Genomic DNA, 56,662 nt, shown 5'->3' with positions numbered 1-56,662 from the left:
AGGAGAACGTTGGGGCGCCGCGCATGCGCTGAGGGGAGGCAGCGGCGGCAGCGCTGCCCCGGGGCTCCCGGAGGTGTGGGGGGGGCGGGAGGCGAGGGGTGAAGAGCGGCGGCGGCGGCGGAGAGGTCAGCGGCGGGACGGGACGGGACGGGACCGGGCCTGGCGGGAGGGGCGGGACTGCCAGAGCGGTGGCCGAGCGGCGTGACGTCATGACGCCGACGCCGTGGTCGCGGCGCCACCTGCCGGGCGGGAGGCGGCGGCGGCGGCCCCGGCTGCGGCGTCATCTGAGGGAGGGTGTGACGTCATCGGTGTGACGTCACCGGGGGAAGGGCCCTGCTGTGGCACCGGGAGGCTCGGGCACCCCCTGGTCGCCTCAGGACTCCCCGGGCGTGTCGGGGCCGTGTCCCTCAGGGTCCCCTCAGGCCTGAGCCCCGAGCGGGAGCCTCGGGGCAGCGAGGGCCGGGTCCGGGTGGGCAGAGCTCCGGCCGTGCCAGAACCGGCACCGGCACCAAGAACCCGCGGTAAAGGAAGAGAGGGCGGTGTGTGAAGGGCTGGCTGTGAGGGCAGGCCTCGGGGCTGCGGTGTGTGCTGGGAGCTCCTGACAGACCCTGGTTGGTGTGCCCAGCACACAGCAAACCCCTCCAGCAGCCACCGAGCAGCTCCCACTCACCTTTGGCTTCTCAGCATCTAAATTCATTGCTCTTTGCAGTCACATTTTGAAACCCATCGAGCTGCGTTTTAGTAATGTTAACTGTTTGCTATTGATTTTCTGTGGGTTTAACTCATCGTTTTGTCCCTTGCTACTTCTTTAGTGGTTTACAAAAGAATTACACTGCTGTTACCAGTCAGAGGGCTCATTCAAAAGGTGTTAGCTGAGCACAGGAGATCTTGGCTTTCATAAACCTGTTTGTTGTTAGTGATTCCATTATCCATCTGGGTTCATCAGTTCCCATAGAAGCCATTCCTTTAATAGCCTGGTGCTGATCTCAGTCTGAAAGAGGAGTACTTCCCTCCTTACCTGTCCTTTCTGAGAAGTCACAGCATCCTCTGCTTGCAGGTGACCTGATTCTGATGACAGAAATACTTCCAGTAGCTGCTGTGCAGTATTTCAGTAACAATATTTAGTGTTCTCAGACTGAACAGCTCTAGAGCTTACCTTACAGTGACCTGCTGCCCTTGGCAGGTTTTTCTTTTTGCTTTTTATGTACATCTAAAACATATTTTTGAAACTCCTGAGCTCTGACCAGGAAACTCATCTCCTGTAATTTCACCTCCTTCTCACTTTAATGCAACTCATCATTTCTATCCAATGGTAATTCCCTTACCATCATGTTATAGTTTTGTTTTCACTGCTACTGATTGCTGCTCTCTCTCTAAAAGCCAAATTAGGTTTTATAAGTGTTGTTCTCTTTATTGATTTTTGGGACCCCTGGTGAAACGTTTTTATTCAGTCCTGCATTTTCCTGAATTGTATTTCACTGTTCAAATACTGATCAGTAGTTGTTTGCAGTCACATCACATCAGGATTTTTGAAACACCACTGCCTGTGTTTCTGGTTTCTGTGCTCTGTGTTTGCATCCAAGCCCTGAGCAGCCCTTACCTTTTATTTCTGTGTTCTTTGCCCTTCCAGAGGAGACACCAAGTGAACATTTCCTGTTTCAGTGAGGTGCTTCACAAAGTGAGCTCTGTTTCTGCAGCCTTTGAAAAGCAGGAGAGCATTTTGTCATGTAAGTAGTGACTGGAAATTCCTGTCTGGAAGGTGCTGGGTTTGTCCTGCCTGTGGAATGCTTTGCCTTCTGTGGGAGGTGTTTAGGGGAATGTGAGCAGGGTCCTGTGAGGGGTGTCAGGTAACCCAGAGTCACCTAGGCACTGGTGCTGCTCATTGCTCATTAGAACCTGGTGAGGATTTTCCTGGTTAGCATTTCCTTGGTTATCTCAGCTTGAGTTAATTTGTTGTTTCCTATTTTCCACCTCTGGTTTTGTTGGCCTGTTCTGGCACAGAAAAGCTGGCAGGGCCCTGGAGGAGACTTGGAGTTCCTGTTCTGCCCTGGTGTTTGCTCTGTGCACAGAGACAGAGCTGCTGCCCTGGGTAAGGGGTCTGTGCAGAGCAGGGGCTGGGGTGAAGGTGTTGGTCAGGAACCTGGAGAGAATGAGCTCTGGTGAAGAGAATCTTTAAAAATAGGAAAGAGAATGGGGGAATGGTCTTTGTCACAAGTCACACTGTTGGCATGCAGGTTCTTCTCCCTCAGGAACTGGTAGGAAGGCTTCTTGTTACTGGATTTGGTCTGGAAGAATCCCCAGGGACTGCCTGCTGGAGTGGGTTCCAGAACAAACACTGCAGACATTCTTTCCCTGTGCAGTGTTTGGACTGGCTGAAGGTTCTGCTACCAGCCCTCAGATTTCCAGGCTGCAGCTTTCAGAAAAGGAGAAGGGGAGGGGGCAATAAAACCTCCAGTGCCAGCACAAGGACCTGCATCCCATCATCCTGCCTGTTGTCAGCACCCTGTAATTAGCAGCCAAGCTTCAGACAGGCCGTGGCAATTAACTCAGATGAGGCTGAGGTGCTGTCAGTCACGTTGATCCCATTTGTTGACTTTCCCTTAAGCTCTGGCCAGCCATACAGGACTGGCAGCACCACTCCTACCCTCATCTTGCTGCTGCTGGAGCAAGTGAGGGAATTGCTTCTGCTGAGAAAGGTGCCACCCAGGCTCATCCTGCCTGGCACACAGGCACAGCCTCACCCCATGGCTCCTGCCTGCAGCCTCAGCACCCCAGACCCAGCACCCCAGACCCAGCACCCCAGACCCAGCCTCAGCACCCCAGACCCAGCACCCCAGGCCCAGCACCCCAGCCCCCCAGACTCAGCCAGGAACAGAGCTGCCCCTCTGGGCTGTCCCCATGGGGGTGGGGGCAGAGGCTCAGTGTGCAGGAGGTTTGTGAGTCTGTATGAAAAAAGCTGCAGATTGCTTTTTGCATCAGTTCCTCATGTTAAACAACCCCACTTCCCACTGTTCCCTGGGAATCCCAGGGAGTTGTTCCCAAGGCAGCTTTCTTGCCTCCAGAGGGGAGAACTGGGGGGCTCTGTGTGGAGGCACCACCACGGGGGTGAGAGGAAAGAAGGCATCTGCTGGGTACAAGCTCTTGAGTCCAGCCTAGAACTGATCCTCACTTTCTGGTCATAATGGTGACATCTTCCTGGAGACTGGGATGGCAGGAGGATTGTTCCTGGAACAGGCAGGCAGGCCCAGTGTTGGATCCTTGAGAGATGGTGGTGTCAAGTGGTGGGGCTGCTGGTAGAAACATCCTTTCAGTTGTTAAAAGACAAACTGCTCTGGAAGGTGGGAGGGCAGCAGATGTTTTACCTGCTGTGTCTCGTTTCTTTAAACAGGATCCTAGAGTTGAACTAAGTAATTATAAGGTAGTAAGGTTTTGTTTCTTTATATTAAACTGGTTGAAATGATAATTATTTGTAGATGCAGCCTGGTTTCTCCTGTAGGTTGTCACTCAGTAGTCTAATAGAGTAGCTTTAATTTGTCAACAAATGAGGAAATAATGAATGGAATTGTGCAGAGTGGCTTTGGAGCTTCTGTCTTTGTCTCAGCAGCAGACAGGCAGTGAGGTACAAAGGAAGCAAAGAACTGCTGGAAAGGGATAATTCTTGGGGGAGTTTTTCAGTTAAAGCAGGGAGCTCAATTTATAAAACAGAGATGCCAGGATCAGAAAGGTGAGAGGGTGTTGCATGGCTGGAGGGTCATGGTGGGAACAGGCAGGGGATTCTGTAGGAGTTAATGGTTGTGGTTCTGGTGTAAAGGAAGTTACCAGGAAACAAAATCAGTCCCAAATGGAGAAGGCAAGGATGGGCTGTTTGTAGGGTAATGGGATAATTCAGGCTGGTAGTGACCTGGGGAGGTCTCTGGCCCAACATCCTGCTCCAGGCAGGGTCAGCTGTGGATCAGACCAGGTTTCTCAGGGCTTTGTCCTGTCTGTCTGTCTGGTTCTGCTCTCTGGGCTCACCAGGCACACAGGAAACTCTGTAGCAGCCATCATGCTGTAGCTGTCTCTCTGCCCCTGCACCTTGGAACTTGAGCCAAAAAGAGCAGTCTGTACAAAAGACACTAAATCAAACCTTTTCTCTCCCTCTCCCAGTTCCATCTTTCATTGTTACTGGTCCTGGTTTGTACCATTTTGCTGATCCACCTTTACCTGAAGGGCACTGCTGGGCTGTAGGTTGGGAATCCAAGTGGACAGGTAAGTGCTGCTGGTTGTTTTATTTGTTGAGTCCTAAAGGCTTCCAGAGGGAACTGAATGCTGTACTGAAAGAAGTTATTTCAAAGCTGTTACATTTTGAGCTCTACAAACTGGTACCAGAGCTGGTGCTTAGACACACTAATAGCAGCAGCAGAAATCCTGGGGTGCTGAGCAGGGCAGAAGTCTGTAAATACAAGTCTAGAAAAGGAGGAGTAAGACAGATAAATTCTTAGTTTTGCATCCTCTTTATGTCTGACTCGGTCTACCTGGGGCACTTGCTTTAACTGCAGACATAAAAGTGCTGATCTGTTTCAGAGTTTAATACCAGGAAGTCACCATAAATAATATTACAGTGTGAGTGTGTCTGTGAGAGGTAGTTAGAGCCATGGAGGATGTGAGATTCTGCTTTTCTCCACATGCTGTCTTCTACTTAGAGGAAAATGGTCAATTTGCAGTGATAACTACACCAAGATTCTGGCCAGGAAAAGGAAATTTATGAACTGGCTACATAAAACTTCAGTTTCTCTCTAACAGGAAATGACTCCAGGATTCACAGCAAATCCTCTGCTGGCTTTGGAGCCCAAGTTTAAAATAAATAAATCCATTAACATCTGTAATTGCTTATAGGAAAGGCTGACCCATGAAAGTGTGTAACCAGCATTCCTCAGCCTCCTATGTCTGCAGCCAAGTCATTTGAGAAAACAATCCTGCATGTGTTTTTCCTGCTTTTGGAGTCTTTCTGTGCCCAGAGCTGTACTGGAGAAACTGAACCACAGCTGCTGTCATTCCAAGTGAAACAGTCCAGTGTAGGCTTGAAAGAAATAGGTTTTGGGAGCAATATAAAACCTCTGGTGAGATAGCCAGAACCATAGTGAGCTTAGGACTAGGAAGAAGAGAACAATCAAAATGTCTAAGAATAGAGATGGAGTTTTAATGTTGCCTGGGGGCTGATGACATTTCCATCTGGACATTGTACCCAGTGCTGTTCCAAGTAATCCCCAGCCAGCACTGCTGTTGTTACTGAGGCTGAAAAGATCAAGAAACTCATAGAGAACTTGTTTAGTCTGTGTACTTGGTGTCTCTGAGTGCATCTGCGAGCTGTGGTCAGCACTGTGATTTGTTGGGTGCTTTGAGGAAGAGCTCAGGATGAGGGAGCAGGAGAGCTGATCCTGAGGGGGAGCAGCCATGGAGGTCAGAGGAGAGACAGGTTCAACATGTTGGGTAGAGCTGTTCTCAGGCTTGTCCCTGAAGCCCTTCTGAAATACCAGAAACTGCTTTTATTTACTCCTCCAAATGAGCCTGGGCTTTCCTTTTAAAAGCTGTGGAGCTGCAAAGCAGAATTTTACTCTCTAGAATAGCTGCTTGATCTGAACTTTGGGTTTCTTCCCCTCCCCTGCTGCATTCCCCAGCCTTGTGTTACAGAAATGTAAGTACAAGTGCACAGGAAAGGAAAGTCTCAAATCCTGAGCTGCAGGACCAAAGCCCACCCAGTATCAGGTATCTGTTTTGAAGGCTTTCCTCTGCTTTCCAGCTGGGAAGTTGCAGTGATAGTGGTTTGGCTCAAGATGTGTTTTTTCTAATCTTACTATTCTATACAAATGATCTCCTCCTTCAGACCTTTACCCCAGCCCTGTCCCACACTTACCTGCATACACCATCCTCAGTAATCACCTTTTTAACATTCCTTTATGTCATTCTGAAGCCCTGTAGCATATCACAAGGGTCCTACACATGCTATGTATGAACTGAGGTTCTTGACTTGTGATCTAGAGGTCTCTGAAGAACCAACTTGTGACAGCAAGTGGGGTCCTGGGAGAAAGAATGCACTCTCCAAAATGGCTGTGAATTAGGGGTAGGAGGACAGCACAGAGTTGCCCACTCTGAGAACCTCATCAAAGTCTGGAGAATGGTGGGGAAGAACTGGTGAAAACTGCAGGTCATGTAGGATGCAAACCTGAACTGACCTGATATCTCCTCCTGTCCTCACAGTGTCACAGGCCCTGGCATTAGTGGAACCTGCAGCCAATGGATGAACAGGACAATGATTTCAAAGAGCTGTGGGCAAATCTTTTGGGCAGAGCCAAGAAAAGAGCTGGGGATGCTGAGGCAGCAAAGAGGGCTCAGGGCAGGCCAAAGAGCACTGCAGCAAGGAGCAAAGTGAGAAGAGGCAAAGCTGCTGCTAAGAGCCAAACCCATCACTTACCAACAAATTCCATTCAAGACTTGGGCCCAAAGGAACAAACACTGGTGCACAAAGAAGATGGTGACACTGTGGCCTGTGGTAGTGGTGAGACCACACAAGGGGATGGAAGGAGGAGCCCTTTCCCAGGCAGCCAGCTGAGTGCAGTGCTCAGTGAGTGCAGCCAGAGGACTCTGACAGGTGAGTGAGCCCACGTCATTCAAACAGAAAATGAGCTAGGACTGAACACACTCTGAAGTCCAGTGGAGCTCTTCAGAAGTCCACTTGGAGGGGACACAGAGCAGCACTGCTTGAACCAGGGTTGCCTCTTGTGTTTCCATCTTGGCTGCTCCAGGGGTTTTGCCTTGGGGTGTGTTCTCTGCTACAGGCAGGCAGATGTCCTTTAGTAAGGTACAAGTGATGTGTTGGGGAGTTATTGTTCACTGGTTTTTTGCACTATCAGAACTGAGAAAAACACCCTGAAGTCCTCTAGAAGCAACCTTAGAGTATACTGAGGTGTTTTCACTCAGTGCATCATTGTAAGGTGAAACATACTGCCACTGGATGTTGTCAAAGCCAAAACTCTGAATGAGTTAAGAGGGGTGTTGGATTTAGTCCCTAAACTGATAAATAAGGTCAGGCAGGAGGATTGGATTGGTTTGCACTGGTCCTGTCCTGATCAGACACAAGATACTGGCCTGGGGGGATCCACAGGATCCTCCAGCTGAGCAGCAGTGTCCTGAGGTGTTAGTTTGTCATGTCTGTGCCTCCTCCCTTTGGGAACTCTGGGTTCCTTCATGCCAAAGCCTGAAAAGCTGAGCCACAGGTAGGGTTTGGAGAGAAGAGCACAGACCAGCAGGAACCAGAGGATGCTCTGTGGTGGGAACACTGAGGGGGGCTGCCTTGCTTGTTGATCTTGCTGGTGACCTTCAGGCAAGGCCTTCTCTAAGGTTCCTTCCTCTGGAAGGGATGTGGAGACACCTCAACTCTGCTGTAGCACAGGATCCTGTTCCTGTAGTTACCAAGTACAAAGTCCTGTCATAGCTGAACAAACTGTTTCTTTCTCTCTCTCAGAATGGCTGTTGCAAAACTCAGCCTGGCTCAGGCTGCTGCTGGAGAAGATTGGGGCAGCTCAGCTGTGTGTTTAAAATGGAGTGGTAAAGCTGTGGTGTTTTCTCTCCCTCCAGTCAGCACCCTGAATGGCACTTCCCAGACCACCTTATCCTTCCAGCCAGGGCCCTGCTCCTCACCCCCCTCCAAGGCAGCAGCACCCAGGGGCTCAAAGGTGCGGGTGGCAGAGCTGGTGGTGGAGAGAATGCAGCAGTTCAAGAGAGTGGCCCCTGAGCAGCTGAAACACAGCACAGATGATGGTTTGCCAGAGCCTGAAGCCCACAGGGATTTCCCTGACAGAAGGCAGGAGCAGAGCCCACCAGAGGATGGTATGTTTCCCCTTGCAGGAGGAGTGCTGTGGGCTGGGCAGAAGGGCTGCACGAGGAGCAGCCTGGATTCCTGGGCTTTGTTCCCAGCTAGCTGAGTGGCTCAGTGTGCAGCACCAGATAAATCACTCCACATTGCTGGAGAAAAACTGCTTTCTCCATTGTTAAAGCACTATGCATACCTTTCTCCCAGCTCTCCTCTCAGGATGAATTAACCTCGTTTTCAGTTCCAGAGGGATAATTGCTGGGAAACAGGTTGAAATTCCAACCAGATCAGTGAACTTTGTCATCCTTCCCTTGGGACAGTGTGAGGTAGCTGTTAGGTGAATGTGACATCTTTGGTAGATCTCCAGGCACTTTGTAAGGTGACACTTTCTGTGCAGATGAATTGAATTCACAGCAACTTTACTCTGGTTTTGTTCTTTCCAAGTCAGGGCCTCGGTGGTTCTGTATGGACATGAAAATACTGTGTTTGAACAAGTGGTGTGTAAGGTCCCATGTTCTCCCCTGAGACTGTAGCCAGACTCCTTTGGCTCTGAGGAGTGATGTGCTGTGCAGGAACTGCCACCTCCTGCTCCCAGGGCAGTGCAGGGCAAGCATTGGCAGAGTGCAGTTTGTACATAACCTGTGAGAGGTCAGGTGTGAAGCTGCAAGAGAAAGTGCAATTGATTTTTACCCGTGCAGCCTAATACACTTGTAATAACAGGTGTAACAGCTCCACACATCTCGTGCAGGGTTCATAGTTTTCTCTCTTAGATCATCTCTCCCTTCTTTGCCAGATCCCCCCCATCTTCCCTCCCTGGAGCATGACAGTGCTCTGGCTCTGGCTCTTCAGCAGGAAACCAAAGTGGAAGCCCTGGCAAGCCTGGAGGATGCAGGGTTGTTTTTTTGTCAGATCTGCCAGAAGGATCTCTCAGCCATGAACACAACACGACGGGAGCAGCATGTGAACAGGTGACAGGACATGACATGTCCCCTCCTTATTCTCTCCCCCTGAGCCTCCTAGATGCTCCCTCAGCTCAGCCAGCACAGCACCTGGGAGCAGGGCAGTCTGCATAGTGGGATCAACTTTTATGGCTTGAATTAACAACTTTTATGGCTTGAATTAAGAAGCAGTTCTGCTCTCCCAGCAGAGCCTGACTGGCCCTTCTCATTTCCTCAGGGCTGCCTAGAGATGACTGTGCTTTCTTTTCTTTAATATGGATTAAATCTTAGCCCAGACAATTTATCAAGTCTTCAGAGGTGAGCTTTGCCATCCTGTCACAGGTGTCTGGATGAGATGGAAGAAGCACAGACCTCTTCCTCCAGCAAACCCCAGGTCCCTGAGTGTCCCATCTGTGGGAAGCAGTTCCAGACCCCCCAGAGCCGGGCCGGTCACTTGAAGCGCTGTGCTGTGGAGATGGAAGTTCCCCCTAAGCTGCTCCTTCAGGCAGTGCAGTTGCAGGTGTCCTCACTTGGTGATGCACCTCTCCAGTGTCCCAGGTAAGCTGAGAATAAGCTGGTTCCTTCCTTGGGCCTGAGGGACATTGGCAGAGACACTGAGGCTCTGGGGTGAGTGGCAGCAGTGAGGCAGACTCACAGGGTAAAGGAGGTCACATAGAGCCAGGACCTCCCCACTTACCACATGAGGAGAATGTGGCAGGAGAAATCATCTTGCTTTCCTTCAGAAGTGATCAGGTGGTGACATGAGAAGTCAGTAGGAAGGAGCAGAATGGGGAGTAGATGATCTGACTCTGGTTTGTCAGAATTATTTGTGCTCTATGCAGCAAGTGCTGTGTTTGAGCTTACTGAGCAAACCACAGAGTATGAGTGTGAAGTCTCTCTCAAGCATCTGTGGTGCCAGTGCCTCAGCTCTTGGGTTTATGGCTGTACTGGATGTTTGTGCTTTACACCCTGAGCCAAAGAGGAAGCAAACGTCGTGCTTTGAGATGTGCTCAGTGCAGGGCTGGGTCTGAGCAGAGCTTCAGAGTGCAGCAAGTGGTGCCTGCCTGACTTTGTAGAAAGGTTTGTATGTCCCTTTGTGCTGGGGGAGGACTGCTGGCTGTTCCTCGTGGAAGCAGGAGAGTGGGAAAGCATTTTCTGGTGATCTTGGTTTTGAAGTGCTTCAACATATTTTATCCCCTGTGATGCCAAGGAGTGTTGAAGGTAGAGATGGCAGGTGTGCTGCAGCCTTGGGCTTGCCTGTTCAATATCAGCCTTTCTCTAAACTGCTCTGAATTCCAGGGGTGATAAGAAATCCCTTGCTCTCTGCTAGGAGGAAGGTCCTAGACAGTTTTTTCTTGTCCTGGATACTGGAGTCAGTCTGAGCAAGCAGAGCAGCTGGGCTGGAGTGCTCAGTGTCTCTTGTCTCTGGTCTAGCCACATGAACTCTGCCTCCCTGCTGCATTCTTGTGTTTCAGCAAGCAGCCGAGCAGGTCAAAGAGAAAAGGCTCCTCCAAAGAGAACTCAAAGCACATGCAGAAAAGGGCCAAAATGGAGACTAAGGATGAGGATTTGCTGGTTGCTATGGCGATGTCACGCTCTCTGTTGGAGCAAGAAAAGCAGGAACCAGCAAAATCAGTTACAAATGTGAAACCAGTGGCTGCTTTGCCAATCAAATGGAAGCCAGGATCAGGTATGTGTTACAGTGAGTTAGTGTCAGAGGCTGTGTGCCTGGAGGAGTGATGCAGCACAGCCTGCTCTCCACTGAAACTTTCCTGTTGGGTCTGGGAGGGGTGACAGCCTTGTTTCTGGGTTGCTTAAGCTGTCAGAGCTTCAGCAGGATACAGTATCCACACACAGTCCAGGGAGGCTGCAGGATGTCCATGGGGTTTAGTGAAGTCCCTTAAGAATCTTATGCTTTTTCTCACCAATGGATTGTTTTGAATCTGTAAACTACTCTATTCTGTTTTGTTGTTTTTCTGTAAACTGTGGAAGTGGAAAGAAATAACATGAGAAGATTATTGTTATTTCTTCACAGTGGATTTTTTCTCTTAACTCATTTGCTGCAGCCTGGATTGCTGGAGCTTGTTCAGCCCCATCTCTTATCTCTTTGTTATCTTTCTGCCATGTACACATGTACACCACATGCTCCTGAGCACGTGCTTTGCTATTTCAGTGTGCAAAAGGTTTAGAAAGGAAGAGGAGTGCCAGGGGGGAGCATGGAGTGGTGCACAGAGGGGAGTTCTCACTCTTCATGGCACTGCACAGGTTTTGTCCTGCCAATAAATTGGATTTGGGGCTCAGTAAGACAGAGATGGTAAAACACAGGGTTTCCAAATGGAAGCTGCACCACGTTCATGGGAGCTGTGGTTTGATCTCCTTAGTGACCAGTACACAAGAAAATGATCCTTCGTGGGTTTCTTGCTGGTCTTCTCTCCCTTGTTTTTGGGAAGCAGTGCCATAGAGGTGCTGGGAGGCAGCTGCATGGATATCAGTGCCCTCCCTGCTGATCAGCTTTAGTAGAGGTGTGAGAGCTCCCAGCAGAACAGGGTGAGCAGCAGTCAGGCTCTTCTGGAGGTCATTTCCCCCACTGGGGTGAGGTGAAGCTCATGATTACCCACAGAAACCTCAAGAGTTCTGTTCAGCTTGTAGCTGCCTTTTGGTCATCACTAATTGCAGCACCTGAAGCAGCTGACAGGTTGAGCTCTTCTGCCCTGTGTGTTCAGCTCTTTATTTATTTTTCTTCTCTTTTTAAAGAGAAAAAGCAGCGTAAACGAGGCCCAGCTGCCCCTCCACCCCTGCTGCTTCAGGACCCAGAGAAGGCCCTCAAAAGGATCCAAGAGCGAGTAGCCATGCTGCTGGCAGAAGAGGTGGAATTCCCTCCCACCCCTCAGCTTCCCACGAGTAAAATTTTGGAGGATGAATCTGGGAAAGCATCCTGGCTCTTGCCATTGCCCAAAACCAAAGAGTGCTTTTTATGGAATATCAGTGCTCTGACAGGACCCTGTGACCCTGAATCATTCTACATTGCAGGATTAACCCCTCCAATTGTGCCTTGGAAGCCTGTGCAGGTGAGATGCTCTTTTGTCCTGGCTCTGATATTCGTGTGCTTGCCCTGTAACCCTTCTCTTTTCCTCACTTGGAATTTAAACAGCCCCCTGCCTGTGCACACTCACTGCTCGTGCCCTGTTGTCCCCTGCTCTTACACAGGTTTTATGATCCTGAACTTCCATTTCTCCCTTTTGAGAGGAGGCCAAAGCTCATCTTCCCTTGTTACTCCTTGAGCTTTCAGGAAACAAAACCAATGAGAACAGAGAATCCTGAGTAGGGGGACCCCATCCTTGCATTCAAGCCAAAAACTGCCAGAGAATTTAAAAAAAAAAAAAAAAACAAAAAAAGAGGAAAAAATCCTTTAAAATCATGGCAGGAGTGCATTTTCCCCATCTGATTCTATCCAGTCACAGAAATGGCTAAACCATTTTACTTAGAAATAAACCTATTTTATTGGGAAACAGAGACCAAACCTGGGAAGTGTCAGCTCCAAGGTGAAAGTTTGATTTAGTTATATGTAACTGCAGAAGCATTTCAGAACGCAGAACAGAAGCACCTGGAGAGCTGCAGCTGTTGCCAGGCACTCCAGGTACTGAAATATTGAGGTGTTGGGAGCTCCTGCTTGGCCTTGCCTGCACAGACATGCTCCTGGAGAAACCACCTGTTCTGCATCTGCTGCTGTAGCTCCCTTTCTCCTCTTTGGAGCTGTCTTATCTGCAGAGAGCCTTTCATAAAACTGCAGAAAGCTTTTGCCTCAGAAGCCCTTGGGTCTGGGGAATGCTCTGTAATCCTTTCCTGGATCTTTCAAAAGGATGAAGTAGGGGCTGCACTCTGAGCTCTGCAAATACCTCTGCAACCTGACCTCATTTATTGGTGTCTTTTTTCCTCTTCTTTTGATCAGATTCACAAGCCAGAGACTCTTCTGTCACCAGTGGGATCTGAGCAGCTCAAAGTATCCCAGCAAATTCAGCCTGACCTCAGTTCTCATGAGCCCACTAACATGGAGGTTGGAGGCCAAACCTCTGATGAGTTCAGGTCAGGCCATGAAGATGGAAAGTTTTTATCTCCCAGTCAGAAGGATGCTCAGACCCTGCAGGACCTGGTGGAGCTGGCCAAGGAAGGACTTACCCTCACTCAGTGGAACCTTGATGCTGAGCAGGTTCAGGCAGTGGAGCAGGCAGGTAAGTTGTGGCAGCTCCATGAGCTGTGTCCCTGGTGCCTTCAGCCCCACAGACTTATGCTGTGGTGCATTAGGAGAACCATGGCAGGACCCACAGGATGTGGAAGTTGATCCAAGAGGTGATAATTGTGGGGGGGATGTTTTTCTGCTCTAAGCTTCAGATACAAGTAAGCTGATGTTTCTGAAGTTATTCATAAACCCCAGCATTTGAGAGGATTCCTGGACAGCTGATACTGAATTCTGGTTTTAAATTCCCTTAAAGATATCAAAGTATTTTCTGTCAGGTGTGTTTAACAGCTGGGCCAAAGGTGCTCATCCCAGCTCTGTGGACAGTCTGTTATGGGCATTGACTTCTGAGGTCTTGAGACAATCAGGTGTACAGGAGAGATGGTTTCATGTTGGTACACCAAGCACACAGCCTGAAGTTTATCTGTACTTACACAGGGCTGAAAAAGTTTCAGTGTGGGCAGCTCTGTGCTGTCCCTTCCACCCAGCTGGGTGGTCATGGCACACACAGAGCTGCAGGGGGTTGGTTGATGCTGCTCATGGCTGGATAGTGCTCAGCTGCTCACAGTACAGTGAGGGAGAGGCTGAGCCTCCAGCTCTGCCAGGCTGCTTAAAGGAGCCAGGGGCCTGTCAGGAGGTTTAACATTGCTCTGACTCACAAAAAAGTTGTGTCTGATCTGTGATGGCTTTTTCTTCTTTGAGGAAAAGAGCTGCCTGCCAGTGAGACTCCACATAGTGGCTTTGGATCCAAAGAGAAGAACCTCCTGAGGAGCAGCAGTAAAACAGTAAGGACTGCTTTTTTCCCCCACACTTTCTTTGTATTTATTTAGGACTGTGAAAAAGGAGCTATTATCTTTGTGCAGGTCATGGAAGTATGGAATATTTCCCATTCCTTTCTGTAGAAACCAGGAGGTGCTTAAGGTTCCCAGTCAGTCAGGAGTGACAGGGGGCACAGGTGAGATCAGCACCTGTGTGATGTTTCACTGATGCTCACAAGCAGGCCTGGGGATTTTTCAGTGCTTGTCCTGCCTGATGGGAGAGAGGATTGCAAGTGACAGACAGCAGAAGGCCAGCCTGTGCATAGTTTGGAGCAATGGGACCAGGTCAGACAGTTACAGCTCCAGGAGTATTTGGGGGCAGGAGCTGGAGATGCCACCTGAGGCAGTGCTCTGCTTTAATGCCCAGGCTGGCAAGAGAAAATTGGCTGCAGCCCAGGTGAGACAGAGCTGCCTGGTGCTTCCTCCAAGCTGATGCACCCCTTGGTGCTTCTGAGCAGAGCTGTTCCTCCTCTGTCACCCTCCTCTCCATGCTGTGCCTTGCAGTGAAAGAGAAAATGATTGCAAGGACTGGCTGAGTCACACTAAATCCTCTCCTCTGGCATAAAAGCCCGAGAGATGATGTGGGATGCCATGGGGTCCCTGGGTGATGGGTGCTTTGTCACTGCCAATGTGAGCTTTAAAAAATCCACAGTTGTGGGAACACATCAGAGGAACTAGCTTGAAAACTGGAGTGCTCTCTGTGGTGAGTACATGAAGAACACTGGCTGGTAAGTCACAGGTGGTGGCTTTGTCAAGCCAGTGTGTTCTGTAGGTCAGACCCCAGATTCACCAGGGGAAGTGTAATCCCCCATTGGGGTGTAATCCATTTTCTTCAACTGGAGGGCATATAAAAAAAAACTAATTCTTTTCTTACTGGGGTCATCCACTGTATCTGGTGAAAATTATTATCTTTGGTTTGATAATAAATAATTGTAGCTTCTGGTACCAGGTAAATTGTGATGCCTTGAGAAAGCACTTTCATGTTGTGCTAGTAGGGTCAAGAGGCTTTGGAAAGGAGACAGTTCTGTGAGGGGGGATTCTGCTCAACTTGAGGATCTCAGCTGCATGTTACAGAAACTCTCTTCTCTGGGGGTATTAAAAATAAATCCTTAGCAGGAAAAATCACCTTGTTTTCTAAGATTTTGAGTCTGTTAAACCTAAGGCTTCTAGCAGTACAGGAACTCCTTGCAACTGTTTTTGAAACCAGTTGCTACCAGCAAAACCAGTACAATAATTTTTTCAGGTTTAGTTTGATTCCATGTTGGTTCTCCTGAGCAAATGATGTGTTGCTGTAGAGCTGGGCTGGCATTTGAAGAGATTTCTGCTTTGTGTGAGTAGAGGCAGAGTGTAGCCCTGTGGGGTGAGTACATCCCCTGAACTGGTGACACATCCCACACCCATGCTGAAGGGTTCTGGGTCACCTCTGAACTCCAGTCTAGGTGGCCTCCCCCATGGAACAGTGTTCTGGTGTCCTGCCACGGGAGCCCTTGCATACTCAGAGCTGTTTGCTTTGCACAGAGAACAGTGCAGGCAGGAGGTTTCTGTCCTGGTTTAATTTCTCCATTCTTGGTTCATAATTTTAGCAGCAGCAGCAGCAGGAAAGCTGTTCTGGGCCTGCTGCCTGGAACGTAGCATCAGGAGTCTGTGTTTGCTGGCATCCTGGGCTCCTGTCCTGCAGGTATCCTACCTGCCAAGAATAAGAAAGCAAGGAACAGAGATTAGTTTCCAGACTGAGCTTCCTGTCTTCCCCTTGGAGATCAGTCCATGCCACTGCCACGACAGGCAGAGCCTTCTCTGGCCCACCTATGAAGTCCTGGGAGGAGTGTTCCAAGTGCTGCTCCAGTGCTAATGAGTGCTGGCTGCCTGCAGACACATGCTGGAGCAAGCAGAGAGCTTGGGTTTGCACAGTCCACTGAGCTGATGTAGAAACCTGCTAATAAAATAAAGGGCTGTGTTGTGCCAGGTGGAACTGCATCTCATGCAGATGTTCACTGGAATAAAGCTTGCAGTTTCTTAACTCTGCAGTAGGTTTGAAAAGCACAAGGTCAGTGAATTAGTGTGTTTGCTCTGAAGAGCAGATTGGAGACCACCTAAGGAACCTGAAGGTGAGCAAGTCCATGGGACCTGATGGGATTCAGCCATGGCTCCTGAAAGAACTGGTGGGTGAAGTTGCAAAGCCACTGCCCATCCTATTTGAAAAGTCCTGGCAGTCTGGTGAAGTTCCTGCTGGCTGGAAAAGGGGAAACATAACCCCCATTATCTAAAATGGAAAAAAAGAAGACTCAAGGAACTCCAGGCCAGTCAGTCTCACCTCTGTGCCTGGCAAGATGATGGAGCAGATCCTCCTGAAGGCTCTGCTAAGGCAAGCAGATAGCAAAGCCTCTTATGAGGGGTTCACAGCCTCAGTGAACAGAGGCAGAGCAACAGATGTCATCTACCTGGAGCTGTGCAGGCATTCAACACTGCCCCACACTGGAACAATACAGATTTGATGGATGGAGCACTCACTGGATGAGGAACTGGCTGGCTGGAGGCACCCAAAGAGTGGTGGTCAGTGGCTCAGTGTCCAAATGGAGAGGTGTGAGGAGTGGTGTTCCCCAGAGGTTGGTACCTGGACCAGTGCTCTGTCATGGACAGTGGAATGGATGCACTCTGAGCAGATTTGCTGCTGACAACAACCTGTGTGGTGAAGTTAGCTCACTGGAGGGAAGGGATGGATCCAGAGGGACCTAGACAGGCTGGAGAAGGGGACTGGTGCAAACCACGTGAAATTCATCAAGGCCAAGTGCAAGGTTCTGCACCTGGATCAAGAAAATCCCATGCACCAGTACAGGTTGGAAGGAGAAGGGATTGCAGACAGCCCTGAGGAGAAGGACTTGGGGGTGGTGATGGACCAGAAGCTCAACATGAGCCCTCAGTGTGTGCTTACAGCCCAGAAACCAACAAGATCCTGGCTGCATCCCCAGAAGCACAGTCAGTCAGTAAAGGGAGGGGATTCTCCCCCTCTGCTCTGCTCAGACCCCACCTGGAGTCCTGTGTCCAGTTCTGGAGTCCCCAACACCAGAAGGACACAGAGCTCCTGGGAGGTGTCCAGAGGAGCCACTGGAATGCTCAGAGGGCTGAGCAGCTCCCTGGGAAGGCAGGCTGAGGGATTGGGGTTGTTCAGCACTGGGCACTTCCAGAGGCACAACAGTTACCTAGAGGGATCTGAGCCTCCAGAAGTTTGCCTGAGATGGGATCCTACTGGGAGCAGCTGGAGGGCAGGAAGTGTTCCTCACTGCTGTCCTTGGCAGCATGCCCCAGGACTGACCTGACCAGCACCAGGAGGCAGCTACAGGAAGCTCAGTCTGCCAGCCCTCCCCAAAATCTCAGCAATGGGTTCTAGAATGATAATAGAGATTTTGGTTCTCTTTTGTAGTTGAGTGGAGTTTCCAAAAGGAGTTTCAGTAACATGCACCTGAATTCCTTTGAAGTAGAAACCTACAGTAGTTTTATTCTAGGTGGGCTCCTCTTGCAGAGCTGCTCTCCTGTCATTGCCAGACAGTGAATGAGAGAAGAAAGGCTCCTTACCCCATCCCTGAGTCATCCTCTCTCCTCTAATTACACTGAATTGAGTTCAAGTCCATCAAAGTGGAAATTACAGTTTCCTAAAAATGTGGTGGGAGGCAGCAGATCAAGAGGCCAGCTGTAGGCAGTGTCTGGACCACATCAGGAAATGGTGTGGTGAAGATCTGAGGGTGATAATGTGCTGTAACACAAGGCAGAACAGAGAATACAGCACGAGGAGCCTTTCTTCACAACTGCCAGACTCTGAAAAAGTGAGGGAAAACAAAACCAGAAATGCCTGTTAGACATTTGTTTTATGGAAGGCTTGAAGTTGCTAAAGCTGATGAACACCCTCAGAAGGCAAAGGCCATGTCTGCAGAGCAGTGCTCACCCTACAGCTATGCTGACAGACTGGGTTGTTCCCTCCTTATTTGGCAGGGAATTGTCTGACAGTTGTAACTGAACTTCCCTCTGTGTTCCCTCTGTGTTCCAGTCCTCTCTCAGGTTGCTGGCTGAAGATTTCAGTGCCATGGTCAACAACCCCCACTTAAGTGATGTCCAGTTCCAGGTGGACTCTGGGGAAGTCCTTTATTCCCACATGTTTGTGTTGTATGCACGGTGCCCACAGGCTGCTCAGGCTGTAAGTACTGCTGACAGGAACTCCTCCTCTGCTGCCTTCACCCACCCCTACTTCAGCACAGAATCACAGCACCATGAAGGGTGGAAAAGACCTCCAAGGTCATCAGCCCAACACCACCCTGCCCACTAACCCACACCCTGAAGTGTCACTCCCATTTTTTCAACACCTCCAGGGAAGGTGGCTCCACCACTGCCCTGGGCAGCCTGTTCCAATGCCTGACCACTCTTCCAGTGAAGAAATTGTTTCTAATGTCCAATCTAATGCTAGGGAATTGGCACAGAGCACTGCTGGGCCTGGTGGCAATGACCTCTGGATCTGCAGTGGGTTTTCTCAGCTGAGGAAATGAGAATCCTGACCAAGTGGTGGAAAATGTGGTGCTTTCATCTGGGGTAACTGTGGGGAAGCAAGGATCCTTCCTCACATGCTGGCCATGAGCAATGGAGGAGCTTCCTAAGTGCTTTTTGCCCCTGAATTTCAGTACCTGGGCACGTGCAGGCCACCTTGTCCCTCTTGGTGTGTCCTGCCTGTCACCCAGGTTTGATGTTTTGAGCACAGAGATTCTGGGAAGTACTTGAAAATAACCTATGCAGAGATTTTGTCACTCAGAGTTGCCTTGGAGGTAGCTGCAGTGAACTCAGCTCTTTGCAAGGTTATTGAGGTAGTTCTTATGTTCTCAGGAACACTTTGGGTTGAACAGTTCCCATCTTGCTCCTCTGCAGCCTCCTGTCAGGACAGGGAAGGGAAGTGAGCCCAAGATTTGGACTCTTTCACAGAGCTGCTACCAGTCCATACAGCCAGCTCCCTGACAAAGGGAGCTTTCTTTCAAACTGTTGGAAACAGTGGGATTAGTTTTATCCTCATGTATGCTGGCAGTAGTTTCCACCCAAGGTGACTCAGACATTCCTAAGGGGTCCATGAAAAGCTGGGAAGGGGAAGAAAGTTTTTAAATGCCAGACAGCAGCCTTAATGGGAAATTTTACAAGGGATCTTCACAACCAGTAGCAAACGTGCTTGTGTCCACAAATCTGAGAACTTTAAAACAATTTAGCCACATTCTCTTTATTATTTCCCTGCAGCTCAGTCTGGCTTTCAGCATTCCCATCCACTGTTTGCATGGGCAGGAATCATTTGTGTGGGTAGAGCTGTGGGATTGGCCCTATGCTGTGTTTTTGATTCCTGCAGAGGGTTGTTTTCCAGTAAGTCCCCACCTGCAGAGCAGCATGTTGTGGTTTTTCTCTGGTAGGTGAGGGAGTGCTCTTCTTGGTTGAAGATTTCAGGTAACGAGGAGACCATAATGAATCAGAGATTCCTTTGGAGCTGATGTTTGCTGCTCTGTGGCTTCCCCCACCTTTGGAGGGAGTTTCAGATAGCACAGTTTGGCTGCAGAGGAAGTGAGACCCTACTGGTCTGGAGAGGCATTTTCTCCAAACCATGAGCTCAGGTTGGGCCCACACGGGCAGTGGTCCCGTTCAGAGGAGCAGCAGTGAGCCTGGTGTCTGCCTGGAGAGCTGGGGGTTTGGCCATGGATCAGGGGCAGGTGAACTTGAGACAGATCAGAGGAAACTTGCTGGGACAGAGGTGTGGATAACTCTGGAAACTGCTCTGGGAAGTCCTTTGATTTCAAAACTAACAGGAGAACTCCAAGACCATCTTTTATAGGTGTGATGAAAGCAATGAGGAGTCAAACTTTATCCAGGCTGACAGCTGTCAGGTGAGGAAGGAAATGGCTGTTCCACATGAAGCTCTGCATCAGGGGTCTTTGGATTCCCTCTGGAGCATCAGGTCCTGCTCCCAGCATAAGACTTTGGCAAATGAAAGGAATAAGCTACCAGGAACAAGAACATTGGTGTTGCTGTGTCTTTACCAGCCAATGGACTTGGTTTGCTTCCTTCCCACCCCAGGTTCACAGCCAAGGGATCTTGGTGCAGGAGGATGGGAACCCCCAGACACGGCGTCTGCTGCTGAGTGAGGTGGGGGGAGAGGCTGTGTGTGCCTTCCTGCAGTACCTGTACTCTGCTGACACTGACATCCCTGCTGGGCTGCTGCCCCAGGTGGGGGCTCTGGCTGCCAGGTTGGTATCCTGAGCATGGCTTGGATCCCCTCATGCCACACAGACCCCACCCTGATACCTTGGGTGGCAGTTTTAGTGGCTTAAAAATTCCATAGTCTTCTGCTTGCACCTTAAATGAAACTTGAACATAAGAACATCCTGCTCTTACATTTCCCATGAGTTCCTCCTCATCTGGATCTTGTACATCTTAGAAAACCAGCAAATTCCCTTCATGCAAATTCTTTACAAGGTGCATAAGAGTGCTCAGGGAGCCAAAGAAGAAGAAACACTGGGGAAAGAAAGTCCTAACATTGCTGTCTTGTCATTGCAGGTTTGGTGTGAGGGAACTGATGGCAAAGTGTGAAAACAAGGCTGGAGAGAGTCAGGTGTCTTCTGGAGCAGATTCAGAAGATGATATTATCTCTGTGACAGATGATAAAGATTGTGAGGACAGAACTGAGAACTTCCAAGACCTCCTGAAGTCAGTGTGGGTGGGTGAGGAGGAGGAAGAGGTGGCTATGCTGAGCCCTGAATGCCAGAATGAAGATGACAGTGGGGTGGGTGAACAGGAGCTGGAGGAAATCTATGAGTTTGCTGCAACCCAGAGGAAGATGATTCAAGGTGAAATAGAGGTGAGCAAGGGAACAGACTGCAGCAGCTGCAGCAATGCTGAGGCAGCCCCAGGTACCAACCTGCAGCCTGAGGAGGAAGAGGTAAAGAGGTCTGGATCTGCTTCAGTAAGCAACAGCTTCAAAGATTTGAGGGGCGACAGCGATGGGGAGAGATCAAAATGTGACTTGTCTGCACATGAGGAAATGCAGAATATAAATAGGTGCAGGAACATGAATGCTCTGCAGAGTGCAGAGCACCAAAAATGGGACACAGCTGATGAAGGAGAGACCATTCAGAGATGTGAGAGTGGGAAGGATTCCAAGTCATCTCAGCTCCCTGGAGATGGGGCAGATCACTGTGATAAACAGTTTCCTGTCATCCAGGGTGACAGTAACAGCCATGGAAGTTACCACCACTTGTTTTCTGCAGCTCAGGGAGAGCCCTGTGAGCTTTCCCCATTGAAAGAAAGTACCAGAGAACCTGGAGAGGCTCCTGGTGAAAAACATGTTAATGTTAATGATTCCTTTCTGTGCAGCAAGGCACAGAAACACCTGTCTCCTCCACATAGCAATGGTTTTTACTGGAGTCCTCCTCCCAAACCTCATGTGCCCCTTTTTCCTGATGTTGGCTCATCACCTGCATCTCCAGAATCAGAGAGAAAGAGTACCAGAGAAGTGTCAACACCAAAGCAAAAGAGAAGGGAAAGGTCATTGCCATCTGATGAAATGCTCTTTCAGAAAGCTGGGGAGCTGGACACTGCATCAAGAAATGGCAAGGCAGTTCCTCCAGTGGCCCCTCCTGATGCTGATTTAAACAAGCATCTGTATGTCCCAGCATTGTCATCACCAGTCACCAGAACTCAGGATGCTGCAGCTCAGGAGAACCAGGAGGGTGATTTTATTGTTTTATCTTCTGATGATGAAATGGAGTTACAAGAGAAGGAGTCACCAGAGTCAGGCTCTGTTCTGAAGGCACCAGAAATCTGTGGGCAGCTGAAATGTGCAAACATAGAACAAGGTCCTGAGGTACCAAAACCTGAACCCAATTCCTCAGTCACTGAAACAGAGCAGAGATCTGTGCAGGTCTCATGTGGCATGACAGATGCAGTGCACATCAGTCCTGATGTTGAGATGTCCACTGAATTGCCTCTGAGCAGACAAACAGATGCTTGTGTGGGGAGCAAATGGAGTCCAAACCTGAGCCCTGACAAAAGGCTTGGTCATGAAATGTCTTCAGGTACAGACAGCTCCTGGCTCGTGCCAGGCACTCCAGTTCTGAGCAAGGGCAGAAGTTTCTCCACACAGACTGAGGTCACAAGTATTGATTCTTTAAAGAGTATAGGATCTAAACTCAGCTCACAGAGCTTAGCAGCAGGTAATAGTAACCATGAAATGGCTGGAAATTTAGTGAAAGTTTGTGAAAACACATTGTCAGACAAAGCTGTGCCTATGGAGACCTCAGTCAATGAAGGGAGCCCTCCCAGCAGCCCAGCACCTGGAGCTTTGTCCAAGAGCTCCCCCCCAGTTCCTCCAGTGGATGAACCTCTCTCCCCTGACCACACCAACATAAAAAGCAGATGTGGCAAGGTCTCACTTTTATCCCAACCTGTGCCCTCATGCCATGAACAACCACTGGAGGATAAAACAAATATCAGTGTGGTTGAGATAGGGGACAGTGAGAAGGAAATCAGTCTGCCTTCTGTGAGTAGCAGTGTCCTGCTTTGTGATGACCCCCCAGGCCCTGCTGATGACTGCTGGCACATTGAGTGTCTGTCACCAGTCAGAGGTGACAACCAGGGCTCCTTCTGTGTCAGCCATGCAGAGACCAGCACCACCAGCACACCCAAACTGGACCTGAGCCCAGTCCAGCTGCAGGAAATTCGGGGCAGCACCCCTCTCCAGGGGAGCCCTCTGAGCAGGAGAAGAGCTGTGAGTCCTGTTGAGGCCTGTCCATCAGGGAGCAGTAAACCAAGTTACCTGAACTCCAAACTCTGGGATGACTGGAATGGAGAAGAGGTGGAAGATGAATTCCCAGAGATGCTTCCTCTGTCCCAGAGGCCATCAGCTGCAGCAGGTGCCTCTCAGCCACATCTTGTGAAGACTCCTGGTGAGCACTCATACTGATCCCAGTGTCACTGAACTGGGTTAAACTGTCCTGCTGGTCACTTGGGTCTTTTGGCTTTCTGATCTGAAGTAGCTGTCAGGGCCAGGCACAAAGAGGGTACAGTCACCTTCTGCTGGGGGAGATTCCTGGAGCAGAGCCACTTGTGTTTCATCCACACTGGTTCTTTGATTGTCGTGGTCCTTGCAGAAGCTCCAGGGACTTGGAGGAGCAGACCCTCCCCAGGGCAGCACAAACCCTTCCCAGGGCAGCATAAAACCTGTCCTTCAGCTTGCATGCCAGGGAGGATTTGTTCCCTGTAGCAGTGGGGGCTCTGTTCAAGCTTTTGCTTTTCATGCATTGGTGAAGCCAGTTGGTGTCAGGTTGTGGTGACAACACCAGGACATCAGGTGAGCACCACACCCCCTGGCACAGGCACAGAGGGTGTCCTTGCACTGGGAGTGTCCCTTGTCCCTGCCCATTCACAGGTGAAGCTTTCCTGCAAAGCTCTGCTGATGCACTCTTGTCTTCTGCTGCCTCCTGTTTGCTAGTTCTGCAACAGACCTCTGCATGCCCAGCACATATCCTGGGGTGGTTCCTTCCATCTAAGACCAGTTATTGATCTCATAGTATCATATTGTGCCATTATTAATTATGCCACACTAAGTGATTAGTTTAATGGGTGTTTAGAACATGATGTATGAGATCGAGTGTGCTTCACAGGATCAGTAAACTGGTGTTTTTAAATCAATAGCTGACCCCAGACCTCAGCAGCTTGTCTTGCTCAGTTTCTTCTACATCAAGACCCTATTATGAAGTTTCCTTCCTGGGAGAACAACCACTTTACAGAATTCAGTAAACATGAGGGTTTTTTACTGCCTTGCAAACATTACCTGTTCTAATAAACCCCTTAATGGGCTTCATATGCAAGACATAACATATGTCTTAATTTAAGCTGTTTTCTGATTTAAATCAATAAGCCTCCTAGTTTAGGAGAAAAATGTGTTGAGCATTCTGTTCAGTAAGTAAATAAGTGAAAGAGCTTGTGGAAAAATACTGCTGCTTAAACAATGATTATATACTGTGAGGGAGGAAGATTAAAAGTCCTTTTAAAGTCCTTTCTCTACTAATTCTGACCCTGGTCATTTCATTCTGCTGCAGAAGCCTCCTGTCAGGAGGATGGGAAGCCTCCCCACACTCCCATGACACCAATGCCAGCTTATTCCATCATGGAGACCCCACAGCTGAAGAAGGAGCTGCGCAGGTCAGTGGCACCTCCACCTCTCTAGGAGCAGCAGCTTGTCAGCAGGCAGTGTGACAACAAGCTCCTGGGCTGAAGGGAAACCTGGGGGAGAGCCCAGTCAGTGGCTTTGGAGGTCATGTCACACTGTTCCAGCTGACCACTTGTGGCCCCAGCCCCTTGTGGAGCTGTTGGCAGTGGAAGGTGCAGCATTATCTTCACCTGAGCTCCCACCTTGCTCTTGCAGGTTTGGTGTTCGTGCTCTCCCCAAACGCCAGATGGTGCTGAAGCTGAAGGAGATATTCCAGTACACTCACCAGGACGTGGACTCTGACTTTGAGGATGAAATCCCATCTTCCCAGCCTGCCTCCCAGAAGGCTCTGCCCAAACACTCCAGGCAGTCCAAGGCAGGGCAGGCTGGAGGTGGGAAGCGTGGCACTGCCTCCAGGGCTGGGGGCAGGAGGAAACAGACTGCTGCTGCTGGGCAGGCTGATGGTCACCTCCTTGGGTCCCATGGAGCAGGCTGTGCAGCACCCAAGAAGAGAACTAAAACAACAACCTCTCACCCAGAAGGAGCCAAAAAGCAGAAAAAGTCATCTGTGTCTCCAGAGAGATGTTCTCTGGCAGCTGATGGTGAGGAACCAGAGCTCTCAGCTTCTCAGGAGTCTGCAGTTTCTTCAGAGGATGGAAGCGACGTCTCCTTTGGTTCACAGAGGTGAGGGGACAAAATAATAAAACAGTCAATGGAGCAGGACAGAGCAGAGCTAGGAATATGGAAACAGAGGTGAGTGTCCATGTGGCCTGCAGTGGCCCTGTCACCTCCTTGGGTGTGTCATTTGAAGGTTAACACCCTCCTACAAGAAAGAAACAGGTTTTGGGGTTTTAATCCAATTCACAGTGAGCTATTCCCAGAACAGGAAAGTGCCTGTGGCTGCATGTGGGCAAGGCCTGCATCTGCCCTGCCTGATCTCTGCAAGTTAAGAGTTCTGACAAGGAGAGAGGCAGCACTGCCTGCAGGGGCTGCCCTGCCCAGTGGCTCCAGGCTGGGTGAGCTGGGGCACTTGGTAGAACCTGTGCCATGTTCTGCTTTGCTCATTTGATACTGGGCAGGCTGTGATCCTATAGAGGGGAATCACAGGGGGTGGTCACTGGGGGCTTGGGGGGCTCTGGTCCTGTCCTTGAGAGCCTGTTCTTTTCTTGGTCTCTGCTCTGACATGATCTTTCTTTTAGTTCTTTCATAAATGGATTTGAAGCCTCTGCTTTCACATCTGAAGAGGAGGAAGAGGAGTTTCCAGCATCTCAGGCAGCAGCACGGGAGGAAGAAAAGCTGGAGGCAGTGAGGTCCTACATCCAGTCCAACACAGCCCTGTACCACAGAGTTCTGTTCTATGAGCCCATCGAGCTGGATGACCTGCACACTGAGCTGAAACAGAATGGCATCAAAATCTCCAAGGCAAAGCTGCTGGGCTTCTTAGATGCTCACTGTATCACATGTACCACAGCCAGAGCTCGGAAACAGAGGGAACAGAGGAGAAAGGGGAACAAAAAAAAGAGGAGACGATGCTGAATGGAGCCCACTCCTCCCTCCGTCCTGAAAACCTTGTAGCCGGGGCCTTCCTGGTGACGCTGGAACCGCATTCCGGGTTGGTGGTACCGGCGGTTCGGATGGGTGGGTGCACTGCTCCTCCTTGTGGCCTGCTCAGAGGTGACATGCTGGAGAGGCTGGGAACTCAGCTGCCCTTCCCAGCCCTCAGCTCCCCATTGCACAACTCCTCCAGCTGCTGGGCTGCCTGCAGCACACAGACCCTCTGCAGCCTCTTCTTCCCCCCCATCTTTTCCTCCTGTGCCTTTTCTTTGCGTTTTTCTAATAGGTTTTAGGTCCCAAACTTTCCTTCCCCTTGGTACTTCCAGAGGCAGATTCTTCCCCAGTGACTCTTGCCAGGAGCTTTTCCCTGGGCTCTGAAATGCTTAACCCTTCAAGTTCCAGTGCTCAGGAGAGGAACTTTACTGTGAGAAACCTTCCCCCTGTGTTAAGCACTCAGTGTTTAGACCCCTGTGACTTTCATCCTCATTTCTTCAGCTGACAGTTACCCTGCTGGTTGTTAAGGCAGGAGCTTTGTGGAAATACACTGCCTTTCTTCTGTCCTTGATCCAGTTTGCTGTTACTGGTAAGACTCCTGTATCTGTGTTCCTTAAATGGCTGTAAAACAGCAGCTGTGATGCTCCCCAGAGTGCCCTCTGACACCAGACATCATGTGAAAGCACTTTAGAGTCCAACATCCAGTCCTGGGTGTTCCCTCGTGTGCTGGAGCTGGGTTAGAGATCCCATCAGCTCCATATTCAGAGTGCAGTGAGACCATGTCACTGCAGCTGCAGTATGTCCCCACCAGAGAGGTTTATAAAACAGTGTTAGTGTGACTTCTGGATCTCTTCAGGACTTATTATAACCTGAGTTAAGCCCTCATCAGTCTCCTTTCCAAACTGGACTGATCTAACATTGCAAACTGTCTCAGTCTCTTGGGGGAATCTTGGATCCCAAATTGTCACCTTTTGTGTGTTTGCTTTCACATCCTCTGACTTTTATCTGTCCTGGTAGTTCTGCAAAGAGTCTCAACAAAATGGACACAGCACTTCAGAAAAAGAAGCCAGATTTCTAAATGTATTGGGAACATATAAATATTTTTTCTATTTTTGATACAAAAGAGACCTTGGTTTTATTTGATTTATATTATATCCAATAAACAACTGGTAAGGTACTAATGATAAAGTTTGGGTCTAGTCAGGAGCAGCAGGGTCTGCAGTCTGCACCTGCACAGGGAGCTGGCAGAAGAGGAGTTGTGATGAGTGCCCAGCAGCAAGGAGAGGTGGAGGAGATGTCTGGAGAAGGACCTGCCCAGTTCCACAACCCAGAGGTAAGGGGGAGCTGGGGAGGTGTTGGGGTCTGTCCCTGGAGGGGAGTGGGCTGCTGGTGCAGGGGCAGTGGGGGAGCCCTTGGGAAGCTGCTCTGTCCAGTGTCACTGCAGCAGGGGTGATGGGGACAGCTGGCTGCGTGGCTGGTGGATTTTCAGGAATTTGGGATAGTTTTCTTCCCTGGCAGTCAAATCACTTTTCCTCCCTCCCCTTCTTGTGGAAGAGCTGCCAGGGGGTGGGTTGTTAGGTGAGAAGCACCAGGCTTGACTGAAGTGGCATCCTAGGAAATGTTTCCCTCTGTGGACCAGGGATTTCTCAGGTGTGCACTTCAAACATGGGAAGAGCTTCAGTCCTGCCCAGCATTCTTAATAGGGGAAAATATGATCCCAGCTTTTCTGCTCTGTTTTTAGGTGAGATTGACATTCATTGTCAGTTCTTTATTACATTGTACCCTTCAGTGTCAAAGTTCAGTGGATGGGAATCACAGTTGTTCAAATTAATTGTGTCATCACAAACTATTTAGCACATTATGAAGAAAATCTGAATTTTAGGCACTGGAAGTGTCTCCATCTTCCTGTCTTCACCATCCTGAAACCTCAGCACTGGGCAGTCATTCCCTAATGCAGAAAGATGATTTTAAATATCCCATCTCTGCTCTCAGGGCTTGGAGAAAGCCCTTGGCAGAGCCTTTCCTCCTGCTGAAGTTGACAAAAGGAAATGTCTCTGACAGTTCTAAAACCTGTCTCAAATGATGAGAAAAGGATTTAAAATCTTCTGCAGCCTTCAAGACCAAGGGGACATCTCTGACACACACTGAAGTTATCTGAAAGCAATTGCTGGTTCTCCTGCTTCGTTTATGGGTAAGCAGCCAGGCTAGGCTGGTGTTGCCATCTGCCAGGATGCTGTGTTGCCAAAGCTTTGGTCTGTATCCACTGCTGTGCTTTCTTACCTTCCTAATGCAAGCTCATTATTGGTCTTGGAAAAGACTCTGTTACCATATTTTTGTTTCCAACTGTGTGGTAGCAGCTATCAAAAATATTTTGATGCTTCTGTTTCCTCTAACACTTCCAAGGCTCGAGGGAAAACCAAACATTTTCCAACCAAGGGATTAGATGTTTATTTGTGTAAGATAAAGAAAGGAGCAGATATGTCAATGGCATTGCTCAGAGCTTACCCAGATGCAGGGTGGGAGCTGAGTCAGCTTTGGAAAACACTGCTTCCAAGTTGGCTGTGCCCAAGGAATGACCCTTGGGGTTGAGTACGGATGCTCCTTCGCAGCTGCCACCACCTCTGTTTGTGTATTGTCACTGTTCCTGCCTGAAAAACACAGTCCCAATAGGTTTATTCTGAAGTGGCATGGAACAGATGTCTACTTACCAGTCCTACCTGTCCTGCCTTCTGGGCCCCTCAGCTCAGGAAGGAGATTGAGGTGCTGGAGCAGGTCCAGAGAAGAGCAAGGAGGCTGTGAAGGGATCCAGCAGAATTGCTGTGAGGAAGGGCTGAGGGAGCTGGGGGTGTTGAGGCTGGAGAAGAGGAGGCTCAGGGGAGACCTCATCACTCTCTGCAACTCCCTGAAAGGAGGTTGGAGCCAGGGGGGGGTTGGGCTCTTTTCCCAGGCAACTCTCAGCAAGACAAGAGGGCAGGGTCTCAAGTTGTGCCAGGGGAGGTTTAGGTTGGAGATGAGAAAGAATTTCTTTCTGGAGAGGGTGATCAGGCATTGGAATGGGCTGCCCAGGGAAGTAGTGGATTCTCCGTGTCTGGAGATCTTTCCAAAGAGCCTGGATGTGGCACTGAGTGCCATGGGCTGGGAACTGCAGTGGGAGTGGATCAAGGGTTGGACTTGATGAGCTCTGAGGTCCCTTCCAACCCAGCCAGTTCTATGATTCTATGAGAAGAAAGCTGGTTTCTTACCACAGCAGTGCCCAGAAGTCACCCTGTGCTTCTGGGGCATTTCTCGAGTGGGTGTGAGTGCGGGAAGAGCTTCAGACAGAGCTCCGAGCTGATGAAGCACCGGAGGATCCACACCAGGGAGAAGCCGAACGAATGCTCTGAGTGTGGGAAGAGCTTCACCCTCAGCTCCCACCTCATCCAGCACCACCGGGTCCACACTGGGGAACAGCCCTGTGCCTGCTCCATCTCAGGGACAGCTTCAGGCAGGGCTCCCATCTCACCCAGCACCACCACATCCACACCGGGGAGCAGCCCTACGCCTGTGCCCGCTGTGGGAAGGGCTTTGCCGTCAGCTCCGCGCTGCTCCAGCACCGGCAGATCCACAGGGATGGGGAGCCCCAGGAGCAGTGGGGGCTGGTGCCCTGGCTGAGGGAAAGGCCCGGTGTGTCCTGTTCCCTTTGCTCTTTGATAGCCCCACCTGCAGAGGGTGGAAGGGATTTCTTGTTTAGGGGAACAAGGCCCAAACAGGAGAGATGGAAGCAGGGGCAGTGGGTGCAAGGAGATGAATCGGAGGTTTGGGGAAGAGCATGTGATGCAGCAAGGGGAAGGGAAACTCTTGGGAGAGAGAAATCATTTCAAAAGGCAGGACTGTTCTGGGTGCTTTATCCTGGAGGGAGGTCAGCACTTGGCCTTTTCTCCCCACACACATTTTGGACAACTTATGGAGGGAACCAACCAGACCAGCTTAGTTTGGCAAAACAAAACCTCCTGCATCCCCTCCCTGCCACCTCTTTCTTTGGGGAGCCAAGGGGGGCAGTGGTGCTGTGGGGTTACTGGAGTGAAACGAGGCAGTTTGCCAGGCAGTGGGCATGAGCTTGTGTTAAGCCCACCTGTGACTGGTTAGGGTGGGCCCCCACTACCTGGCAATCAGTGGCACCTGGTTGCCTCATTTCACTACAGGTGAACCTTTACTGGGAACCCCAGTAAAGCCCCAGGAGCTGCAGCTCCCAGGCTCTCCCATGCGGGGCAGGAGGAGGGCACAGGCCATGGGTAGGGTTCCACGGGGTTCCGTGGGAGGGGCAGGGCCAGCAGGGCTTTTCAGTGGCTGCTCTTCGGGAGCCACGTCCGGATGTTCGGAATTTTGGAGCCCAAACTGTGGGAAATGGGGCAACGACTGAGGGGAGGAGTGCCTGAGGGTGTGGGTCTAAAGCAGTCCCGCAGCCCCATTGTTGGTGGCGCTGTGGGGAGGGTTCCCGGGAGGCTGAGGGTCAGCAGAGGGTTCCAGCGGGCACTCTCCAGGTGCGGACATCGGGGATTTCGGGGCCAAAAACCCCCGGAACGGGGCAGCGCGCGGGGCAGGCTGCGGGTGGTGGTGCTGTCGTCACGGCCGTCTCCACCAATCGGCGGCCGCGCCTGCCCCTCCGCGGCTCCTGATTGGCCGCCCGGTATCCTCCCTCATCTATAAATAGCGGGTGGCCGGGCAGGGCCTTTGTCTGGCTGCGCGGGGCGGCGGAGCTGCGGTGAGTGCGCGGGGCGCGTTTCCATGGCAACGGGGCAGCGGCACCGGGACCGGCGCCCCTCGGTCGGGCCGGTACCGGGCTGAGATCCTCGGAGCTCCCCCCCTGCAAGATTCCCTCCCCCGGCAGGATTTTCCCTCCGTGTTCTCTGCTCCGCCCGGCACGGAGGGGAGGAGGAGGAGGAGGAGGAGGCCGGGCTGCCCCGCAGCTCCCGCAGCTCCCGCGGTCCGGGCCTCCGCGCCCCTGGAGCAGGTGGGCCCGGTACCCCGCGGCGGGGAAACGCTCGGCACGGAAACCCCTCCGGGCCGCGTCCGTCTGCGTTTGCCCTCCGCGTCCTGGGGAGGCCGGGCCGGGGCCTTGGCTCTGCCGCGGGGAGGCCCGGGCTGTCCGCTGGGGCGGGAGGACGGACGGGACGGGACGGGACGGACGGTGCGGTCATCAACGCGCCTGAAGCCTTCTGCGAGCCCCCGGATAAGCTCAGGCTCCGGGCCGGGCCTCCCTGATCTCCTCCTCCTGCTCCCCTGGGAGCTGACCGGGATGGAACTGCCGGGACAGCCGCCTGGTTCCCCGGGAGCCATTCCTGCCCCAGCTCCTGGGTTTTCCCAGGGATTTAGAGGGCACTGGGCTCTTCCTGACCCAGCTGGGCCCTGGGAAGGGCTTGGAGAGTGAAGGCCTCTTGCTGTCGTTCTTTTCTCTTGCTGGGTGAAACAAATGTGCTGTTTGTGCCGTGCCCAGCACTTGTGTACATTGCATGCATCAGTGTGAGTGCCTGGCACTGACACTGGCACTGTCACTGTCCTGGGCACAGCTGGTGCTGGCCAGCCCCAGAGCAAAGGCTGCTTGGTGTGTTTATGTCTGTCTGTCTGTCTCACTGTGCTCTTCCTCCCCCCAGATCTAACCCTGCCTGTCCTGCCCCTTGTGCTGCTCTCCTCTTTCCAGCTGCTGCCACTCACCCACCCGTGGGACCGGGAGAGATCTGGGAGCTCACCAGGAGTTTTCCTCCCTGGTCAGTGTCAGGTGCTGGGTTGCAGCTCTGGGGGCAGAATCAGCATTTGTTTGGGCATTGTTAGAAGTGTCTCAGACTTGAATTATTGCCTAAATTCAGGCCGTGTCCAGGTGAAGCTGTAAACTGGCCTGGGATGGAGTAAGCTGCCATGTTTGCCTGGGCTGGAGGGGCTGGAGCTGTCCCTGCCTATTGCTCTACAGATGAACACGTTCAGACTCAGCTTCTACAAAAAAAGGCCATGGGAGACACAAATCCTTTAAGGACTTGGCATGCTGGATCCTTCTGCCTGCAGCAGACACTGCTACTGAAGCACCAAGTCTCTGCTCTGACCAGTTGGGCTTCAACAGCACCAGTAAGAGGCTGGGCTAAAGGCTGCTGAGACCTCTCAGGTGATGACACAGGAGTGTGTGTGCTCTCCTGGGTCAGGTATCAGGGGTTCTGGTTCAGGGATGATCCCATGTTGGGTATCTGGCCTTTGGGAGCCTCAGACTGCTGCTGTTAACCTCCAGTTTCTGGGATCTGGTGTGTTCCCTTGGGCTGGGTTCAGCACTCTGCTCCTTCCAAGGGGTGAGCAGTGCTGCTGCTCCATAGGGGTGGCTGTTGCAGAGCTGGCAGCACACCCTGCTGCCAGGATTCCAGCTTTCTGGAAGGATAAGAGACATCAGAACCAGTTTGTCTGGTTTAATTTTGGAATCTGCATTTCTTCAGCAGTGCCTGGCCTGAAGGAAGCTGAGCAGGAGGCCAGGGTGTCCTCAGAAGCTGTGTTCCTGTGTTGGCAGGAGGTGGCTGTGCTCTGGGGCAAGCAGGCTGTTCCCCAGGCCCACAGGAGGCTCCAGCAGGGTTCAGATTTTGCTTTGGTTTCCCTTCCCCACGATGGGCATTCCCTGCTGCTGGGAGCTGCCTCTTCATCCTGGGGATGTGTCCTGCAGGCTGGGTGTTTTGCTGCACCCAGGGATGGGTGCTCAGAGCTGCTGAGCATGGAGGGGCAGCAGAGTGGGTGGGAAATGGCTCAGAAACTTGGGGATGAGGAATCAGAGGGCAGGGAATTTAGAAGTGGGATGAGCTGGGAGCCAGCAGCTGGTGTGCTGATGCTGGCCCTGTGCTGATGGGGGTGCAGCCCCCCAGGGGACTGGGTGAGGAGGAAGAGCAGGGGGTGGCTCTTCAGTGAGTGCTTTCTGAGGAGCCAGGCAGCAGCTGAGGTCCTTGCTTGTCTGGCAAGGCAGCCCCTGGGGTGGTGGAGCACGAAGCTGATTATGGGTCCATTTTATAAATGAGGTGGCTGGGTTCCTGGCTGGGTTCCTGGCTGAGCAGGGCTGTGTGGATGCTGTGTCCAGGTGTCTTGCTCCTGCTTCTGGGTGGGTCTTGTGCATCCTGCTGCCTCTGAGATGAGGAGGGAGAACCCAGTTAGTTGTGGGGCTTGAAGTAAACCCTGGAAGGAGAGGAGTGGGAGAGTGGGAGCAGTAGCTGTCTGTAGCTCACCCAGCTCACAGAGCAGCTGCTTTGGCTCTTCATGGAGCTCAGGAAAGGCAGAGCAGTGGAATCCACCCCTGCTTTGGAAGTTTCTGTTCATATACTTGGTGTTAGGGAAGGCTTCTGTTTCCCCTGTGTGCTGCCTGATTTCAGAGGTTAACTGCTGTAATTCACTGCAGTTCTCTTCCAGGGGAAGCTGCTGTGGGAACAGTGTTGTGTCCTTCCAGCTGACTGAAGGAGAGTGCTGCCCTTTCCAGGTGCTTTGCTCGGGGTCTCTTTGGGATGAGGTGCTGGTACCCAGGGAAGGGGACAGGCTCTCGTCTCAGTGCTGGTGCTGAGGTCTCTGGGTACCTTCCCCCAGCAGCCATTCTGAAGTGGGGAGCCCAGTGCAGGCTGTGCTGTGTTTCAGGGCTGCTCTGAGGGTGATGTGTGTGAATGCAGCTGATGTGGAGGTTTTGGTGGAGGTGCCCAAGCTGGAGGAGTGAGTGCCTGGTGGGCAGGGGCTGCTCCTCACCACCTGCCTGGCTCAGCAGCTCAGAGTGCTCAGTGTTTCAGCTCATCCCCTTGCTGAGGCAGCTTCCCCCTGATCCCCTCCCTCTGATTCTGCCTTGCAGGTTGTCTCCTCCCCAGCCTGAGCAGCAATGCCATCAGCCATGGAGGGACCCGAGGGGGCAGAGGAAGGGGAAATCTTACGCTATGAGGAAGCAGAAGATGACAGTGCCAGGTGGGTTCTGTCTCACTGGGTGGCACAGACATTCTCTTGGGAGAGGAGGGGGATGACCTTCCAGGTAAAGGAGTGATCCTTCTTCTCATCTGGAAAAGGAGTGAGGGACTCCAGTAGGTGCTGAAGCAAATATGTGTGCACTGAAATCTGCTGAGTCAAACCCTGCTGGAAGGGATGAAAGGTGCCAGCTGGCTAAGGCTGACATCAAGCAGTTATTTTTTGTCTCTGCTATCTTGCATTTCAGAAATGCTTTGGCCATTTAGCACTTGTGTTTGTGCCTTCCTGACCAAGGTGAGCCAGTTTTCCACAGCTTCTGGGCAGCCTCCTGTGATAACAGCTTCTTGTTTTGAAAGGTGACACTAGGGGTGAACTTTGCTCCAGTGAGCTGCTGCTGCTGCCTTTAACACACCCCCTGGTCTAGGGCAAGGATCTCATCCTGGAGGTTAGATAAAAAATAAAATTCACACACATGCTCCAATAGCCAAAGCTTCAGACTTAGAAAATAGGAGGGTGATGAGGGTGCTTCCCAAAGCACCTGAGTGGGCTGATTGGCTTCTCTTCAACTTGCCAGCCTCAGTTCCCCCAGAAGTTAGTGCTGCCTGGCTCTCCTGGCACCTCCAGGCCTTGTCTGCCTGCTGGCTGCAATGTTCAGGCATTCAGTGGCTCTGGAGTGTTCAAAGTCTGTCCTTGCAGCTGACAGGACCCTGCTCTCTGCAGCAAGCCAGTCATACAAACTGCAAGGTGTGCTCTGGCACAGTTCTGAGTGAGTCTGCATGTTGATAACTCTGTGCTGAGCTCCAGGCAGGTCCAGTGGCTGTAACCTAAAATAATATTTTTTTAGAAAGCCAATGTGTCTCAGGATAAATTAACTTCTGAAGGATGTTCTTGCCCTGCTCTGCCATTTGACTCTCATGTCATCCCCTGCACTTGATACCCAAGTCAGAGAAGCTGAGGTCCTGCCTGTGTTTGCCATTTTCCTGAGCCATTTTCCAGTGTGCAAAAGGAGAATACCACTGAGGACCCCGTGCCCTTGACCCTGCTCCAGCAGTTGCTCCTCACAGGCTCCAGGCCTTTTTCTGGTACTGTTGGGCCTCTCGTGGATAAGAAGCAAAAGTAACAGTGCAGGGATCAGGATCCTTGGCAATTGCTTCAGCATCCTGGTGATCTCCAACCCTCCCAAACTGGCAGCTCTGGTTGGCACGTGGACATCCACACCAGAGGAAGGAGCTCCTGGCTGCTTCCACCCTGCTGCTTCCTCCTGGTGGTGCTGCCTTCAGGGATCCCTCCTTGTACCTTCTCCAAACTGGGCCTGAGGTGGTGGGGAATGGAGGGATCCCTCCAAACAGAGCAGGAACCAACTCCACTCAGTGTGTGGGAGGGGGTGACCAGAGCTCTCCTCTCTCCCTGCAGCCCCACAGACCTCTCTGAGCTGCTGAAGGAGGGGACCAAGGAATCCCACGACCGAGCAGAGAACACTCAGTTTGTCAAAGACTTCCTGAAGGGACGGATCAAGAAGGAGCTCTTCAAGGTGAGTGCTCCTCTGCTCCCATGGCAGAGCTGCTCTTTGGCACAGCTCGGGGCTGCTGCAGCCTTGGAGACAGAGCCTTGCAGCTCTGTGCACGGCATGGGGACAAGCCAGTGTCTGGGTGGCATCATCAGAGCTATGGGAGAGCCCTTGTCTGGGGCTTCTGCCTGGTGTGTCCCACAGGGGGGACACAGCAGGGTGAGGAACTTGGTTCCCCAGCACAGGTCTGATCAGATGAAATGCTTCTGGCCACCCAAGGCAGATGTGGCTGCAGCACAGATGCTGATGCCAGAAACTGTTCAGGAGTAGAATCCTGGTGAGATTACAGCACTTATTCTACCCTGTTTCAGATTGGGCTTTTTTCCAGAGGCCTGTTAGGATTGCTGCCTCTTCTAAATAAAAGAGGTGGTGTGATCAGCCCATGTGAGCAGGGTCTGATCCCAAAGGTCTTGGCATATACAGTAGTTTCCTACAGCACAAGGCTGCTGGTGCTAGTTGTACCTTTTGGATGAAATTTGTCCCTGTGCCTTGCTCTCAAGGTAAGAGGAGGCCCAGAGCATGCAGCTGGCACAATCTTTGGTGCTGTGTAGATGTTGTGATGAATGAAGGTAAAGAAGAGCCTCTGATCCTTCATGTGGTCCGTGCTGGGTGTGGGTTCTCCAGGCTGGTTTGTGTCAGGCCTGGGGGTTCCCTCCTTGTTTGTCCTCACCCCCTGGTCAGGGGTCATGGTCACAAGGAGCAGTGTGCTCCTCTCATGAACACCTCCTCTCATGCTTTCTCTGCTCTCTCTGCAGCTGGCCACAGTGGCCCTGCACTTCACCTACTCTGCTCTGGAGGAGGAGATGGATCGCAACAAGGACAACCCAGTGTTTGCTCCTCTCTATTTCCCCCTGGAGCTGCACCGGAGAGAAGCCCTGGCCAGAGACCTGAGGTATTTCTATGGAGAAGACTGGAAAGAGAAGATCCAGTGTTCAGAGGCCACTCAGCACTACGTGGACAGAATCCATCACGTGGGACAGCACGAGCCAGAGCTGCTAGTGGCTCATGCTTACACACGCTACATGGGGGACCTCTCGGGTGGCCAAGTGCTGAAGAAGGTAGCCCAGAGGGCCTTGAAGTTGCCCAGTACTGAAGAAGGGATCCAATTCTACATGTTTGAGAACATTTCCAATGCACAGCAGTTTAAGCAGCTCTACAGAGCCAGGATGAATGCTCTGGATTTGGACAAGAACACCAAGGAAAGGATCGTGGAGGAGGCCAACCGAGCCTTCAGGTTTAACATGCAGGTACTCCAGCCCCTGTGTCACTGCTGCTGCTGCTTTTGGGTCTGGGCCAGCTCCTAGGCCCACGTTAGCTGGGTCAGACTGCTCATCCAGGCAGTGGGCTGGGTCTGAGGCCACACTGGGGCCCCTCCTTCTTGGGGGGAGGTGGGATTCTCCTGGGATGAGCTCTTCTGCTGGCTTCTGGAGACACAGCTGGTGTTGGCTGGGAGTTTCACCCGTACTCCCAACAAAACAGCCAAGCCTTTGATTAGGGCAGAATTAAGATGACTTCACCACAAGATTCCTGTGGGCTTTGTGGCTCCAAAGGAGTGGAGGGAGCAGAGCTCTCACTCTGAGACAGCCTCAGCTGGTTTGAGCACATTGCACCACACTGGTTACAATTCACCTCCTGTCTGACATGCTGTCCAACAGCCAAAAATGTCTGTAGCCTCTTGTTCCTTCCCACAGTGCTTCCCCTTCATGAGACCTGACTGAGCTGCCCCTTGCCCCAGGGGGATGAGCACAGTGTTAGCTGCTGGATGGAGGCTTTAATCTGTGCCTGTTGTAGTTTAATCTGTGCCTGGTGTGGTTTAAACTGCTCAGGAGCATGGTGGGATGTGGTTGGTTCCTTTGTTAAGCATCCTTACAGAAACCCCCGGCCATGCATGGGAGCAGAGATCCCAGGGGAGGGTCTGCAGCAGGAGGGACAGGGGACATCTCCAATGGCAGGGAGACACCGTGTCTGTCCTGCTCCTGGGTCTGACCTGGTGCTCCTGGCATGGGCTGTGTCCTCTGGGAGCCTATAGCATGTGGCAGATGTCACCACAGCTCTGCCTGCTGGGTGCTCCTTGGGGACAGGGAGCGCAGGAGGGGCTCTTGCCTGTTCTCTGGGTGGTTTGGGGGCCTGGGTGGAAGCTGCCTGGCTCTGCCTGCTCCATGCACTCCCTGTCACCACTCCCAGGTCTTTGATGAGCTGGACAAGATTGGGAAGTCACTGACAGAAGAGGCCCAAGATGGAGGCTTTCCAGTCCACGATGGAAAAGGGGACATTCGGAAATGCCCTTACTATGCAGACAAACTGGGTATGTCATGGGCCACCACAGAGCTGCCACAGGTAAGTGACTCCCAGCCCTGACACTGCTTTCTGTGTCCCAGCAGGCAAGGCAGGACCTGGCTGTCCCTATCACACTGCAGTGGCCCTGGCAAAGCAGCCCCTGGTGCAGCTGATCCTGGTGTCCTGCATGGCTGTGGTGGCAGGAGCTGCAGCCTGGTACCTCTTGTGACAGCACACCCTGCCCTTCAGACTGTTCCCTGGCTGCTGCTGGTGAGTTGGCTGCAGGCTGGAGTAAGAAAAGGAGCAGGAATCCTGCAGGACTGTGCAAGACACTTTGCACACTGATGGTGCAAGCACTGTAATGTCATGTCTTGAGCTGCCTGGTGCACGGGACTGAGCTGGGGTGAGGATCCACTGCAGCACTGCCCTGCCCTACCTGGGCAGCTTTTAAGGCTAGAGGTGTCTGTCCTGTCCTGGCTTCATGTGCTTGGCTTCTCATCTCCCCCCCAGGGGCTGGAGGGAATCTCTTGCCCTGGGCTGCAGTCAGAATGTGTCATCAGCCTTCACTGGGTTTCCTTCCCCCAGGCACTGGTGGTTTGGTCGTGCTCTGGGTCCCTTTGCTCAGAGGTGCAGTGTCCTGGGGACCAAGTCTGGTGTTGGAGGAAGGTCCCTGGGTCTGGGGACAGGACTGAGTGGGTGGGGTATGAAGGTGACAAATGTGTATTGTGCAGCACTGGAGTAGGGAGTTGGTTGTTCTGTTTATTTCTTGAAGCCTTGCCTGGATTAAAGAGTTGCAATGCTGGAGCTGGGAAAAGCTGAAATACAGTCCTGGGAGAATGGGTGAACTGTGCCTTGAGGTGTGGGGGTGCAGAAGGCTGGGGAGGAGGTGAAGGGGGAGCAAGGGAGTGGGTACAGACTCCCATGCTGTTGTACTTCTTCCTTCTGACTCCTGGGGCACCTCTCTCCTTTTCAGCTGAGTTCTTGGGCACAAGAGGAGCTGTCTGAGAGGCAGCTGGGGAAGCTCCACCTGCAGCTCAAGGAGGGGCAGGTAAAAGCTGTTCCTGCCAAGGGCTCTGCTGCCCTTGCCCAGGGGAGGCAAACTGCAGCTCTTCATCTCTGCTTGGCACTGCTGTGCCCCCCTTGCCCTCCCTCCTCATCCCCAGCTCCCCGGGGGGGTGGATCTGCTGTGAGCGTGGAGCAGGGGAGAAGAAAAGATGTAGCTGGAGTTCAGGGTCTGTTATTTATTTACATTAAAACACTGACAAGTGCCACAGTTCCACCTCTGAGCAAACAGCAGCAGTGGGCTGTGCTTGCAGAGCTGTGTCCTCAGAGACCCCCCCAGCCTCGGGCTGGGGGCTGCACACCCCGAAGCTGGAGCAGCCACGGAGAGGCTGAAAACGCCTCCCGGGTTCTTCTCATCTGTCAGAGCTGCTGGCAGCCCCTGCCCTGCCTGCTCCTCCCCTGCCTTCTGCCCCATAGCAAATGAGCAAAAAATACCACACACCCCCCATGCAGGGCGGAACCCCCGAGGGTGCGGCTGGGGGGGCGAGGGGAGCTCGGGGGTGTTTGCCCACAGAACTGGGGGGCTGGGGAGTTGGGGATCTGCTCCAGAGCTGGGAACAAACTCCTCCCGTGCAGGGCAGGGCCGGGCCATGCCGGGTGCGGTGTACGGTACCGGTACCGGGGGGTCAGGAGGAGCTCGGGACGGAGCTGCGGAGCGGGATGCGAGTGCTGGCCCCGGCAGGAGCCTCCATCGGGGGGGCTGCCCGCCCCTCCTTGGGAAACGGGCTGAGACCTCTCACCTCTGCCAGGGCCATCGGGAGCCCCCCCCAAAACAGCGCTGCCCCCCCTGCCCGGACCCCCTGCCCTGGGAGGTGTGGGGAGGGGGCTCCTCCCCCGGGGCCGGCCCAGAGGGGCCTCGCCAGAGCCCTGGAGCATCGGGGGGAGCAGAGGGATGGTTCCCCCCCCCCCCCCCCCTCCAAACCTGCCTGTTCCAGAGCACAGCCCCCGGGCTCCCCCTCTGCCCCCCTCGCCAATCCAACCGCTCAGAGCCAGGACGGGAGCACGGGAAGGGGGAGCAGGAGGGAGCGGGATCCACAGGGAAGGGGCCGGGGGAAGCCGAGGGGTTGGTGCGGAGCAGCGGGAGAGGGGCGGGCGGTGGTCCCGGGGCTGTTAGCACATGCGCTTGTAGGTGTAGATGTAAGCCTTGCAGTTGGGACACGTGTGTGTCACATCCTTGAAGTCATCGAAGAGGCAGGGGATGAGGCAGCAGCAGAGATCACACCTGGGCAGAGGGTGAGGCAGAGGGCTGTGAGCTGAGCATGGGGTGGGGGGCACAGACAGAAGTTGGAGGGTTGCTCTGGAGCGTGGGGGAGAAAGGTGTCTGTGTCCCTGGGGGGCAACCAGAGACTCATCCCAGCCTGGATTAGCCTGGGAGGGACCTCAGAAATCACCCAGGCATCCTCCCCAGCATGGGCAGACACCTCCTACCACACCAGGTTACTTCAAGCCCCATCCAACCGGGCCTTGAGCACTGCCAGGGATGGGGCAGCCACAGCCATGCCCCCCACCTCCCCATCACTCTTCAGGGCAGCACCAACCCCCCCCCTGGCCCTTGGGTGCTGCTGGAGGGGGTAAGCACATCATCAGTGAGTATCTGGGCACCTTGTGGAGGGCAGGGGTGGCCCAGTGGGACACATGCAGGTGACCAGGCCTGAGCTATCCGTACCCCTGGGGCAGGAAACCTCCCACTGCCCCTCCTGCTGCCAGCCCTGGGACACAAGGACAGGCTGTGGCACTCAGCCACAGGATTCTGGGGCTAGGGATGGGTGGGTGGCACCTGCACTAAGGGCAAACTCCAAAGGGGACCTTCAGCACTTGCACCCTCTTTCCCAAGGCTCCCTGCCAGGTCTCCAGCCCCTGTCACCCCAGGAACCTGCCTGCTGCCCCAGCAGCCCCTCCATGCCCAGGTGCTTGGCCAAGGGCACTGGGGGCAGCAGGAGCAGAGCTGAGCACCCATCCCCACCGTGGGGCTCTGAGTGCAGCACCTACCCCACGAAGCAGCAGAAGAAGCCAAGCAGGAAGCTCATGAGCCCGATCTCGTAGGAGATCTTGGTGGTGATGGCTTGCTGGCAGTGGGGACACACGGTCTGCACGGGGGCTCCCTGGAAGATCTCTCCCTGCAGCACTGTCACCGTGGTGGCAGTCCCCGATGGGACCAGCACCGTCGCCGTGTGGCCACCGGGAGAGGGGTAGTGACCAGGAGCAGGGTAGAAGCCCATGGGGGGGTGAGGGCCCGGGGGTGGGTAATAACCTGCTGGGAGGAGGGAGTTGCAGGGGTGAACATCACTGTGTGCAGCAGGAGAGCTCAGACTCTTGCTGGGGGGGTTCTGCCCTCCTGTCCCCCCACCACCTTGGGCAGGACATGGAGCCAACCCCCCCACCGACTCTGTACCCCCCATCCCACCCCATCCCACCCATCTCACTGAACACCCCCCCCCCAGTTCTCCCACTGTATCCCCACACACACTGCCCAGGGCACCAGGAGACTTCTGCTCCTGGGGTGTGTGTGGGGGGGTCCTTGTCCCCCCCATCCCCTCCTGCTTCCTGCAGCCCCTCGTGGTACTCACCAGGTGGCACGTAGGGCCCAGAGCCATCTGTGGGCATGTGGGGGGGCACAAACCCTGGCTGGGAGGGGGGCTCGTAGGGGGGGGGCCCAAATTCCGGAGGGGGGATGGGAACCCCCTGGGGCTGTCCCACGACAGGGGCAACGCCATCTGAAAGGGAACAGAGTCAGCAGGCAGGGGGGAGGTGACAGGGCTGAAGGGGGCTCAGCTACTCAGCAAAGTCACCCCAACCCCTGGAGCAGCTGGGAACCCCCCTCCCTCCCCAGTACCTGCTGCAGGGGGGGGGCCGTGCTTCTCCTCTATCAGAGGTGCTGAGGGGCCTCCTGGGTAGGGGGGTGGAGGGTCGTTGGACATGGCTCAGGGCAGCCCTGCAAGGACAGAAGCTTTTAGAAAAGTCAGAGCCCAGCCTTGGGCTGCACACAGGCAATCCCTGGGGAAGGAGGTGGCAGGGGGGCTGGTGCCATGGCCCTGAAGATGGACCCCAGGCAGTGAATCCAAGGTGGGAATGTTCCCTCTGGCTCTGCAGGGCTTTCCCAGGAACATCTGTGCACAGCAGCTGTGTGCTGGGGCAACACTGGGCTGGAAGCATAAATCATGGAACCCCATGGGTTTGGGTTGGAAGGGACCTTAGAGCTCACCCAGTCCCAACCCCCTGCCATGGGCAGGGACACCTCCCACAGCCCAGGGTGCTCCAAGCCCCATCCAACCTGGGCTGAGACACTGGCAGGGATGGGACAGCCACAGCTTCTGGGGGCAGCCTGGGCCAGGGGCTCAGCACCCTCACAACAAAGAATTCCTGGAAGCAGCAGCCTTATGGCACCACAGATGGGGAAGAGCTGCCCCTGCCTTGCCCCCAGCTCCACCCAGCAGCTCCACACGCTGCAGGGGACAGGCAGGACCCCCTGAGCACAAAGAGAGGGGGAGGCTGCAGCCCCACAGCACAGGTCTCTCCATCTTCTCATCAAGTGAGTCAGGGTGGGACCACCTCTAACAGCTGGAGGCATCATTTTAGCTGGGGTAAACTTTACCTGTCCTCTTCCTTGCAGCAAGGAGCTCAGAGGCCTTGGCAGAGCTGAAACCCCCCCAGCTGTCCTGCACAGTGTAGTCTGGGAGCTGGGTTATCCCACTGGACCTGGGTGAGAGGAGACAGCAAGAGACTGAGTGATGGAGAGAGGGCAGTGCTGCCAGGCAGCTCTGAGCTGAGCCCTCCTCTCCTTGGCAGGTGGAAAATCCCCCCCAAGCCCCTCTGAGCACCAGGGAAGTGCAACAACACCAAGGGACTCAGTTTCCCTGTGTACACTGGCACCATTGTGCCTGGTAGGATGTGACACAAATGGGAAGCTGCTGACTCAGTGCTTGGGAAGGCTCCCCTGGGACACGGTGACATTGCTGTCACTGCCTGGGGAAGAGCTGGTGAGGCACAAACCGCCTGCCCAGCTCAGCCCCAGGGGTGCTGGTGCAGGGCCCTGGGCACCATCCTGCTGGGGACACTGCTGGGGACACTGCTGGGGGAGGAGAGGCTGTGAGGGTCCCTGTGGCCCTGGTACCAATGCCAGGTGCTGGTGGGGCACAGCCACCTCCCCAGCATGGCACAGACCTGGTGGGCAGCAGGCACTGCACTGAGCCCCCCACCTGCTCACCTTTGCTTTCTTTCCTCTCCTGGTTTTCCACAGCCCCCGAGCAGCCTCCTGCAAGGTGGCAGGAAATGTAACCAGGTCACCAGGCTTTGGAGCAGCACCATTACCCCTCCTGAGAGCAGGATGCTGATCCAGAACCTGAGCAGAGCCTGGACCAGCACAGGTCCTCCCCAGGATGGCCACATTTCCTGACTAATATTCCTCACTGGGATTCTGAAGTGACAGACTGCAGACACCCAGCTTCAAAGGGCAAGGTGGGAATGGTTGGGGGTCTTCCTCCTGCTGTGCTCTCCAGTTTCCTCCCTAAGAGGCAGAGGGAACAGAGCTGGATGGGGCACAGCAGGGACAAGGAGAGGCACTCAGAGCCCTCCTTCTCCTGCAGTGACCTACAAAGCTACAAATGGGGCTGTACTCCTTTTAGCTTCACTGGGGATGTAAAGAAAAGGAGGATTTTTTTTTTTTCTCCTGATAGTAGCCAAATGACCCACCCTATGCACCCAGGAGCCTCAGACCTGACTGACCCTGAGTCCTGGGGACACCATCCTGCCAGAGAGCTTTCCCTGTGCCCCTGGCCAAGCTGAGCTGCTCCTGTGTGACAGATCTGCTCCCATCACCACTCAGCTGCTGCCACCCCAGAACATCACAGCTTTCAACAACACTCCCTGGGCTGGCAAAGCCACTGGAGAGAAAATTCAGGAGAGGAGGAGACCAAGAGGCAATCTCACCCAAATGCTCCAGAAACAGCACTGATGGAGCAGCAGCCCTGGACTCAGGAGCAATGAATCCAACCAGGGAAAGGCAGCCAGGAGGGTGATGCTGGAGGGGTACAGAGCTGCTCTGCTCTTACTTGGCAGACTCAGCCACCCCTAATGCAATATTCTGCTTATTAAGAGAAATCCATAAGAAGTGAGGTGCTGGTGTGTGCCCTTCCTGGGAGACAAAGACAACCTGCTGCTTTTAAGCCTCTTAGAATCTGCTTCTCCTGTGCTCTTTCTTCTCTTGCTGTGAGAAGCACAGAACCACTCCAGACCATTTCAGGCAGAGAGCTCCATGGGGAGCAGGGGGCCCAAGACTTAGACAGAAGTGACCCTCAGATGGGAAGAAATGTTCCTAAAAGCTGCAGGAATCACATCCACACCAGGGCTTACTGGAGTAACACCACTTACAGACCAGCTGAACACCTAGGGGGGGAATAAAAGCTTTACAAATAATTCTGACCCAGTTTACCAGATCTGATGGAGTCACCAATTTCTAGTGCAGGTCCTTTGGGAGCAAGGACCCTCTGCAAGATCCTAAGACTCAGAGAAGTCAGTTACCAGCGAAAGGATGGACAGAGGGTTCAGACCCCCCCAGCCACCAGAGGTCTGTGTGCTGGGACCAGGGAACACCAAGCCACCAGAACAGGTCCAGGCTGACCTGGCCCATGCACAATACAACAGGGAACACCACCAAGGGGACAGTCACAGATAATTCCTGTGCTGCCTGGAGACCCAAAGATTTGGTCCATTAACCCCATCGTGCCCAGGCAGCAGCCCTGTGTGCCCCAAGGTGCTGCCCCCACGACAGAACCACCCAGGGTGAGAGCAGGCTGAGGCTGGGCTGAGTGTTCCCTCTGTGCCCCCCGTGCCCCAGAGCAGACAGCTCTTACCTTGAAAGGGAAGAGAGCAAAAATCCCTGATGGAAAACCTGTACCAGTGGTTACTTCTGCCTGGGTTTTATGTGGAAGGAAATTAAAAAAAAAGAAAAAGAAAAAAAAGACAAAAAATGTTTTCCTTGTGAGGGAGCCAAACTTCCCCCTCAGCCTTGCCTCTCCACCAGCGTTTGCTGCCTCCAGCCTGCACAAAGAATCTCCCTGGAGCCAGGAGGGAAGGAATAAACAGCCAGCAGTGTTGCAGCCTCCTTTAGAAAGAGGATGCCCTGGCAGTCCTTGACCAGGCTCCATCCACCCCCTCCTTTTCCCACTGTTAACCCCAGCAGCACCTCCTCAGCCCACCCTGGCCCTGGGCAAGGCAGCCAGAGCTCTCAAGCCCAGTGCAGATGGAACCCCAAGTTCAGCCCTAAAGGGAAGGTCTGATCCTTCCCTGTGATTCCCCAAGCCTCCAGCAGCCAGGCTGTGGGCAGAGCCACAGCTTGGGTTCTCCCACACTTTTGCAGTCAGATTTCAGCTGCAGAAAGCTGCTGCTTGCAGTAGGATCAGGCTCTTCCTTCCCTGCAGGGATGGAGAGCTCTGCTGGCAAAGCAGGACAGGAGCTGCCCTTTAGCAGGCAGGGCTGCTCACCAGCCAAAGCTCCTCACTCTGCTCCACAGTATCTGTATTTTCTGGAGAAACATCCCCAGTGCAGGCCTTTACCTTGGGACCTTGGACATGTCTGTGTGCCACTGTCACCCAGGATCCCTGCTGGCAGCAAGATTTCTCTGAGCATTAAAATCCAAAGCACCCTCAGACACCCTTCAGAGCACTGCCCGAGCTCAGCTGTCCCCAGGCAGGGATGCAAACCACTGCTCCATGCAGCTCCTCTCTATGGACATCAGGAAAACTGGACACAAAAGCCCCTGCTTAACACAAGGGTGTTTTATCCTCAGCACCCACAAAGGGTTACGTGTGGGAGGATCTGCTGCTGCCTCTGGGATTCTCTCCAGTGCTCTCTGCTTCCAGATGGGCTGACCAAGTGCTCCTTGGCTCTCCACACTGAGGCTGCAGGAACAGCATTGCCAGGGCCTGCTTAACCTGAACATTTAAAGAAAAACAGTCCAAAAAGACAAGAATGGGCTGGGGCAGCTCTTTGCTCCCTGCCACAGGGTCCCAAGCAGCAGCACTCAGGTGCAGGGAGCATCCTGAGTCTGCAGGGCTCAGCAGCTGATGGTGACACCCAAGAGGAGCCCAGGGGGACTGAGAGGCAGCCCCTGAGCTGCCAGCAAGCAGAGACCATCACCCCACACCTCAGAACTGAGCCCCATATTCAGAGCTCTGGGGAAGGCTCAGGTGTGGTGCTCAGAGCACTCTGGACCATCAGGGCAGCTCCCAAAGGACAGACAGCTCCATGGACAGGGAGCTTCCTGCAGCCAGGAGCTGCTTTCTGTGCAGCTAGGGACATGGCTTCAGGAGAGAAGAGGGAGCACAACACCCCCAGTGTTCTCTTGGATGCAAAGCTGCAGCTTAACAGAACCATTAAAGACAAAGCTGAGTTCCTCTGCACCTCAGCAATCTGCCCCAGAGAGACCTGGATGAGAGAAGGAGGGTGCTGGGAGCCAAACCTCTGGGCAATCAGAGAGCTTTTCCCTGAGACTTCCACCCAAGTTCCCAACCAGTCCAAGCCAACTCTTGGTAACATCCCTGGGAAAGCACCAGAGACAGCAGCAGCTCCCTGGAATCCTGGGCAGAGACTTCAGTTTTCCCCAGAGAGGATAAGTCCTGCCTCACATCATCCATTTGATATCTCATTAATAATGTTAATAACACAACCCCCATCTCCCTGAGCCTCCAACACCACCACTGACACCTCTGCAGAGCCCCAGCAAAGTTCTGCTCTTCAGTGACCTGACAAAAAGGGATCCCCTGCTGTCACTTTGTGGCTCCTCTCCTGCACAGAGCAGATGAACACAGAATGATTGCTCTCTGCATCTCAGGGAACAACTCTGGATTTTATAGATCTCATTCCAAAACTATACTAAAAATATTTTATTCCTTTATGCACCCCAGTTTTTCATTACTCTTCAGTCTATACAATTTCTGGAGAGAAAGTCAAATGATACAGCTCCAGTGTCTGAATCAAACTGATTAGATGGGTTATTCCATTAAATAACTCTGTGAGCTCCAAGGGAGGAAGAAATGAGAGCCATAAAGGATCAGCACTTTTGTGGTGATGTAGCTGCATTTTGTTTCAGAATTAATCAGAGCCCAAGTGTTGGGAACCTGTCTGGAAGAAAACAGACCTGTGAGCAATCCTGACTATTTAGCTTTAGCCAGAGTAAGATAAGGGCCCTGAGACCCAGCTGCAGGGTTACTGAAAGATGAGCTATGGGAGAAAGATAAGGGAGCTGGCAGCAGAAAAGAAGAAGAACAGGATAATGATGTAGCCAGCAGAATTCTGTGAGAACAGGATCTGTGGCCCAGATAGAGCCACCTGCAAGATATGGTGATATAAACAAGGGCTCTGCATAAAGTGGGTGCGAAATGTCAATAAAGGATTCACTGTCACCACACTGGTGACTGCCTCTTGTCCTTAAGCCTCCACGGATTGTCTACACCCAAGAGCCTGCTCAGAATTCCCTTGCAGACTTTGCAGCACACTGAAACAATCTGTGAAGACACAGGTGGTGATTCTACATCCATTTCCCTCCCCAGTGCCCCAGCACTGCTGTTCTGCCACAGGACCAGCTCCTGTTCCTAACACTGGCACTTTCTGTCCTCACCCTGGCACCAGACAAGCTGCTGATGCTCAGATTTCACAGGTACAGGGTCACCTTCTGCTTTTTTCTGAGGACTGGTGAGAAGTGCTCCGTGCCACTCCATTTTATTTTATTTAAGGCCACCTCTTGCTCTCTTTGCAAAGCAGTGAAGCAGGAGCACGTGTAAGGTCTGAGACCCTCCTGCCCTCCCCAGCCCAGCTCAGAGGGGCTGCTCAGAGCCAGACAGCACTGTCCCAGTTCACAGAGGGGAAAACCAGTTGGGGTGACCAACACCCAGTGTGTGGCCAGTGCTGGGCAGAGCAGAGGCTTGGGGGGAGCCCTGCAGGACACCCCTGGGGCACACACAGCTCCAGCTGCTCTCCTGCTCCCCAGCACGAGGCTCCAGTGCTCCCCGTCCTCCACTCACCAGGGGATGGGGACCCCCAGAAGCATCCCAGGCAGGAGGGGTAGCAGAGCACTGCCCTTAGCCTGTGGTTTGCTCCTGACATGGTGATGCCCTGAAGCCCAGGGGCTGCTCAGGATTGGAGGGACAATCAATAATGTTCAACAGACTGGTTTCCATCCATCACCAGCCAGAAATCCCATCTCACATTACCAGCACTACCCCAAACCCAGCTCTTACATCCATAATTTACCTGCTGTGGGTCCTGGGATGAGCAGATCTTACAGCTGCAGTGAGCAGGGCTGCCCACATCACAACAACTCATTTATTCTCAGAAAGGCCAATTTAATCTGGCAGTGAATGTTCTCAAAGCCTCCTCACACAGAAAAGCTTTTATCCTGGTTGGCTTAACAGCAACACAGCAAATCCAAAAAACGTGGAGGGTGCTACAGGACACTACCCTCGTGCTTTTAGTCCTCTAGTCCTTTTGTCCAAGAAACTTCTCTTGGTAACCACAGACTTGGAAAAAACACAGAGTGCCTCTGTTTGGTTTGTTGGTTTTTTTAAACAGCCAGCTCTGTTTTCAGGGCTCAGGCCACTTTCCCCTTGCATACAACTGTGTCTTGACACAATGAGCTGTGCTCTTTGTAGGGCTAAAAAGCAGCAAAGATTATTTAGCATCAGAGACCACGTTGCTTCCCCACAGCCCGAGCAGCAGGCAGCTCCCACAGCACTACCTGCCTCTGGAAGGTGACGTTCCCAGCTCCACTACAGAGGAACAAACTTCAGGAGAAACTCAAAAACCCTTCCTCTGGGTTAAGAAGCTCTTTAAGTGCATCACGAAGCAGTGCAGAGAGAGAGCATCCTTCTGATTTCCAGCTCTGCCATCCAGAGGAGGGGGATAATTAAGGAAGTGATCAGAAAGCTTTTATTTTCATTGTTTTAAAGTTCTAGTTCATATTTTCCCCTTCCTGAAGGAGAGTCCCAGCTCTGCAGTGAGAGTCACCAGGAAACCTGCATGGCACAGGCACGGCATGGAGTGACCCTCACCTGGCTCTGTCCCTCCCAAAGGGCAGCACTGGGGGGCCAAGCACTGTCATGGGGAACTCGAGGGGCTAAAAAAGAGGTTTAAAAGCATTACAATAGACACACATGTACCAGGAGAGCCCTCTGTGCTCTTAGGAGTGTCACCATCACCCTGCTGCTGCTGCTGGAAAAGCTGGAGCAGTGCAAGGGTCACAGCCTGGATTATGTCTGAGGGTAAGGACATGGCCCAGATGGAATCCAGCATTTTAGGATGATTCAGGAACTCAGGAACAAGGAAAAAATCCGAAGGAAGCAGAGCATTAAAACAGGCCAGAGAAGGAAAAAGGAAAAGAAAAAAAGAAACAAAAAAAAGAAAAGAGAAAAAAAGGAGAGGAGAGGAGAGGAGAGGAGAGGGAGGAGGAGAGGAGAGGAGAGGAGAGGAGAGGAGAGGAGAGGAGAGGAGAGGAGAGGAGAGGAGAGGAGAGGAGAGGAGAGGAGAGGAGAGGAGAGGAGAGGAGAGGAGAGGAGAGGAGAGGAGAGGAGAGGAGAGGAGAGGAGAGGAGAGGAGAGGAGAGGAGAGGAGAGGAGAGGAGAGGAGAGGAGAGGAGAGGAGAGGAGAGGAGAGGAGAGGAGAGGAGAGGAGAGGAGAGGAGAGGAGAGGAGAGGAGAGGAGAGGAGAGGAGAGGAGAGGAGAGGAGAAGAGAGGAGAGGAGAGGAGAAGAGAGGAGAAGAGAGGAGAAGAGAGGAGAAGAGAGGAGAAGAGAAGAGAAGAGAAGAGAAGAGAAGAGAAGAGAAGAGAAGAGAAGAGAAGAGAAGAGGAGATGAGAACAACAAACAAACAAAAATCAGAAACAAACAAACAAAACACCAAGAGAACAACACAACATCCCTTGTTCCTTTCTGTCAGGAACCACTGTCTCAGGAACAGCTTACTCAGAAACCAGGAAACTGAGAGCAGCAGGGAAGAGCTGAGTCATGGCCACTTCAAAAAATAAAAAAACCCCACAACAAAACACACACAGGGAAAAAAAAGGCACAACAAAACAACCCAAAAGGGAAGGAGAGAAAACATGGAGAGCAGTTCTCCTGGGTCCTGGAGATCTGAACAAGTCCATCCAGCAGGTAGTGGCCAATCTTTATTTCCAAGAGCTCTGCACACACTGGCACTGCCAGGCCCAGCACCTGCCCCTTCCTCTGCTGCTGGAGGCAAATTCAGCTCTGCCTGGATCAGGTGAAGTTGGCCACAGACTGCTCAGCACAAGCAGCCCAGTATCCCAAGGGTTTGCAGGCTGGGATAGTGCAGTCCTTCTCAGGGATGCTCCCAGCAGAGGGTGGGAAGTGTTTCCCTGCCTCATGCTGGAAGGGCAGGAGGTAAAACCCAACCTGCAGAGGCTTCTTGGGCTTCTCCACAAAGACCTGAGCAGAAGAAATGTCCCCATCTTGCAGCAGCCCCAGAGCTGCCTCTCTTGCCCCTAATTCAGTTTTGCCCAAGCCTCCCCCATGTGCCAATCTCTGTTCCCTGACCTAAATGAAATCAATTTTACAATCATTCTCCCAGGGACAGTAATCTTATTCCCTCCCCCATAATCTAAAAGATTATACCTGCTCTCCAGATGTGGGGTTGTGAGAGGAAGGACAAGGGATTTCTGAGCCATGAGGGATGGGTTTTAATACAGTTTTATACAATTTAATTCAGTTCCTTGGCCAGCCCTCCCCAGAGAGGAGGCTGGAGCTCAGCAATCAAACAACAGTGCTTGGGGGAAAAAACCACCTCCAATTCATTGTATCTTGCAGTGTGAGGTTAATTCTGTCAGATTAAAGCTGCAAAGTGGGAAACAGGGGGTGTCCATGCCTGCTGCCCCCCTCCAGCAGCTCCCATGTCCTCACCCACCATCTCTTGTCCCAGCAAAAGATTCAGTTGCCAAATGCCCCAAACTGGGGGTTCCTTTGTGATGACCCAAGCAGCAGCCACCCTCTGGGGAGCCCAGAGCTCACCAACACAGAGCAGGGGAGTCTGCACACACACAGCCCAGCTCCAGCACAGAACCTCTCTGCTCTGCCCCTCTGCACCCACTAAACTCTCCCAGCCTGGGTTCTGGTCCACAGCCAGCACTGGAAGAGCCTCTTCTGGAGCCTGCACAGGTCCTGCAGGAGGGCAAGGGGATGGACCCTGCAGCCCCAGCCTCTTCCCAGCACTGGGACTTACTGGGACAGCTACAACACGAGGTCTTTGTTGTGCACACCCAGCCTTGGCTCTGCCTCCCAGAGGAGAACTCAAGGGAAGGGTCCCAGAGCCAAGAGGCTTTGCTCCTGGTTCAGATTTTGGGGAATTCTTTTCCTCTCCGAGCACACAATGCAACAGGAAAATAAGAGTGAAGGCAGCTAGAGTGTGGGGTGTGCAGGTACCAAAGATGGGAGGGATGGAGGGAGGGAGGGATGGAGGGATGGGGGGATGGAACTCCTGATGGCAAGACAGAGCACAAGGCAAAAGAGGAAGTGTGTAAATTAGAACATGGAGACTAAACTAGAAGGAGCCAGAATGCTCCAAACCACATCTTCCAAATCAGGCAGGCAGCTTGTCAGGACAAGATAAAGCACATTTTCATTCTAAATGCAGAGCCTGAGTATCAGAGAAGGCTCAGGGACATACACAGGTCAGGGCAGAGGGACCACTGTCTCAGCACAAATGCTTTATCCTCTTAAATTATCTTAATCTGTAAGAGAACTGCATATTATTTCATTTTCTGCCCTACAAAAGAGATGGAGGAAGTATAAGTGTTTTTAACCTTACTAATCACACCAGGTGACAGAGAAATTATCACTTAATTAGCAGGGAAAGCCCCAGCCTCTCCATTTTCTGGTGGTCTCAGGTTTCATCAGGTCTCATCAAGAGGCACAAAGCCAAACACAAACAGCTGTTCTTCACACTTCCTGACACGCTGATTACACTGCCATCTTTTGGGGCTACTTCTTGTATTTTCTCACCTGAAATCAGGCCTGTAATGAGAGTTCAGATTAAAGACAGCTGCACTAAAGCAGGGCCTGCCCTGGAGCTGGGAGCCATGAAGCAGCTTTGCACAGCTCAGCCTGGGAGAACAACCTCTCATCCCAGTTTGATGAGGAGTTGCAACACCTGTCTAGAAGCTCAAAGGTCTATTTGTTGCCTTTGTTATTGTTTTGATCTCCATATTATGCAAATACTGTTTCCTCCCTGTCATCAGTCTCCTCCTGGGCTTGGTGCAAGGCTGGGTAAATGTGTGTCTGCACCCAGGGAAACCCTCCCAGTGCTGAGGAACCGTTCAGCACCCAGACAGAGCCATGGTAATACCCAAGGAGATGCACAGCCCTGCTGCAGGCTGCAAAAAATGGGATTAAAAAGTTTTAAAAACTTCTTGAAATCTAGGATATTCTCTCCTGATGAAAGCAATGCTAAGAATTCAAATGCAGAGCTTTACAAAGGTACCACAACCAGATGCAGAACATCTAATTTCATACTTCACACAGAAGCAAAAAACTCCTCTTGGAGCTGAGCTCACGAGCAGACACTAGCAGCCTCTGTACCTCCTTCTAAAACCACCCATCCCCACGCTGGCGTATTTCTGCATCAATCATATCCTTTAAATACAAGTATTTATCTGCTAAACTCACATCTGATGCAGGGGGGGGAAGAGCCTTTTCCATAATAAAGTGATTTTCAACCCTTCTCTTGCTTTGTTTGTGAGCAACACACAATGGGAACACTTCTGAAGATGACACCACTGTGCCAAGGACCCCAACCCCCTGAAATCTGCACAGGGTGGGTGTTGTGGGCAGGTTCTTGCCTGGCCTAATGTCCTTCAGCTGCAGGAGTGCTCCCAGAACACATCTCCCACTCGTGTTTCACCCTAAAGGAAAGCAGCCACACACACTGCCCGTGCACAGAGTGTGGCTGCTGAAGGAGCTCTGAGAACATGCTCAGGAACCATCACAGGGCACTGGGGAGACACCCTCCCTCCTGTCCCCAGCTGAGAGGGAGCTCTGGGCACAACAGGAACAGGAGGAACTGAATTCCAGGTGCAGGACCTGTTGAGGGAACGCCACAAGAAACTCAGCAGTGTTCCCCCTTCCTGGGAAGGGCTCAGGTTCTGAGGGAGAAGCCCCCTCCCTGGTAGCAGTCCCAGTCACACCAGTGGCAGGATCTCTTGGCTCTCAGCCCATGAACTTGCCCATCTCAGCACCTCCCTGAGCAGATGCAGCCCCCACAGCAGCTGGGGGGCACTGAGGGTGTTTGTTCCCCTTCCCATCACCCAGGGGACATCTGGGGACATTCCTCTGTCACCCTGCCCTTGCTACAGCCTCAACCCCATCTGTGCTCACACAACACCCCTAGACAGTCTTGTACATTTCCTGAAGTGTTGTCTCCCTGCCTCCCAGCAGGAATCCCTTCCTGGCATCATAACAGGAGGAGGACAGAGCAGGAAAATGCTTCCAGGGATTTCCTGGAGCTCACAGACACAGCTACAATATTTTGACAGAGAAGCCTTTGGGAAAGGGAAGTTTTCAGCCTGCACTTTCCACACTGACACGAGTTTGTTTAGTTCCCAAAATGACTGACTGCCATTCTAGGGTTATCTATTACCCTACATAACACTCACTGGAGTTCCCCCTCCTGCCTGCTCCAGTCACACACTCTGGAAGGCAGAAGGGCCCCAGCTGAAATGAAAGGCCCATCCCAAGCACGTGCCTTGAGAGGGAACAAACAGGAGGGCAGCCTGCATGTTCACTAAGTGTTCCTCAGCAAGTCTGAAGCACAGCCCAAACTCACTGCAGTTATAATCCAAAACATTTCCACTTGAAATCATTGTGCCTGACCTAGCCTAGCACCTGGTATTGGAGGCTCAGCCTGGGGTGTGACAGCCACCAGTCCCTCACCACTTCTCAGTGGCACAAGGAGACCATCTCTGAACAACTTTCCAGCAATGCCTGGGCCCAGGGACACAAACCTGCACTTGCAGCCACTGGGAGAAGTTTAACCTTGGCCGTGACTGCTGCAGACAACCCAGAGGATGCCAGCCTGGCAGTGTCCATCACAGTCAGCCTGACCCTGCTCTCCTGCATGCCCTTGATACCTTCACAGGGTCCCAAGCCCCATCCCTCCATTTAGCAGCACAACCAACCCATGTGCTTTTCATACAGCAACCGAACATCTCCTTCCCTTTCCCTCTCCAGTCCCCACGGGAGGCAGGACCAAGATCTCACCACTCTAACGCCTGAAGGCCTCCCAAGCTCCCTCTGCATTTCTCTGGGTATCTGTCAGAGTGCTGCCCTCCCCACTAGCTGGACCAGCTCTCCTCATCCCCAGGAATCTCACTGCCCGTGTACGGATGGACAGATTCATCCCCATCATCATCATCCTCATTTCCCGTCTTGATTGCCAAGACATTCGGGTTTCCTTTGGCTCTTTAAAGCGGGCTCATCATTCCTCAGCTCTGAGCAGGCATCCCCAGGCTCCTCTCTCCCGAGCAGGGATGACTGGAATCACACACACGATGCCCCGGCCCGGCTCCCTCCTCTCCCGGGGACATCTCAGGGTGCGGATCATGTTCTCTGTGCCCTGCTGGCAGCTCCTCTCCGCAAGCTGGCACCGCCTGGGCCGGAGCTCTCTCCTTTCTGGGGCAGATCCCGTCCCTTCCTTCCCTTCCCTGCCCTCGCTTCCCAGCCGATTAAATTTCACCCTCCGCCCGCTGCTCCAGCGCACCCCGACCCTGCCCTGCGCTGCTCCGCGTACGAACGCGAAGCTCTGCACGGCTTTAGTACCACCCCGAGCCATTCTGGGGCACCTCCGGGCAGCGCTGAAGCCCAACCGGGGGTCCCCGGGCTGCCTCCCCGGCCCCCAGCTCCGTCGCTCCGTCCTCTGCCCCGCTCCCCGGGACGCGCGGCCTCCAGCAAGGGCTGCGGCCCCGCCGGAGCGCAGAGCCCGGAGCAGCCGAATCCTCCCCCAGAGCCCGAACCGGCCGCTGATTCCCATCCCTTCCGTTGGTGCCAGCGGTGCCGGGGGGCTGCGCTTCACCCCCGCTGCTCGGTGTCCGCACGCCCCCCGCCAACCCCGCTGCCCAGAGGCCGCCGGGGCCCGCCCAGGGCTGGGGGGCACAGGGTCCACTGGGTCTCCCCTCCCCTTCCTTCCCCTTCCTTCCCTTCTCCCGTCCCTCCCCGCCGCTCCCACCCGGTCCCGGTCCCCGACCCCCCACTCCCGCCCCGGTCCGGGGGGGAAGCACCTACCGGCTGCGGGCCCTCGGCGGCGGCTCCGTCACCTGCCGGCTGCGGGGCGGGGCGAACCGGGGCGGGCGGTACCGCGGCGGGGCGGGCCAGGGCCGCGCTCTCCCTTGCCGGGGGTCGGGGGTTTCTTCCCTCCCTCCCTTCCTCCCGAACCGGGCCGCAGTGCCGGAGTCAGTTCCTCGCTCCAGACCGGGGCCCATTCTCCCCCTCCGGGTCGCTCCGGGCAGGGAAGGGCCCGCAGCAGAACCCCGGGGCCATCTCCCGGTAACGTCCCCTGTGACCTCAGCCCCGGTCCCCCGCCAGCGTCCCCGGCCCGGGGCGCCCCGGCGGGGCCCGAAGGCAGCATGAGCGTCACGGTGGGGCTGGGGGAGCTGCTGGACATGGCCTTCGGCACGCCCGAGAGCGGCAGCCCCCAGCTCGGGGCCATCCGCATCCTCCTGCGGGGCCTCCTGCAGCACCTCCAGCCCTGGGACACCCCGGCCCAGGTCGGGGAGGGCGACGGGGGTGTCCTGGAGCCCCCCGCCATCGAGGGCAGGGGAAAAGCCGGGTCCCTTCATCAGCAGAGGTGGCCGGGGCTGGGGAGGGCCGAGGGGCAGCCCCCGGGCGGGCTGGCTGCCGAGACGCGGCCGAGGGTGCAGCTGAGGAACGGTTTGGAAGTGACGGAGGAGGGGATGACCAAGGTGAGAGGCCGGGGATGGTGGCCCTGCTGCCCCACGGAGTGTCACAGCCACGTCCTACACACACACCGAGACCCCCATGCCCTGTGTTGCCCATCTGCTGCCCCGGGACCAGGGAGCCTGGGGAAGCACCCAGGCACCTTCCTGGCTCTGCTGGCCCCAGCCCTGCTTGGGACCAATTTAAGAGCGATCTTTAACGCAGCCACTGGCCAGAGGTGGTTTCAGTCCCTTCTCGCCCGGTCCTGGGGCTCCATCAGTCCTTGCTTTGACGTTTAAGTCTGCTGGGTCCCTTTCTGCTCTGGCGAGGGTTCCCCAGCTGTGCTGGCAGCTCTCGATGACCCTGCAGGGACCACAGCTTCTCCACCGGGACCCTCTCTCCCTCCTTCCCTCTCTGCCCTGTGGCACAGCGGGTGCCCGAGCTGCAGGTGACAGCAGGACTGCTGGCAGGCAGGCTGTCCCCATGCCACGGCAGGATGCTGGAGTTTAGACCCGGAGTTGGAAATGCAACACGTAATCTCAGAGCTGGCTTTCTGCTCAAGCAGAGCAATGCTGAGCCGTGGTAGCTTTGTGCTGTCCCCACAGGCAGCCCCATACGGACGGCCCATGGCAAACCCAACACTTCTCCACCCCTTGTGAGACCTGGCAGCCCCAGCCTGGTCCCAGCTCATGTGCCACCACCTTGACTTTGAGCACAACCAAAAGGCAAAGGGAAAAGGCAACAGCGTTTTGCCAGGAAGCAGGAGCTGGGATGCTTGTTCCTTCCAAATGACTTCAATTTCAGCTTTGGGGAGCTCTATGGGCATGGCCATGAGCTGACCTGGTGTGGCTGATGCTGTGGCAGCCCCACTGGGTCCCAGAGGCACCCCAGCCCCTGTGCACCATGGTCACCAGCCAAATCCATGTTCCTCAGGTCATGGACATGATGCAGGAGATGCACACCACCATCTGCTCCCTGAAAACCACTGTCGAGGGTTTCCAGGAGGAACTGAAGCTCCTGAAGGACAGTTTCCAAAAGGTGTGTGTGTGGAGCCATGCTGCTTGCTGGAAAGCTCTTGGCTGAAGGGTTGGGCTGCCTGGGGACCTTCACGGACAACAAGGGTACATGGGGTGACAGGGATGAGATCCCAAGCCCTGGGAGATGTGGGGTCTGCCCTGCAGGTCAGGGGTTCCAGATAGACTCTGTCTGCAGCCTGACCTGGGCTGGGTGCTGCTGATCCCTGCCTGTCCCTGCCAATGCCAATCCCAATCCCTGCCATTCCAACCC

At 53.3% G+C, this 56,662-nt stretch overlaps 3 protein-coding genes across 12 annotated transcripts; 2 read left to right on the top strand and 1 right to left on the bottom strand.

Annotated features, from left to right (window-relative positions):
- Positions 1-1,642: 1,642 nt before the first annotated feature.
- Positions 1,643-26,701, top strand: SLX4 (SLX4 structure-specific endonuclease subunit). Of its 2 annotated transcripts, XM_030460168.1 has the most exons (16): positions 1,643-1,727; positions 4,147-4,248; positions 6,238-6,628; positions 7,615-7,866; positions 8,643-8,817; positions 9,130-9,345; positions 10,263-10,477; positions 11,542-11,855; positions 12,737-13,016; positions 13,724-13,806; positions 17,879-18,025; positions 19,927-20,096; positions 20,407-22,793; positions 23,949-24,051; positions 24,275-24,742; positions 25,258-26,701. In XM_030460168.1, exons 3-16 carry the CDS (start codon positions 6,274-6,276, stop codon positions 25,592-25,594), a joined length of 5,502 nt encoding a protein of 1,833 aa, XP_030316028.1. In that variant the 5' UTR covers positions 1,643-1,727; positions 4,147-4,248; positions 6,238-6,273; the 3' UTR covers positions 25,595-26,701. The 2 variants fall into 2 exon arrangements, with proteins under 2 accessions (XP_030316028.1, XP_030316029.1); XM_030460169.1 differs by lacking the exons at positions 1,643-1,727; positions 4,147-4,248 and adding an exon at positions 5,682-5,745.
- Positions 26,702-30,268: 3,567 nt separating this feature from the next.
- HMOX2 (heme oxygenase 2) lies at positions 30,269-38,653 on the top strand. 6 transcript variants are annotated; one of them, XM_030460173.1, is made up of 8 exons: positions 30,354-30,596; positions 31,237-31,350; positions 33,435-33,544; positions 34,955-35,072; positions 35,864-36,355; positions 37,293-37,413; positions 37,487-37,655; positions 38,359-38,653. In XM_030460173.1, exons 3-7 carry the CDS (start codon positions 33,462-33,464, stop codon positions 37,612-37,614), a joined length of 942 nt encoding a protein of 313 aa, XP_030316033.1. In that variant the 5' UTR covers positions 30,354-30,596; positions 31,237-31,350; positions 33,435-33,461; the 3' UTR covers positions 37,615-37,655; positions 38,359-38,653. The 6 variants fall into 6 exon arrangements, with proteins under 6 accessions (XP_030316031.1, XP_030316033.1, XP_030316034.1 ...); XM_030460174.1 differs by lacking the exon at positions 38,359-38,653 and having other exon boundaries at positions 37,490-38,206; XM_030460170.1 differs by lacking the exon at positions 38,359-38,653 and having other exon boundaries at positions 37,487-38,206.
- On the bottom strand, positions 38,612-54,787 carry CDIP1 (cell death inducing p53 target 1). 4 transcript variants are annotated; one of them, XM_030460175.1, is made up of 6 exons: positions 54,725-54,787; positions 42,040-42,143; positions 41,281-41,379; positions 41,015-41,161; positions 40,437-40,701; positions 38,612-39,669 (listed from the first exon to the last, which is right to left on the bottom strand). In XM_030460175.1, the coding sequence occupies exons 3-6, from the start codon at positions 41,363-41,365 to the stop codon at positions 39,558-39,560; spliced, it is 609 nt and encodes a 202-aa protein (XP_030316035.1). In that variant the 5' UTR covers positions 41,366-41,379; positions 42,040-42,143; positions 54,725-54,787; the 3' UTR covers positions 38,612-39,557. The 4 variants fall into 4 exon arrangements, with proteins under 4 accessions (XP_030316035.1, XP_030316039.1, XP_030316038.1 ...); XM_030460179.1 differs by having other exon boundaries at positions 40,437-40,698; XM_030460178.1 differs by lacking the exon at positions 54,725-54,787 and adding an exon at positions 44,297-44,316.
- Between the last annotated feature and the right edge of the window lie 1,875 nt (positions 54,788-56,662).

Source organism: Calypte anna, chromosome 14, assembly GCF_003957555.1.
Source record: "Calypte anna isolate BGI_N300 chromosome 14, bCalAnn1_v1.p, whole genome shotgun sequence".
NCBI lineage: Eukaryota > Metazoa > Chordata > Aves > Apodiformes > Trochilidae > Calypte > Calypte anna.
This window is presented reverse-complemented; position numbering and strand designations above follow the sequence as displayed.

Coding starts and splice junctions, on each gene's coding strand:
- CDIP1 (XM_030460175.1), bottom strand. CDS start 41,365: ATGTCCAACGACCCTCCACCCCCCTACCCAGGAGGCCCCTCAGCACCT. Junction 40,702..41,014: donor TGGGCCCTACGTGCCACCTG/GTGAGTACCACG, acceptor CCCTCCTCCCAG/CAGGTTATTACCCACCCCCG. Junction 39,670..40,436: donor TTCTTCTGCTGCTTCGTGGG/GTAGGTGCTGCA, acceptor CCCTCTGCCCAG/GTGTGATCTCTGCTGCTGCC.
- HMOX2 (XM_030460173.1), top strand. CDS start 33,462: ATGCCATCAGCCATGGAGGGACCCGAGGGGGCAGAGGAAGGGGAAATC. Junction 33,545..34,954: donor GCAGAAGATGACAGTGCCAG/GTGGGTTCTGTC, acceptor CTCTCCCTGCAG/CCCCACAGACCTCTCTGAGC. Junction 37,414..37,486: donor TTACTATGCAGACAAACTGG/GTATGTCATGGG, acceptor TCTGTGTCCCAG/CAGGCAAGGCAGGACCTGGC.
- SLX4 (XM_030460168.1), top strand. CDS start 6,274: ATGGATGAACAGGACAATGATTTCAAAGAGCTGTGGGCAAATCTTTTG. Junction 13,807..17,878: donor TGAGGAGCAGCAGTAAAACA/GTAAGGACTGCT, acceptor TCTGTGTTCCAG/TCCTCTCTCAGGTTGCTGGC. Junction 20,097..20,406: donor GTGGGGGCTCTGGCTGCCAG/GTTGGTATCCTG, acceptor TTGTCATTGCAG/GTTTGGTGTGAGGGAACTGA.